Source organism: Antechinus flavipes, chromosome 4 (assembly GCF_016432865.1).
Source record: "Antechinus flavipes isolate AdamAnt ecotype Samford, QLD, Australia chromosome 4, AdamAnt_v2, whole genome shotgun sequence".
NCBI lineage: Eukaryota > Metazoa > Chordata > Mammalia > Dasyuromorphia > Dasyuridae > Antechinus > Antechinus flavipes.
This window is the reverse complement of record NC_067401.1, coordinates 327,708,139-327,780,227: the sequence shown is the minus strand read 5'-3', so window position 1 is coordinate 327,780,227 and position 72,089 is coordinate 327,708,139. Positions and strand designations below refer to the sequence as shown.

Here is a 72,089-nt window from a genome sequence, read left to right as displayed (position 1 = left end):
CCATTGTAGCTGATTAGATCAATTTCCATTGTGTGTTCTAACTTCTTTTGACTATGTGTATTGGGTATGATATCTAACTTTGTGGCTTTGTAGTACATAGGGACTTAATTTCCTCTCATTTTCTCTTGAGATTAAATTTGCAAAACTTCCAGCAAATACATTTTTACTAACCCCTGTAAAGTGAACTTTCATTTCTATATTAAGCCATAGTCCATAAATTCAAATTCCATTCTTAACTACATATTGTTAAAATCTCACCTTTCAACATTAGCTGCCCTTTAACACTAGATTTAAAAGCCAAACAATTCAACACTAACAACAATCTGACAATAAATTTAAGAAACTATTTCCAAATAGTTTCCCATTACCATGGTTTAGTCTGGCAGGAGTCCTCAAACTTTTTAAATAAGGAGCCAGTTCACTGTCCCTCAGACTGTTGAAGGGTCGGACTCTAGTAAAAACAAAAACTTTGTTTTGTGGGCCTTTAAATAAAGAAACTTCATAACCCTGGGTGAGGGGGATAAACGTCCTCAGCTGCCGCATATGGCTCATGGGCCATAGTTTGAGGACCCCTGGGAACTGAAAAGAGAATTATTCAGTTTTGAATATGTTGAATTTGAGTTGTCTATAAAATATCTAGTTTGAGATGTCTATATAGCAGTTACAAAGATATATAGCACAGTATATAGCAGATATAGTGTACCTGGAAGTAAGGAAAAAGAGTAGGTCTGTATAAGTACGAAACTAAGACCCAAGTCTTAGACTTATTTCTGCCATTTGCTGTGTGATGAAAATGTTTTGTAAGCTGTCAAAAAAGCCCTTATTAATGTAAGCTATTATTTTTCCTGAGTTGAGAAAAAAGACAAAGGAAGAGATACTGAAAGAGAGAGAGACAGAAAGACAGACAGTGACACAAAGATAGAGGCAGAGACAGAGAGACAGAGAAAGATAGAGGCAGAGGCAGAGATAGAGAGAGAGAGATTACTGAGTTATTTGTGATTCTCGCTTTGCCCTATTTCCCTATATAAAGAAATGTTTGTTTTTCTCAAATTGTTTGCAAGTTTCTTATCTCCTCAGATTTAATCTGAGAAGTCATGTTTTATAGAAGGTATTTTAAAAGAAGAGAAGTCATAATATGCTATTTTTCCCCTTTTTAGGATTTTTTTTGTTTAAACCTATTTGCAAAAAGAATAGTAGATTAATGACAATTGAGATGCATATATTATCCTTGCTGGTCTCTGAACAAAGAAAACTGAACATGAGAATGTCAGTTTTTATCATTTCTTCAATTCCCTATAGAATTTCCAAGCCTTAAAGTCAATGATGTATTTCTTTTACTATTATATAATAATGACTTTTTTTTTTTTTTTTTTTTGGATTCCAGCTCAAAAGTTCCCAAGTAGCAAAATGCCATGGTAATTTTTTCTACTATTATTCCCCCCCCCCAAAAAAATAGCAGAAGACTTAAAACATAGCAAAAATGTCATATCACAGAAATATTTAAATAAAGTGATTTCCCATATGCCTTCCTTTTTTATGCTCCATTAATTAATCTGCATTTCTTGTTCTTTGAACATTTGACCCAGACAGTGATAAATATTTGGTCACTGCTCTCTATTTTTAGAGAAATTGCTTTAAATACAGATGAATATAAAATTGACTAAATGTAAATAAATGATTTCTTTCCTTGTTTCATTTAATCACTGAATTTCGGGAGTTTTCCAAAAGGATCTAAACATATTTCATAAAGGAAAGTTTAAAATGGATGACAGACAATGTGGTAAGGAAATCTATTGCCAGACTTGGAGATGACTGGAGTTAGGTTCAAGTACTATTTCTGTCCCATATTAGCAATTAGACCAGGATCAAATCATTTAATTTTCAATGCATTAGGCAAATTCCTAAAACTATAGGATAAGGACCTATCTCTACCTGCTCTGCATTGATAGAAGGTATCACCATACCAGGAATTCCTTAATTGGCTGAAATTCCAGGTCCAAATAAAATGCAAACTAAATCTCAACTAATGAAAGGCAGTGGTACAGTAAAGTTTAATTCAGGTCTTAAAGTCAGGAAGACCTGGATCCAAATCCCACTTCAGACACTAATTAGCTATATAGCTGTTCAAGTTACAATTTCTTATGAGCCTAATAAAAGTCTTATATTATGTGATACTAGGCTGTGATTGGTAGTAGTGGAGGGAGTTTTCCTACTGACAAAATCAAAGGTCCTTGACTAATAAATGTAATATATTTTGGCCCATAGTAGGATTTAAAATTGCATTACACACAGCATTACCAATTTCAGGATTGTATGGAGAAAGTCTTGGTTTCTGAATTCCTTCTCATCATCAACATAAACTATAAATGAATGACATGTTCCCAATTGGCCACCAGTGATTCTTTCAATCTTAATTATCATTAATCAAACCCATCACTTTCAGACTGATGTCTGATATTCTTAAGGGAAAAAGAAAAACTGCATTGCACAATTACTGATAATAAAATACATATATGCATACATATACATGTATAAACATATATATATATATACAAACAAAAATATTTTATGAGTTAAATATTTATATATGTATATATCATTTATCACATTATATATATATATGCACATATAGATAGGTATATTTTATTACTACACATGCACACAAACATATATATTTGAACAAACACATTTAATACAATTCACATCAAGGTATAAAATGGTAGCAAATTGTCTCCTTAAAGTGAGTTTTTGTGGAGGACAAAAGATAGAAAATGTAAATTTGTGAAGATAATTAGGGACCATTCTCAACTTGAAGTAGAGAGATTGTAGAAAAAAAGGCATGGACTTTCCAGGATTAAGGGCAAGCTTTACTATTTGAGGGACTCAATGTGCTTAGAGGATAGGAACTTCATCCTTAAACTACAAAGGTCTACATATCTAAACACTGAATCTTTTGTAACTATATGCTCTATGCTCTTTATTTATGCTCCTCAAAAGGCTTTCTATCTTGAATGAGATATTATTTCCAAAGAATATGATATGGTTGACAATTTGCTTTCATGAAGTTCTATGAATGTATCCATTCAAAGCCTTAGAGAACAGAATATAGAGTTCTTCATAGGAAAACTTCAAAATATAGCAAACAACCTGGAACTTAATATTTGAGGGCTCACTATGTTAATGACATATGCATAACATGTTTCAATTTTATATCAATAAAATTTAAACAAATAAAAGTTGTGCATATAATTATAGCTTCAATCAATCAGTCAACAAGTATTTACTAAGCATCCCCCAGAGTGCAGAGCTGTAAAAAAACTTGCTTAAATATTCTTTAATTTTCCTTTTGTGATACTCAAATGGTCAAAATGTGGAGAAAAAAATTAAATGAAACAAAGTTTCTTATAGCATAAACGAGAGGAATATATTTGAAATATGATTGACTTTGTACAGTAGTTTTATGATTTAGTTGCTAACCAATTATGTACTAAAAAAGAATCACCAAAAAATAAGTTTCAGAGTTGGAAGGGACATTGAGGAACATCTCCAGAAATTTATCTTTTGCTTAAAAGACCACCAATGAAAGAAAAACTACTGCTTCCCAAGATAGCCCCTTTTGCTTTGAGATTGTTATGTTAGCAAGTTTGTTTTTTGTTGTTGTTGTTGTTGTTTTATTCTATTTTCCTTGAAGCATGTTAAAATTTGCCTCCTTTCAATTTCTACCCAGTTCCTCCCCAGGGCTAAGCAGAACATGACAAACCCCTCCTTAACCTTTAAATCTTCAAATATTTCAAGATCTTCAAATATTTCAAGAAATCTATCACCCCCTTCCCCTTGATATTTGAATCTTATCTTGGCTCCACATACTTAGTTTATCAATATGTTCTCCACTTGTGACTTGTACTTACACTCTAAAATCAGGAATGATTATATCCTCAATTGCATCATCATTCACAAGTTTTCCCACCTTCAGTAGTTAAAACTCTGAAAATCACTTTTCTGACTATATTTCCATCTTTTCATTCTTCTTTGTGCTTTATGCTTTGTAAATATACTTTTTTAATTCTCATCACAATATTGGGCACCTGGCCTTACTCTGAATTATGGCCTGTTTCATTTGAATCTTATAACAAGCCTATGAGATGAGTACTAATATTATTCACATTTCACATGTGAAACAATTGGGAATCAGAGAGGTCAAGTCCCTTTTGATGAGTTACACAAAGAAGCAAGTGAACTAAAATCTTCCAGATTCTATATCTAATATTCATGCCACCTACCTTTCAATTTCAACTTACCTTGCAGGTTTTTTTTTTTTACCTCATTACTCTTTTAGTTTTCATATTAGGTGTAAAGATATTTTTCAACTTTCATTTTTTGATATCTTAAACTCCAAATTTTTGGTATACCTCAGTTGTTTTAATTTGCATTTCTCTAACTCAGAATTTTTTCCGATGATTATAAATTGAATTAATTTCTTCATCTGAAAATTGTTTATATCCTTTCATGATTTATCAGTTGGGGAATGAGTTGCATTTTTATAAAGCTGACTCATTTTTCTATATATTTTAGAAATGATGCTTTTGTCAAAAACATTGACAGTTTCTCAGCTTTCTTCTTCCAATTTTGGCTGAATCAGTTTTGTTTGTGCAAAACTTTTGAATTTAATATAATCAAAATTACACATTTTTAATTTGATATTTTTAGTTCTTATTTGATCATACATCCCTATTTTCTCCAAAGATCTGACAGATAAATTATCCCTTGCCCTTCTAATTTGCTCATAGTATCACTGTTGATGTCTAAATCATGAATCCATTTCTACTTCTCTTGATATAGGATGTGAGATGTTGGTCTATGCCTAATTATTGCTATAATACTTTCTAGTTTTCCCAGCAATTTTTACCAAATATTGAGTTCTTATCCCAGAAACTGAAGTCTTTGAGTTTACAAAATAGTGGATTACTACTGTGTCTTGTGTACCTAACTTATTCCTTTGATCTACCACTTTATTAGCCATCACCAAAAGTTTTTGATGACTGCTGCTTTATAATTTGGATCCAGTATGATTACCCTATCTTCCTTTGCATTTTCCATTAATTTCCTTAATATTCTTGACCTTTTGTTCTCCTAGATGAATTCTATTATTATTTTTCTAGCTCTATAAAATAATTTTTGGACATTTAGATGGTTATGGCACTGAATAAATGGATTAATTTAGGTAGAAATGTCATTTTATTATACTAGCTCAGCCTAACTATGAGAAATTGATATTTCCCCAGTTGCTTAGATCTGACTTAATTTGTGTATATTTCAACTTACTTTGCTTCAGATACATCCTACCTGTGTGATTCTGGGTAAGTCACTTGTTCTTGCTTGCCTCAGTTTCCTCATCTGTTAAATGAGCCAGAGAAGGAAATGGAAAACAACTCTAGTATCTTCACAAAGAAAACCTTAAATGGGGGTCACAAATATTTGTGTAGGACTGAAATACCTGAACAAAAAACATGCTTCTTTTTTTTTATTCTGACTAAAATTACAAATACAACAGAAATTATATGATGGTCTCAACAGATTAAGAAAAAGCTTTTAACAAAATATAGCATCCATTCCTATTAAAAACACTAAAGAGCACAGGGATAAGGGGAGCTTTCCTTAAAATAATAAGCAGTATTTATCTAAAAACTAAAACAAGCATTATTTGTAATGGAGAGAAACTAGACAAATTCCCAATAATATCAAATTTGAAACAAGTATGCTCATTAGCACCTCTATTATTCAACATTGTACTAGAAATATTTGCTTTAGCAATAAGAAAAGAAAAAAGAAATTAAAGGAATTAGACTAGGCAATGAGGAAATAAACCTATCACTCTTTGCAGATGATGTGAAGATATACTTAGCGTATCCTAGAAAATCATCCAGAAACATACTGGAAACATTTCATAGCTTTAGCAAAATTGCAGTATATAAAATAAGCCCACATAAATCATCAGGATTTCTATATATTACTGACAAGCTCCATCAGCAAGAGATAGAATTTAAAAATTACTATAGACAAAATAAAATCCTTATGGTTCTAACTGCCAAGAAAAACCCAAGAACTATATCAACACAATTACAAGACACTTCTCACACAAATAAAATCAGATCTATATAATTGGGAAAAATATCAATTGTTTTCAGGTAGGCTAAGCTAAAATAATAAAAATGACAATTCTGCCTAAATTGGTCTATGAGTTCAGTGCCATACTAATAAATCTGCCAAAAGATTATTTTTTGGAACAAGAAAAAATAATAACAAAATTCATCTGGAAGAACAAAATGTCAAGAATATGAAAGGAATTAATGAACAAAAATACAAAGTACCAAACCTAAAACTATATTATAAAGCAACAGCTATCAAAACCACTTGGTACTGCAAAAGAATAGTAATGGATCGATAGAATAGATTATATACACATAACACAATAATCAAGGTCTATAGCAATCTAGAATTTTATAGAGCCCTAAACTCTAGCTTCTGGAATAAGAACATGCCCTTTGACAATAATTGCTAGGAAAACTAGAAAATAATATGTCAGAAACTCAGCATAGAACTACAACTCACATCACATACCAAAATAAGGTCTAAATGAATATATGATTTGGGCATAAAGAATGATACCATAAACAAATTAGGAGAACAAGGAATAATTCACCTCCCAGATCTTTGGAGAAGGGAGGAATTTATGACCAAAGGAGAACTAGAGAACATTATGAAAGGTAAAATGAACAACTTTGATTATATTAAATAACAAAAGGTCTTGGACAAACAAAACCAACAGAAATAAGATTAAAAGGGAAATACAAAGCTAGGAAAAACATCTTTATAGCCTGTGTTTCTGATAAAATTCTCATTTCTAAAATATATAAAGAACTGCATCAAATTTCTAATAATACAAGTCATTTCCCAATTCATAAATGGTAAAATGATATGAACAGACAATTTCCAAGAGAAGAAATTAAATTTATCTATAGTCATATAAAAAAATGCTCTAAATCACTATGGATTAGAGAAATGCAAATTAAAACAACTCTAAGATACCACCTCACTTCTCTCATATTGACTAAGATTACAGGAAAAGATAATGATAAATGTTGAAGGGAATGTGAGAAAATTGGGGTAGTAATGCATTGCTGGTGGAATTGTGAAATAACTCAAGGATTCTCAAGAGCAATCTGATACTATATCCAAAGGGCAATAAAACTGTGCACACTCATTGACCCAGCAGTGCTATTACTGAATCTATATCCCAAGTATAGAGGGCAGGAACTCTGGAGAAGCATACTTGAAACAAATATACTTGAAACACGTTGTTAACTAGGTGGAATTGATGAGATCATGATTCTCTAGTTCACACATATTCAATTCGCTGTAATGATTTAATTGTTCTAAGGTATGTAAGGGCAGAGAAGGACTGGAAATGATTCATTCTATGACCAGTCTTGTGGTGGCTGTTCTGTCTTCATTACATCTTGGTCTTCCAAGGACTTGAACTGATTCCAAGGTGCTCCAGAAAGCTAGCCTGAACATTACACCAACGAAATCATAAAGGAGTGAAAAGAATCCATGTGTGTAAAAATGTTTGTAGCATCTCATTTTGTGGTAGCAAAGAATTGGAAAATGAGTGAATATCCAACTGATGATATCTGTCAGCTGGGGAATGGTGGAACTAGTTGTGGTACATGAAGGTAATGGAAAACAAAAATGTCCTACATTGTCTTACAAAAAATGATCGAGTTAATTTTTTTTTATTATAACATTTTTATTGACAGAACATATGCCTGGGTAACTTTAACAACATTATCCCTTCACTCACTTGTGTTCTGGCTTTTCCCTTCCTTCCCTCCACTCTCTCCCCTAGATGACAGGCAGTCTTATATATGTTAAATATGTTATAATATATCCTAGATAAAATATATGTGTGCAGTACTGTACAGTTCTCTTATTGCACAAGAAGAATTGGATTCAGAGGTAAAAATAACCTAGGAAGAAAAATACAAATGCAAATAGTCCACATTCATTTCCCAGTCTTCCTTCTCTGGGTATAGCTGATTCTGTCCATCATTGATCAATCAATTGGAACTGAATTAGATCTCTTCTTTGTCAAAGATATCCACTTCCATCAGAATATAATATCCTCATACAGTATTGTTGTTGAAGTGTATAATAATCTCCTGGTTCTGCTCATTTCACTTAACATCAGTTCATGTAAGTCTCACCAGTCCTCTCTGTATTCATCCTTCTGGTCACTTCTTACAGAACAATAATATTCCATAATATTCATATACCACAATTTACCCAGCCATTCTCCTCTTGATGGGCATCCATTCATTTTCCAGTTTTTAGATACTACAAAGAGGACTGCCACAAACATTTTGGCACATACAGGTCCCTTTCCATTCTTTAGTATTTCTTTGGGATCTAAGTCCAATAGTAACACTACTGGATCAAAGAGTATGCACTTTTTGATAACTTTGGGGCATAATTCCAGAATGCTCTCCAGAATGGTTGGATTTGTTCACAACTCCACCAACAATGCATCAGTGTCCCAATTTTCCCACATCCCCTCCAACATTCATCATTATTTTTTTCTGTCATCTTAGCCAATCTGACAGGTGTGTAGTGATATCTCAGAATTGTTTTAATTTGCATTTCTCTGATCAATAGTGACTTGGAACACCCTTTCATATAAGTAGAAATAGCTTCAATTTCATCATCTAAAAATTGTCTGAACACATTAATTTTAGAAAGGCCTTGAAAGATTTATAGAAACAAGCAAGACCAGGAATACATTGTACATAATAACAGCAAGAATGTGTGACAGTCAACTATGAAAGGTTTGGTTCTTCTCTGTGGTTCAGTGATCTAAAGCAATCTCAGTAGACTTTGGACAGAAAATGCCACTTGCATCCAGAAAAAAACAAACTTTAGGAGACTGAATAAAAATCAACACATCCTATGTTCACTTATTTTTTTCTGTTTTTTTTTTATTTCTCCCACAGTTTTTGCCTTTTGCTCTGATTTTTCTTTCTCAACATGATTCATAAGGAAACATGTATTAAAAACAAACTTGCTACAATTACAACCACAAAAACAAACAAATAGACAAAAACTACTTTCATTTGTATATTCTTCTACTCATGTATCCCTATCTATTATGATGAAATCCTTCTCCTTTTTTTTGCTTTTTTTAAAAACATTTTTCCCTTTTTCCCCAGTATGTTTTCTGTTCCACAAATTTCTTTTTCTTAATCCACCAGAAGAGAAAAAACAATCATCCCTAATCCTTTTGCTTGTTTTATTTCAATTTCTTTATTAAGTTATGTAAACATAAGGATTCTAAGAGAATATTTGTTTCTTCTTCTATTAGCATATTATACTTTATACACCCATAATCATTTCTAATTGTTTTAGTGTATATATCTTTTTTGTTTTAATTTCTTATTTTTTGTTTTTATTCTCTTATATTTACATTTCAAAATATCTACTCAGTCTTTTTATCTAGAATGAGTCATTCAATTAATAAGCATTTATTAAGTAATGATTATGTGCCAGGTAGTATATAAGTGCTGGTAATATGGAGACAAAAATAACGCAACAACAACAACAACAACAGCAAAAGAAGTTTTGCTCTCAAAGAGCACAAAGTATTATTAGAGAGACAACACAAAACCAATTGTGTACAAATACAATATATACAAGATAAGGTAAATAGCAAATTAGTACAACTTGCATTAAGGATGATCAGGGAAGTTTTCTTGTAGAAGGCAAAATTTTAGCTGAGACTAAATGGTAATAGGTAGAAATGAGAATACATAAAATTTCAGGCATTAGGAATAAAAATGCACTTGTAATTCCCATTCATAAAATACATTTGAGCCCAACTCATTATCATGGAATCGATGATCTTCTGCAATTTGGCTCCAATCTGTTCAATTTTGTCTGTCTAAACATATTTCATAAATTTTATTTTCATGTTTTATATGCTCCATAACTTGAATAGAGACACTGGAAATACAAGAAAGAGGATTTAAGAAGTCTCTAAAAGATAGAAATGATAGGACCTGAAAGTTAGATATGAGGGATGAGATGTCATTGAAAATCACTGAGTTTTGAGCCTGGTTTTGGGTTACTAAAATGTGAAAACAGTAATATAGTTAAAGAAAGAAAGGAGTAGGAGAGATAGTATCAGAATGAGAGCTAATTTGGAGGGAAAATCGATCAATTCAGTTTGGGATCTCATGTGTCTGAAATAGTAATAAATTATAAGAAAGTGAGCCCTTGTGAAATCGAGATAATTGAAACTGTTCTCAACCCCTTTTTCAAGAAGCATATTTAAGTAATGAAGTAATTTTTACTTCATTATTTTCAATTTTTTAAGTTCAATATTTTATATGTATTAAATGTTATAACATCCATATTGATAAAGAAAAAGTTCTAAATAGATAGAAAACTATAATAGTAGGGGACTTCACCTTTTCTCTTTCAGAATTAGGTAAATGTTACAAAAATAAATAAATAATGAAATAATAAATAAATAGGAAGTCAATTAGATAAATAGAATCTTACATAAAATAGATATGATAGACACCTAGAGAGAATTGAATGGAAATAAAAGGAACTTAACTTTTCCTCTGGGGTACATTGTACCTTTACAGAAAATTTGATTATATATTAAGGGATATAAACTTTATATTCAAATTCAGAAAAGCAGAAGTAATTGGTGTAAACTTTTCAGATCACAATGCAATAAAATTATAAAAGATTATGGAAATATAGATTAAAATTTAATGGACACTAAATAATCTAATATTAAATAATAAGTGACTCAAAGAAAAATTTATTCATTTTTCCCACTTGCTGCTTATTGTTATTATTTCTAATACTATGTAATACTGAATAATGGTAGTTATCCTGGTCATCCTTGATTCACTTCTAATCTTGTTCAGAATGCTTCTAATTTATCCCCATTTACAGATAATACTTGCTGATGGTTTTAGTAGAGTTTTCTTTTTTTAAAGGAAAATCCATCTATAACTGTGCTTTCAAATCTTTTATTTAAAGGACTGAGCATTGCAAAGTAGCAGATTATGACATTCCAATTAAAATACCAAAAACGTTTTAATGAGTTGGAAAAAATTAATGATAAAATTCATTTGGAAGAATAACAGTTCAAGGATAGCAAAAGAATCCGAGAGAGAGAGAGAGAGAGAGAGAGAGAGAGAGAACGGAAGACAGGAGGCTGAGCAATATCAGATCTTCAGCTATGATTATGATATGGTAATAATTAAAACTCTGGTACTGGCTAAAAAATAGAATTGTGAATCAGTGGAATAGAATAAGTACACGATAAACAATAATAAATGGTTATAGTAACCTTGTGGTTGAAAAACACAAAGATCTAAGCTCTTGGAATAAGAAATTATTGTTTGGCTTAAAAAAATTGGGAAAACTGGAAAGTAGTCTAGTAGAATCTAAGTACAGACTAATATCTTACAAAATAAGTTCAAAATGGATTCATGGCCTAGTAAAGGGAGATATCATGAGCAAATATGAGGAGCATGAAATATATTACCCCTCAAATTTATGGGTAAGAGAAGAATTTGTGAACAAACAGGAGATAAAGGACATTGGGAAATGTACAGTGAATGTTGTTTATGACATAAAATTAACAGATTTTTGTACAAATTAAATCAATGTAGCCAAAATTAAAAGAAATGCAGAAAATTGGGGAAAGGTATTTACATACAGTTTCTCTGAAAAAGGCCTCATATATCAACTATATAGAAAACTGAGTCAAATATATAATAATATGCATCATTCTCAATAGATTAATGATCAAAGGATATGAACAGGCAGTTTTTGGAAGAAGAAATCAAAGCTATTTTATAGTCATAAGAAAAAATTATCTAAAATCATTCATTAGAGAAATGAAAATTAAAACAACTTTGAATTACCATCTCACACCTCTCAGAATGGCTAAAATAATAGAAGAAGAATATGACAAATGATGGAGAGGATTGGCAGAATACATGTTTTCCTCTTGGCTGGCTGATCGCGCTAGACTCGAGAGAAACGACTCTGCTGCAGAGAACACTTTTGGGATTTCAGTAGAGTTACGCCAGAAGCCCTCTCTCCGAGGCAAGGCAGAATATTTTCCACTTGGCTGGCTGGTGGCAGAAGTGTTCTTGGGAGAGAGGAAGACGCTACAGGTCGAGATTTCACCGGAATGACATGAAGACTGGAGCTGGCTGGAGACTGAAGACAGCAGAGGCAGAGGCTGAAGGACCAGACCTTTGGATTTAAAGACATTTGGAGAGAGCTCTTGGAACCAAGCAGAGAGATAGGCCGAACAGGGACCGACAAAATCCTGATTCCAGGGAAGGCACCCAGAGAGAACTTTTATAATATTTTATAGAAGAACAAGAACCCCACATTTGAAGCTCACAACATTTTGGCGCCCAACGTGGGGCTGTTCTTCATACCCTGTGGCAAAACCGTCCATTCATATCTTTTATAAGGCTCAGCTAAATTGACACTGGGCACCGAAAAGGCAAATCTCTTCATATCCTCCTTATCCAGAGGAATGGAATAGAAACAATCCTTGATGTCTATAACCCAAAGAGGCCATTCTCTAGGAAGCTGAGTAGGAGATGGAAGTCCAGGCAAAATTTGTCTTTTGAAATCTTGACCCCTAATGACTGGAAATCGATAGCAAAAATATGCCTAGAACCTGGACAGAACTACTTGTGGCTTTCTGAATATAGTGAGCTCTGTAGGATACAAGCCCAACAAAATATTCAAAGTGGAGTTCATACTGCAATCACCTGTGACCTACTAACAGGTACAGGTCCTTATGCAGATGTCGCAGCACAAATTGGTTATTCTGTAGCAGCATATCAGCAAATTGCTGATAATGCTATCAAAGCGTGGGCTTCTCTTCACAATAAAGACGACAAAGGGGGGGCCTTCACAAAAATAACACAAGGGCCAAATGAACACTTCGCTGACTTTGTGGGACGCTTGCAGACAGCTATCATAAGAACAAATGGAGAAAATGCAATAACAGACATCTTGATAAGGCAACTTGCTAAGGAAAATGCTAATGAGGTTTGCAGAAGAATTATACTAGGACTGCGCAAGGATGCTCCTTTAGAGGAACTCATAAGACGCTGTGCCACAGTGGACACAGGTGCCTTTTATAGCCAGGCTATGATGCAGACTTCCCAAAATCCAAACATGAGAAGACAGAATCCCTCTTGGCAAGGGACTTCCAGAGAGACTCGTAGATGCTTTCAGTGTGGAAAAGTAGGACATCTGAAAGCTCAATGTTGGTATAGAGATAGAATGGGAAGACAAGGTGGGAGAACAAGACCCCAAACCCCATGTCCAAAATGCAACAGAGGCTTCCATTGGGCCTCAGAATGCAGACAGATTCAGGAAACGGGATGAGGGGCCCAGCCCCAGGCCCAAGGCAAAAAACACTTGGGGCATGATGGCAGCCAATGGTGCACCCAGAGAGTGCCTAGAAGTCCAGTACCCAGACATGACCAATCAACCAGAAAGCCATATGATGGAAGAAGGGGATTACACAGTCAACCAGCCAGGAAGCAACCTGATGGCAGAAGGGAATTACAATTGGGGAGAATAGAGCTGTATGCAGCTGGGACAACTGAGATACCCCCTGGAGAGGTGAAATCTGTTCCTCTCCAGCCTATGGATCCCTTACCTCCAGGCACAGTAGGCTTGACCATTTCACCTTCTTGTATGTACAAAACAGTGTCCATCCACACACTGATGTGGGAAACTGGGGAATGTGTAGATAATATCCCAGTCACTAATACAGGTAGTCAATGTGTGACTTATCACCCAGGAGACGTAGTAGCATCAGGGTTACTCATACAGAATCCTAATAAGCAGCCTCGTGATAGTCACCCAGGTTCTGACTCCAGACCACAAAAACCAGAAATATACTGGACAGCAGCAGTAACGGCTGACCGACCTATGCTCACTATCTATATAAATGGCCTACCATTGGAAGGATTGGTAGACACAGGTGCGGATCGTACAGTTATTAGAGGTGCCAGTTGGCCCAGTCACTGGCCAAAGATTAAAGCAGATACCTATATGTCTGGAGTAGGAGGATCAATAGCAGCTGAAGTTAGTGCTGCCCCTATGAGATGGACTTTTGAAGGCAAAACAGGAGTTTTTACTCCTTTTATAGTTGAAAAAATCCCCATCAATCTGTGGGGAAGAGATGTTTTACAACAATTGGGGTTAAAAATGAGTACTTCGGTTTTTTAAGCAGGGCTGCTGTTGAAGGCCTGCCAACACTTTCACCTATTCCTATCCAATGGAAAACTGATACACCAGTGTGGATAGAACAGTGGCCCTTAAGTAGCGATAAAATTCAGGCCTTATTAGATATAGTACAGGAGCAGCTTGAACAAGGGCATTTACAACCTTCTCTAAGTCCTTGGAATTCACCAGTGTTCGTTGTAAAAAAGAAATCAGGAAAATGGAGGATGCTCACTGATTTAAGAAAAGTGAACGAACAGATGGAAACTATGGGAACTCTTCAGCCTGGACTTCCATCTCCTACTCAGCTTCCTAGAGAATGGCCTCTTTGGGTTATAGACATCAAGGATTGTTTCTATTCCATTCCTCTGGATAAGGAGGATATGAAGAGATTTGCCTTTTCGGTGCACAGTGTCAATTTAGCTGAGCCTTATAAAAGATATGAATGGACGGTTTTGCCACAGGGTATGAAGAACAGCCCCACTATGTGTCAAATGTATGTTGCTGCTGCTCTTGCTCCAATAAGAAAAGCATTTCCAAAAGTTATGCTATTACATTATATGGATGATATATTGGGTTGTGCACCTGAGGAACAAATTCTAGAAGCATGTCTACAAAAAACCATAGAAACACTAAGATACTACAAACTTCATATCGCTACAGAAAAAATTCAAAGGCATGCTCCTTTTCAATATTTAGGATATGAAATATATCCTAAGGCACTTACACTACAAAAACTGTCTTTAAGAACAGAGAGGTTGAACACCTTAAATGATTTCCAAAAATTAATAGGAGATATCCAATGGATGCGTCCAGTATTAGGTTTAACTACCAATCAATTGCAACCCCTATATGACATTTTAAGGGGAGACACTGCTTTAAATTCACCACGCCGGCTTACAAAAGAAGCTCAAGAGACCTTGAGAGAAGTTGAACTGGCTTTATCCAATGTAGTTGAGAGAGTAACTCAAAAACCCTTGGAAATATCAGTTTTTCTACGAAAGAAGCACCCACAGCAGTCCTTCATCAAGGAGACAGTGTGATAGAGTGGGTGAACCTCCCAGCACAACCAGAACAAAGCCTTACGCCTTACCCAGTGCTTGTGGCTAGAATTCTATTAAAGGCCATTAAGCGAGCAGTACAATTATCTGGGACAAGACCTGACAAGATATATACCTTCTATACAAATGCACAAATTAATGTATGCTGTGAAACCATCCCAGAGTGGCAGATTTTATTGGCCATGGCTCCAAATTTTGCACATGGATCTCCATTAAAGATAACCAGACTACTGCATAATTGGCAATGGATTTTTGAGGAGAAGGTTTCTAAGGTTCCTCTTGAAGGACCAACCATTTTTACAGACGCAGCCAAACAAAATATTTGTGCTGTATACTCTCATGATCTAACTGTAAAAAGAGTAGTCAGAACTCCTTTTCAGTCCACTCAGCAGAACGAATTATATGCGATCATGCTAGCTCTCACTTATTACCCAGGCGACATAAATATAATATCTGATTCAGCCTATTCAGTAGGTGTGGTACAAAGAATTGCCACAGCCCAAATAAAATTTGCAGCTTCTAATATATATCAGCTCTTTAAGGAACTTCAAGAGCAAGTGAGAAAGCATCCAGGAAAGATTTATATCCTGCATATCCATTCACATAGTGGACTTCCAGGTCCTATTTTTGATGGAAATTCAAAGGCAGATAGCCTTTTAACTATGTTGGCCAGTACGCCTTTATTTCAGGAGGCCCAGGAATCCCATTCTAAATACCATCAGGCTGCTCGAGCTTTGCGTTTACAGTTTGGGATTACAAAAGAAGAAGCTAGGAGCATAGTGAAAAGCTGTACAGCTTGCCTTCCCTTCCACGCTCCTACACTGCCTCCAGGGAAGAACCCTCGTGGTTTGAGACCCAATGAAATCTGGCAAATGGATGTGACTCATTATAAATCTTTTGGTCGTCTGTCTTTTATCCATGTTGTGGTAGACACCTTTTCAGGATTCACTTTTGCCATACCAGCAGCAAAAGAGACAGCCCGAGTGGTCACTGAATTCCTCATTCAAGCATTCGCAATTATGGGTGTGCCACAAGAAATAAAAACAGATAATGGACCGGCATATACCTCCAAACATTTTGAACACTTTTGTGCACAATATAAGATTCTACATACTACTGGCATACCCTTCAATCCTCAAGGTCAAGCAATAGTAGAAAGAAGAAACAGAGACATTAAGACACTCCTCCAAAAACAAAAGAAAGGAGGAGCCACGGGTAACCCTAGAGAACTTCTAAATTTAGTTCTCTATACCATTAATTTTTTAATCTTTGATAAAGATGCACTGGCTCCAGCAGACAGGTTTTATAACCCACCAGAAGAGCAGTGTCCAGTGCGAGCAGCTCCACTATCTTTAGATAATCGCCAGGTGATGTGGAGAGACCCAGAAAGTGGTGAATGGAAGGGACCAGATAGACTAACTGCTTGGGGGAGAGGATTTGCTTGCATCTCTACAGGTGGAGAAGGAATCAGATGGGTGCCTACGAGCCGCATTCGCCTTGTCCATCGCAGAAAGATGGAGCAGACCCTTGAAACAAAGGAGAAGACCCAAGAAATATCGGGTGGTTCTGTTGCTGATTGTGCTCATAAGAATTATTAGATTCCTGGCACATGAACTAATGGACAATGGAATCCTATTGGACTGTTTCTTTCATGTTAAGGATATCACTTGGATTGGTTGTCAATTTTGTTTGTTTGAAGTTTGCATTAACTATCCAATAGAAAGCTGCAAACCCGCTATTTTCTCATCGAACCAGGTAAATTTTTCTGACTTCCTACTTCAGCAAATACCAAATAAAGTAGCACAGACTCTTTCTACATTAACCTTCACCTTCTCCTCCAGAGGTTATGTTACATACATTTAGAAAATGTCCTAAATTCTTCTCAAATTCTGTATTACCATTGATTCCTCCTCCATTTCATAGTAAAAGCAAATATCTGGGCCTATCAGTGACTTATTTACAGATACAATGAATTTATGAGTGATCCATTTTTCCTTCCCCAACTTACCACATAATGTTATTATGTATCCATCTTGCTCTTTTTTCCCTTTTGTTCCCAGACCTACCTTTATTTCTTAAACTGTTGTTCTATCATGTCTGACTGTTTGCAACTTCATTTGTGACTTTTGTTTTTGTTTTTGCTTTATGACAAAGATACTAGAGTGTTTTTGTTTTTGCTTTATGACAAAGATACTAGAGTGTTTTTGTTTTTGCTTTATGACAAAGATACTAGAGTGTTTTTGTTTTTGCTTTATGACAAAGATACTAGAGTGTTTTTGTTTTTGCTTTATGACAAAGATACTAGAGTGTTTTTGTTTTTGCTTTATGACAAAGATACTAGAGTGTTTTTGTTTTTGCTTTATGACAAAGATACTAGAGTGTTTTTGTTTTTGTTTTTGCTTTATGACAAAGATACTAGAGTGTTTTTGTTTTTGCTTTATGACAAAGATACTAGAGTGTTTTTGTTTTTGCTTTATGACAAAGATACTAGAGTGTTTTTGTTTTTGTTTTTCTTGCAAAGATACTGGAATGATTTCCTCATTTTAAACTGAGGAAACTGGGGCAAGCAGTGTTAAGTAACTTGCCAAAGGTCACACACATTATAAATGAACGAGCCAGTTTTGAATTCAGGGACATAAGTCAATCAGGCTTGGCACTCCATTAACTATGTTACTCAGCTTTCTTTCATGTTAAGGATATCACTTGGATTGGTTGTCAATTTTGTTTGTTTGAAGTTTGCATTAACTATCCAATAGAAAGCTGCAAACCCGCTATTTTCTCATCGAACCAGGTAAATTTTTCTGACTTCCTACTTCAGCAAATACCAAATAAAGTAGCACAGACTCTTTCTACATTAACCTTCACCTTCTCCTCCAGAGGTTATGTTACATACATTTAGAAAATGTCATAGATTCTTTTTCTGTCCTTGATTCTTTCATCTCACAATAGTAAGTAGGACTTTAGACTTTAGAATTGTGAGTCTCAAGAAAGAACTAACTTAAAATGGGATATTATAAATACTATTTCATTTCATTCTCTCAACTATGCTAGATATACATTATTATATTTGTTTCATTTTTAAAGAAGTTGAGGAAGAGTTTAAATGGTTTATACAGTAATGCAAGAAGTACATGTCTTGGGCTAGATTTAATAAGGTTTTCCTGTCTGCATACCCAGCATTATATCTACTGCTGAAGTGAATTTAACCTTGAAAGAAAGGAGACTAATTAGTTTATGTTAAGTTCAAACATCTTATTAAAAAATGAAGTAAAGACATTTGTATCCCCAGTAGTAATAGATGATAATAAAGGTTGAAAAATCTTTTGTAAATAAAGCATCAGTTTGAGACAAATAAAAACAGTGAATATCCAGTTTGTATTGTATAGTATATGCATTTTCAAGTTTGCATTTGTGTTTTAACATGTTTTTCTTTTTAAAACTATATATTTTCAAAAGTTATGCATAGTTTTCAACACTCAAATTTTTCCTCCTCCCTCCCTCCCACACTAGATGGCAAGTAATCCAATATGTGTTAAACATGTGCAATTATTTGATATATATTTACACAATTATCATGCTGCACAAGAAAAATCAGATCGAAAAAGGAAAAAAAATGAGAGAAAAAAATGCTAGTGAACAGAAAAAAAAGTGGAAATACTATGTTGTGATGCACACTCAGTTCTCACAATCTCTCTTCATAACAAGTCCATTGACACTGGTCTGAATGACCATTTGGTCATGGTGTATTTTCCTGGAGATTACTTGCTTTAATCTTTTTGCTAAGATTTTATTTAAGATTTTTGCATCAATATTCTTTAGGGAAATTGGTCTACAATTTTCTTTCTCTGTTTTTACACTCCCTGGTATAGGTATAAGCACCATAACTGTGTCATAAAAGGAGTTTGGTCGGACCCTTTCTTTCTCTCTTTTCCCAAATAGTTTGCATAATATTGGAATTAATTATTCTTTAAATGTTAGGTAATATTCACTAGGACCCATCTGGTCCTAGAGTTTTTTATTAAGGGGAAGGTTCAATTTCTTCTTTCTATTTAAGTAATTTATTTCCTGTCTCTGTCTTATATTTTATAAGAATACTTCCATTACATTTAGATTTTTTGGCATACACTAGGGAAAAAAGAGCTTCTAATTATTGCTCTAATTTCCTCTTCATTGGTGGAAAGTTCACCCTTTTTATTTTTGATACTATTTGATTTTCTTCTTTCATTTTTCTAATCAAATTAACCAAATGTTTATCTATTTTGTTTTTTTTAATAACACCAACTTTTAGTTTTATTAGTTCAATATTTTTATGAATCATCTCTTTTATGTTCAGAATTTCAAATTTGATTTTTAATTGGGTGTTTTAATTTATTCTTTTTCCAACTTTTTAGGTGCATGCCCAATTCATTGATCTCCTATTTTCCTATTTTATCCAAGTAAGCACCTTAAAGATATAAAACTTCCTTAAAAACTGTTTTGGGTATACCCCATGTGATTTGAGAAGTATACTATTCAAATATGAATTGGAAAATAAATATGATCTAATCCTAAGGAATGAGTGGGTGAAACAACAAATCACAGACACAATTGATAATTTTATCCAAGAGAATGACAATAATGAGACAACATACCAAAAATATTTTTTCTTAGTCCAATAATTCTAAAATTAACCATGATATTCCTGGAATTTTCAGGAGGTGATTGGTGGATTCTTTCAATGGTAATTTTACCCCCTGGTTCTAGGATATAAGGCAGTTTTCTTTGATGATTTCTTGAAATATGTTGTCTATCCTTTTTTTTTTCAATGTGGTTTTTGGGGAGTCCAAAAATTCTTAGTTACTCCTAAATTTTTTCCAGGTTAGTTGTTTTTCTGATGAAGTATTTTATATTTTCTTTTTTTTTCCATTTTGTTTCAAGGATTCTTGATGTCTCATTGAGTCATTTGCTTCCATTTGTACACTTCTAACTTTTAGTAAATCATTTTATTGTTAGTTTTTTTTTTAATCTCCTTTTCCATTTGGCCAATTGAACTTTTAAATGAGTTATTTTGTTCATTGGATTTTTTTTCCATTTGAGAAATTCTATTTTTCAAGAAGTTGATTTCATTTTCCAGTTCACCAAAACAATTCTTTAAATAGTGATTTTTTTCAGATAATTTCTGTTTCCTTTCTCATTTCCTTTCTCTATTTTTTCTTTTAACTCTTTTAAGATCCTTTTTGAATTTTTCTATGAGAGCCTTGTGAGATGGAGACCCATTTATATCACTCTTTGAGGCTTCATCTGGAGACATTTTGCCTTTAATGTCCTCAGGGTTTGAGATCTGTTCTTTTCTATCTCCAAAAAGCTATCTATGGTCAGAGCTCTTTTTTGCCTTTTTGCTCATTTTAAAAGTTTGAAGTCTGCTCTTAGGACAAAGGGGAGAATTCCTAATTTTCCTCTATAGGTAATAAAGGCTTCACACTGACCTTGGACTGGTGTTTCTAGATACTTCTTTGTGCTGGTTGGATGTGAAGAAGTACTGTGTTATGGTGGCGTTCAGAGGCTTGCTATTTGCTTTCTGTAGTTGTGTTGCAGGTCCCTGCTAATCTGCTGATCCACTGGCTCCTAATGCAGGACAGAATAGCAAACTGCTATATTTTGGCTATAAGCCTCCCACTAGGGCTCCCATGTAGATGCCTCTCTATGCTGGGTCTCTGTACACTGCATTGCACTAAGTTACTCCTGCATTGGCCTGCAAATTCTTTTCCCCTTACTGTCTTACTTTTCCTGAAGTTCTTCCAAAATATCTTCTGTTACAATGTAATCTTCTGATCTTCTGTTACAAAAATAAATCTGTTACAATCCAAATATTTGTGGGTTCTGTTGCTACCAAATCAATTCAGAGGCTTGATCTGGTGTTGATCTGAAGGAAGTGAGGAGTTCAGATAAACACCTGTCTATTCTCTGCTATCTTGGGTCAGTCCCCCATTTTTAACCTTTTATAATTCAAATTATGCTTGTTTGTAGAGTTAAGTCAACCAACATTAATGAATGGATGATATTTCATTTATAATATGATTAAATTCAGTTCAGATTGGGAGCTGAGGTAATGAATTGTTTTATTGTCATAGTTCTAGTCTTTTATATTTTTGTCATCATCTTCCAATTTCTAAATCCTCCAAAAAGATTATTTTGGGTAAGGTTTAAAAATTGGAATAGGATACCTTCTGGAGCCAAGATGGAAGGGTAAGTAGTAAATAGCTATCTTCACCTCTAAACACCTACAGAATAGCACAATCCCCTCCCCCACAAAAATCTTGGAACAGTAGAACCAGAAAAAAGATGGGGTGAATCAATCTTTGAGGTCAAGAATCTTTGAAAATTGTTGATAAAAGTCCCTCTCACTTGGTTAAAAGGGAAGCACAATCTAGGATAGGAAGTGTACAAGCAAACTTATCCTCAGTAAACCAGTGGGGGATCCACACCTCCTATGCAGTGGAGCAGGCAAATGCCAACAACAGAACCTCCAAACAATTCATTGCTCACTATAGTCAGAGAACCGGATAGATTCCAAATCTGAGAACCTACATATGCTTCAGCATAGCTTTGGCAAAGAGATAGCTATCCAGCATTGTACTTTAGTGTTTCCCAAGGAAATGCAGAAACACCACATTGGCCTCAGCACAAACCAGACACCACTAATAGGACCATAGTTCAACACCAATAAGCTGCCAGACTTTTACTGCGTCCAATAGTACCAGTCAATCTTCACCTTAACACCACAGAACAGCACAAGACAGTAAGTCTCTGTGAATCTCAGGGCAACATCAGTGTAGCCTCAGGTAAACAATCAGGATCTGCATCTCCTGGCACAAGAAGTCTAAGACAGAGTTTCTTCTACTCTGGGATTTGAGATCAAATTAAAAAAAAAAGAAAAAAAGAAAAAGCCAAGAAGTGAATAAAATAAACAAAAAATAGAATTTTATGATAGAAAATCATTATGAGGATAGGGAAGATCAAGACACAAATTTAGAAGACATAACAATGTCAAAATACCCCCAAACCCTGAAGAAAAAAGGGAAGTGCTCTCAAGCCCAGAAAGAACTCATGGAAAAGCGCAAAACGGGACTTAAAATCATTAAAGAAAGATAGAAGAAAAATTTGAAAAAAAATGAGAGTGATTGGGGCAGTGAGGTGGTACAGTAGAAAGAACATCAGCCCTGAAGTCAGGAGAACCTGAGTTCAATTCTGGCATTAGACACTAAACATTTCCTAGCTGTATGACCCTGGGCAAGTCACTTAACCCCAATTGCCTCAGCAAAAAAAAAAAGAAAAGAAAAGAAAAAAAAAAAAAAGAAAAGAAAAGAAAGAAAAGGAAAGAAAGAAAGAAAGAAAGAAAGAAAGAAAGAAAGAAAAGAAAGAAAGAAAGAAAGAAAGAAAGAAGGAAGGAAGGAAGGAAGGAAGGAAGGAAGGAAGGAAGGAAAGAAGGAAAGAAGGAAAGAAGGAAAGAAGGAAAGAAAGAAAGAAAGAAAGAAGAAAGAAAGAAAGAAAGAAAGAAAGAAAGAAAGAGAAAGGAAAAAGAAAAGGACCAAAAAAAAAGAAATGAGGGTGATGAAAGAGAATTATGAAAAGAGAGTCAACAGCTTGGGGAAAAAAGAAACACAACTGGTTATAAAGTAGAATTGACCAAATTAAAAAAGAGATGCAAAAATCCACTGAAGAAAATTACTCCTTAAAAAGTACAATTGACTAAATAGAAAAGAAAGTACAAAAGTTGATAGAAAAAATACTAAAAAGTTAGAACTAGTCACATGAAATCTAGTGATTCTATGAGACATCAAGAATCAAGGCAACAAATTCAAAAGAATGAAAAAAGATAGAAGAAAATGCAAAATGCCTCATTAGCAAAACAATTGACCTGGAAAATAGATCAAAGAGAGACAGAGTCAGAATCCTTAGATTAGCTGAAAACCATCATTCACAGGAAGATTGGACAGCATCTTTCAAAAAAAAAAATAAATTTATGTTAGATAACCTGAAACCAAAACAAAATAAGCATTGAAATAATCAATCATTCACCTCAGGAAAGAGATCTCAAAATAAAAACTCCAAGAAACATCATAGGCAAATTATAGAAATATCTAAAAAAAATAAGTAGCCAGAAAGAAACAATTCAAATATTCAAATATCAGCCACAATCAGCTACAACATTAAAAGTTTGGAGGTCTTGGGACATGATATTCTGGGAAGCAAAGGTGCTAGGACTCTAATCAAGAATCACTTATATAATGAAATTAATTATAATGCTTCAAGTGGGGAGAATGGTCATTCAATGTAATATAAAGACTTCAAATTTTGATAAGAAGACAATAAAAGGAAAAAAAAAAATGTTTTCCAATATCAAGATATAAGGAAAGCATAAACAGGTTTTAAAAAGAGAACAAAACAAAAGGGATTCTATAGAGCTGAACTTTTTTATACCTCTACATAGGAAAATGACACTTGTGTTTCTTAAAAATTATATCACCAATAGTATAGCTAGAAGGAATATATATGTAAACAGAAGATACAGCTACAATGTGAATTTAAAAGAATGACAAAAAATAATCAAGGTATGTGAAATAGGCATACATCCACTACATAGGGGAAAGAGAGATTGAAAGAGGTAAATCATTTCACTTGAAGAGGCACAAAAAACATAGTAGAGTGGAGGGAAAGATGGAAGCATGGTCAGTGAACATTGTGTGGGCCTTACATGCATCCATAATGGCTCAAAGAATATACACAACTCATTGAATATGGAAGACATTTTTACCCAACATGGAAGTAGGAAGGAAGAAAATTAAATAAAATGTTGGGAGGCTTACAGAAGGGAGAGAAAAACAAGGTGATAGAAGCACCATTTTCTCAGCAGCATATGGCACCTATGCAAAAATTGACCAGGTATTAGGGCATAAAAACCTCAAATCAAATGTAAAAAGATAGAAATATTAAGTGTTTTCTTTTAGTAACATAATTCAACAACAAACCACATTCAAAAAGAACAGTGGAAAAATAGATTAAAACTAATTAGTAACTAAATAATCTAATCTCAATAAATAAGTGGATCAAAGAAAATGTCATACAATCAATAATTTTATTAAAGAGACTGAGAACAATGAAACAACATCTCAGAATTTATGGAATGCATCAAAAGCAGTACAGAGTGAATATTTAATTCTCTATAAATTCTTATATCAATTAACTAGAAAAAGAACAGATCAATGAATTTGGTATGCAAATAAAGTAATTAGAAGAAGAATAAATTAAAAATCTTCAATGGAAGACCAAGTTAGAAATTCTGAAAATCAAAGGTGAGATGAAAAAAATTGAGCTAATAAAATATCTAAAAATAGTTTTATAAAAAATGAATATTTTAGAAAAGCTATTGATTTATTTGATTAAGATTGAAAAAGAAGACAATCAAATATACAGTACAAAATACAAAAAGTGAAATCACCACTGATGGCCAAAAAAAAAAAAAAAAATCTCACACTCTAAATGAAATCAATGAACATTCACTACATATATATATAAAACCTAACTTGGCAGATCAGAAAAAAGAATGTCTAAATAACTCCATCTTAGAAAAATAAATTGAACAAGCAATTAATTGTTTTTTCTCTCCTGAGGCAATTGAGTTTATGTGACTTGCCCAGGTCACACCTAGGAAGTATTAAGTGTCTGAGACCACAATTGAACTCAGGTCCTTCTGACTTAAGGCCTGGTGTTCTATCCACTGCACCACTTAGCTACCCCATTAATGAACACTTTAAGAAAAAATCCATAGGGTCAGATGGTTTCACAAGTGAATTCTACCAAACATTCAAACAATTAATTCTAATACTGTATAAACTATTTGGAAAAAGAAGAAAGAAAATATCTTACCAAACTCCTTTCATGACATACATAAACTATGAAGTGCTAAAACAGAAAAGGAAATCTGTAGATCAATTTCCCTAATGAATAGTGATGCAAAAATATCAAATAGAATATCAGCAATGAGATCATAATTTATCACAAGCACAATATACAATGAATAAGAGGAATTTATACTAGGAATCCAGGGTTAATTTAGCATAACTGACCATATTAAAAGCAAACCCAACAGAAATTATATGATTATCTCTGTAGGTGCAAGTGACATAGCATAGCACTCATTCCTATTAAAAACACTAGAGAGTATAGGAATAAATTGTTTTCCTTAAAATGATGAGTAGTATTTACCCAAAATCATCAGCAAGAATTATATGTAATAGGGATAAGGAAGAAGAGAGAGAAAAATTTCATTTAAAATAATTATAAACAACATAAATACTTCAGAGACTACCTGTCATCATAAATCCAGTAGCTATATGAAGGCAATTACAAAATACTTTTCACATAAACTAAAGAACTGGAAAACATATCAATTGCTCATGGGTAGGTTAAGCCAATATAATAAAAATTATAATTTTTACTTGTGTAATCCATATCCAACTTACCATTTTTCAATCTTCATTATTCTTATATATCTCATATACCTCTACAAGCCCTAAAAATCATCCTCTATAACCGAATTGGTAATATTGGCTTTATGCTCCCTATAGCTTGGCTAATAATTAACAGCAACTTCTGAGATATCCAACTTCATAACAAACGTAGACACCCTAGCACTTCTAGGACTCATCATCCTCTCTGTGCCTACTGACATTATTGATCCTATTCTTTAGTTTTATTTTCTCTTATATTTGTATTTGAAGTATTTGAGATGTCACTTTTTCATGTTTCTTTTCTTATCCATCTGACTACGCCTTCTAAATCATCCTTGCTGAATTATCAACTTGATTATATTGTTTAAATATAGGTGTTCCACAGAGTTCTGTCGTTTGTTCCCTTCTCTTTTCCCTCTATACTGCATCACTTAATGATCTCATTAGTTTACATAAAAAGGGCTTTATTATTTTTAAATAGAATAATTTTCAAAATGCTTGCTAATTAAAACATTACAATGAAAAATTCTCAAAATATCACTTGAAATGGAGATTCACAGCTATAGCAACAGAAAAATATTCCCTTTTTACATGTACATTAATTTAATGCACATTTCTTTATGAATGATATTGGGAAAGAATAATCAGAACAAAAGGGGAAAATCACAAGACAAAAAAAAATGAAAAGGGGAAAAACAAGTGAGCCTAGTATGTTTTGATTTACATTTAGTCTCTATAGTTCTCTCTCTGGCTGCAGATGGCGTTTTCCATTGAAAGTTTATTGGGATTGCCTTGGATCACTGAATCACTGAGAAGAACCAAGTATTTTATAGTTGATCAGTGCACAATCTTGCTGTTACTGTGTACAATGTATTCCTGTTTCTACTTTTTTACTCACTATCAGTTCGTATAAATCTTTCCAAGCCTTTCTAAAAATAAGCTTGTGAATCATTTTTATGCAACAAAAATGTTCATTACATTGATATATCATAACTTAATCAACCATTCCTCAACTGATAGTCTTCTATGTACTCACTTTCCAATTCTTTCTCAGCACAAAAAGAGATCCTACAAACTTTTTTGCACATGTGGGTCATTTTCTCTCTTTTATGATTTCCTTGGGATGTAGATCTAGTAGTGGCACTGCTTGTTCAAAAAGTATGCATGAGAGAACAATATTCAACAAGAAAAAGTATTGATGAAAATTTCAGTTGTTTTAGCTGTGCTCCCTTGCCTGAGTTGTCCATTGTGACCCACTTATAAAGAGAAAGTAACTGGAGTGGGATGAGAAAGTATTGTCAAAGCTTGAGCCTTTAGTTCTCTTAGCCAACCAAGTCAAGAGAATCATCTCAGTGCTTTTTCAAGAAAACAAACAAGAACAAAGAAAACCTAAAATAAAATGAAGAGGAACATAGATTAAGCTATTGCTCTTACCATATCTATTAGAACAGTTTTCTTTCCCAAATTTTTTGAGTACTTTGTCTGAATCTTACCTGTTTTTTCATCATATTCTGCCTTAGAAAATGGTGATTTGTGCATGTTTTATTTTGTTTTCTATTGTATGATCCTTGTAGGTAGACACTTTCCAGTTTTTTAATAGTGTAGTTCTACCTGCTAACATAGTGCCTAAGTACAGCTGGCATTTGATAAATATTCTTTGAAATGAATGTTCATACTTTCTCTGATATTAAAAGAGTTAAAAAATAAGTAGTGAATTTTCATTTATCTTTCAGGTTTATTTTCCACTATTTCTGAGACAGCTTAATCAATTCATTTTTAACCAGATGTCTTAGAAGAAAATTTATTTTTTTCTTTTAAAATTTACATCTTTTATTTACAAATACACAAACAACTAAAGAGTTCAGATACCATCTGCCAACATTATTTGTTGCTATAATTTCTCCATGTTTCTTTATGCTTCACTCTTTTGGAATAAATGGACAGTCATTTCATAATGTGCTCAATAATGCCCATCTAGTAATTAATTACTATTTGGTTAATGTTTATTTTTTCAAAGGAATAACATCTTCCAAAGTAGCTATTCTACTTCCTCAAAAATTCATTTATGTGGCAAAAAGCCACACACACACACACACACACACACACACACACACACACACAAACACACACAGAAAGAAAGAGAGAGAGAGAGAGAGAGAGAGAGAGAGAGAGAGAGAGAATGAGAGAATGATTTACTTGATGCATTCTTTTTTTTTAATTTTTAAATAACTTTTTATTGACAGAACCCATGCCAGGGTAATTTTTTATAACATTATTCCTTGCACTCACTTCTGCTCCGATTTTTCCCCTCCCTCCCTCCACCCCCTCCCCCAGATGGCAAGCAGTCCTTTACATGTTAAATAGGTTACAGTATATCCTAGATACAATATATGTGTGCAGAATCAAACAGTCTTGTTGCACAGGGAGAATTGGATTCAGAAAGTATAAATAACCCAGGAAGAAAAGCAAAAATGCAAGCAATTTATATTCATTTCCCAGTGTTCTTTCTTTGGGTGTAGCTACTTCTGTCCATTCTTGATCAAAGGAAACTGAATTAGCTCTCCTTATTGAACAGATCCACTTCCATCAGAATACATCCTCATACAGTATCATTGTTGAGGTATATAATGATCTCCTGGTTCTGCTTATTTCACTTAGCATCAGTTCATGTAAGTCTCACCAGTCCTCTCTGTATTCATCCTGCTGGTCATTTCTTACAGAACAATAATATTCCATAACGTTCACATACCACAATTTACTCAACCACTCTCCAATTGATGGGCATCCATTCATTTTCCAGCTTCTAGCCATTACAAATAGGGCTGCCACAAACATTTTGGCACATACAGGTCCCTTTCCCTTCTTTAGTATCTCTTTGGGATATAAGCCCAGTAGAAACACTGCTGGATCAAAGGGTATGCACAGTTTGATAACTTTTTGAGCATAGTTCCAAATTGCTCTCCAGAATGACTGGATGTGTTCACAATTCCACCAACAATGTATCAGTGTCCCTGTTTTCCCATATCCCCGCCAACATTTCCCATTCTTTCCCTATCATTCTAGCCAATCTGACAGGTGTGTAGTGGTATCTCAGAGTTGTCTTAATTTGCATTTCTCTGATTAATAATGATTTGGAACATATTTCCATATGTCTATAAATAGTTTTAATTTCTTCATGTGAGAATTGTCTGTTCATATCCTTTGACTGTTTATCAATTGGAGAATGGCTTGATTTCTTATAAATTAGAGTCAATTATCTATATATTTTGGAAATGAGGCCTTTATCAGAATCTTTGACTGTAAAAATGTTTTTCCAGTTTATTGCTTCCCTTCTAATCTTGTCTGCATTGGTTTTGTTTGTACAAAAACTTTTCAATTTGATATGATCAAAATTTTCTATTTTGTGATCAATAGTGATCTCTAGTTTTTCTTTGGTCATAAATTCCTTCCTCTTCCACAGGTCTGAGAAGTAAACTCTCCTATGCTCTTCCAATTTATTTATAATCTCATTCTTTATGCCTAGGTCATGAACCCATTTTGACCTTATCTTGGTGTACGGTGTTAAGTGTGGGTCAATGCCTAGTTTCTGCCATAGATGCATTCTTTTTTAAAAAAAATAAGACTTAGTTTACATACAAAAAGTGGAACTTTTTCATTCTTATAATTGACTTCTTTACCTTTTCTATGGCAAATAAAATAGATTTTAAAACCTGCTGCAGATATAGGGGAACAAAGAAATATATAGGAAATGATTAAAAGGTATAGTAACTGGTTTTTAAATAATCAAATCTGAATGTATATGTCCAGACATATGGGGTCTTTTGAAGAAGCCACTTTCTTTCCTTGTTCAAAATTTTCTCAGAAATTCTCTTTTGTAATTGTTATCAGAACCACTGTGCAAACAATGAAGATATCAGAGTGCACAGTGTCTAGGATAGAAGCTTTTTTTACTCAAAATGATCAAAATATAACACCAGAATTGGCAATAAATTACATTTCTTTATCAAGATTAAATCCAGTCTTTAAGGATAAAATATACTAATATTAACAATACTGAAAAGAATGTCTTGTGGGACATCATGGAAATCCCAAAATATGAGTGCCCTAAATCCCCAAATACTAGTAGCAGCAATATTGGAATTAATCTATAATTTCATGGGGTTATGAAGGGTTTTAGGGAGAGGTATCATCAGAATATCTACATGAGGAGTCCCAGAAAGCAACTGTAGATACTGGATTGCATCTGCAGAGCAGGTTGGCATTGGAGATAAGAGGTTTCTCACTCCAATCCAGCTGTCAGATCATTATTTTGAAGAGTATGGTATTATTTATGTGCGTAAATTATGGTATATTTGAAGCGTAATCGCTCTTCTGGAGCTGTTATATTTAAGTAATTTCCATGTCCATCTATCTTTCTATCTATATATCTATCTAGAATATCTATTCTATTTAGATATAGGCATCTTTGTAGGTTCTAGAAAATGAGTTAATAGATTGGGAAATATTAACTTTAAAGTATAATAATAGTTGGAGCAATCTGCTAAAGAAGAGAGGAAGAAATTGATCAATATTGTTTATAGAAGGGTAGACCTCTTTATCCAAGAGAAGAAAGAGATATTGGGGGAAGAGATCTGAGTAATGTGAGATAAGAAGGAAAAGAGAAAAGAGGAATATCTTTCTTTTTTTCCAATGAATGTACTTTTCAATGGAGAGAGTAGTGAGAGCAATTGCCATGGAAGGTTTGAGGAGATATGAGAAAGTCTAGAAGAATTATGGTGGAGAATAGGATAGTCAGTCAATTAAGGAAGTAGATTGATTAGCTTGATGCAATGAGTTTTCAGTTGATATTAGATAACAAATTTATAGTTTACCCAGTCGTCACAGTTTCAGTATTTTTTCCATATTTGTTAAGTAGCATGTGATTAGGATCAAAGGAGAATGATGAGGTGAAAAAGTGAGATAAAGTTTGGACAAAGTGTGATTAATGACAGGACAAGAGGTAAGGGATTCAATATTAGAAAACAGCATAATGTAGAAGATTAAATATTAGGAAATACTATAGTAAAACCAAAGAATTAAGTCAAAATGGAAAAGGGAGAAGACTAACCAATATAAGATCAACGATAACCTATTAAAAAAAATCTGCTAAGTGTGTGTGGGGGGAATGGAGATCACAGTGAGAATAGAGAAGGTTGTTTTCTAACAAAAATCACATCAATTTCCATTGTTAATCATACCTTTATGTAAGTGATATGAACACTTATTTTGAGAACAATTACTTGTCTTCCTAGTGCCAGTTCTGATTTTAAAAGTACCTATTACATATATCCATCCACTCCTATAAATATCTTAGTCAAATGATCAATCAATATTTTTACTAAATGATAATGTATAACAATTCTTGTATTACTGTTTGATGATACAAAGCTATAATGCTTAAAACTGAACTAAAAATTGTGGATCACTGAAAAAGTTCCTTGAATATAAGGACTGTTTCATATTTGTCTTTCCATCTCCATTGTCTAGTACAATGCCTAGCATGATATTAAGTGACCAATAAATGCTTATTTAATGATTATTTATTTAATTGTTTGCCTGTTTTATACCAGATTCTTGGGGTATCCCACATGTAATGACCGCGTATTTAAAATCAGCTGGAGTCAGGAATACAGGTTAAGAGAAAAATCTCCAATCTTTATTGAAGTGAAGAGGTGAATAAGGATTGCAACAGCAATATGGGCAAGAAAGATTGCGATAGCAATATGGGCAGCTGCGACAGGAAGCCAGCTAACAGAGGAGGATCTGAGCTGAAAAACCGTTGGAATGGCAATTCAAGCAGTCTCTCCTTCCCCTTCCTTTTCCACTCCCCTGCCTCCACCCACCAAAATCGTCATTTCCTATACAACACATCAGGACTTGCACAAAGAGTGGGTGGGGGCTATTCTTTCTCCAAGCATATATATTAATAGAGCATGGTCCAATTACTATTTAGCCTCATGTGCTTGGGATCTCAGTGCATCAACTCAACCCACAGGGATTTAATAGCAGGACAAAGAATATGTGCATTTAGCATTATATGAGAAATAAATTTTGTTGGGCAACACAGGTATCTGGTGAAAGCAGGAAAAGGCCTTAGATAAAAGATGGCACTTGAACTGAGCATTTAAGAAGCTAACCAGAGATCAGGAGGGAATATATTTCCAACAACAGAACAAGTTGCACAAAGATCCAGATATTGAAGATGAAATTGTTAGAAGAGCAACACATCCCGTTTGGCTATACTAGCCCCTCTTAAACAATTTTTTTTTTCCCATTGCAACCTCTTTCACCTAAGAAATTTGTATATGACTCTAAGTATATAGATATATAAAATAAGTATACCAATCAAGAATTTACTGATAATAAATTATAATTTTTCCACCCCTACATTCAGGTACACAATCCTGCTACCTACAGTTCAAGAAACTTTAGGGTAGACCATAGAGTATGTGCAATAATATGCAGTACACTAAAACAAGAAATGTCAGTTGCAACCAGATTGGAAAAGATTTAAGTGACAGACAGAGGAGTTTATAGTTGATTCTGGAAATAATAAGGAAGCTCTTATGTTAACATTACCACTGAATGATTCAGAAGAATCATCTTTGACTCCTTTTCATCTAATCCCACCTAACCTAGCACACTCAATTAATAATATATAATTCTACTGTCTTTCAACCATAATTTCTGCCTTTTTAAATTTTGACTAGCTTTAGGGCAGAGTTCAAATTTAAGCTTCACTATAAAGACTTCCCTGGTAAAACCTAACAAAAGTAATTTGATATATAAAGGAACAAATCTACATTTAAAACACACACACACACACACACACACACACTTTCTTTTTTTAAAAAATATCCTCAAATATGAGAATTTCCAATGCATAGAAGTAAAAAAAAAAAATATATATATATTGTCTATGAAACAATTTCTCTATCATGCAAAGCTGGTGTATATATTTTTACACAGAATATAATAAATTTGTTAGGTTCCATGTTAAAGAAAAAAGGAATTGGGTGAGGCATTGGAAGACTTGGTGGCTTTTTCCCCCAGAATATAGCAATTTATTTATTTAATTTATGAAAACTTCAATGCTTGTGATTGCAATCATGTTGGTGAGATAACTGAGTTTTGGATTTCTTTTTCTTTTTTTTTTAAATTTATTTTTAATACAAATTGCTTTATGAATCATGTTGGGAGAAAAAAAAATCAAAGCAAAAGGGAAAAACCATGGGAAAGATAAAAAAGTTGAAAATAGAAGCGACTATAGCATGTGTTGAATTACATTCAGTCTCCAGTGTTCTTTTTCTGGATGCAAATGGCATTTTCTGTCTAAAGCCTATTGGGATTGCTTTGGATCACTGAAGTAATGTGAAGAACCAAGTCTTTTCAAAGTTGAACATTCTTGCTGTTATTTTGCACAATGTATTTCTGGTTCTGTTTAGCATCAACATCACTTCATCTTTCCAAGCCTTTATAAAAACATCTTGTTTGTAATTTTTTTTAATAATAATGTTCCATTACTTTCATATACCACAACTTGTTCAGTCATTCCACAATTGATGGGCATTTATTCATTTTCCAATTCTTTGCTAACACAAAAAGAACTGCTACAACATTTTTTAAATATTTGGGTCATTTTCCCTCCTTTATGATTTCCTTGGGATACAGACCCAGCAATGGCACTGCAGGGTCAAAGAGTATCCACAGTTTTGTAGTCATTTAAACATAGTTCCAAATTGCTCTCCAAAATTGGTTGGATCATTTCACAACTCCACCAACAATGCATTAGTGTCTGAATTTTTCCACAACTCCAGATTTTATCTTTATCTTTTCTTGTAATCTTTGTCAATATGAGAGGTGTGAGATGTTAGATCAGAGTTGTTTTAATTTGCATTTTTCTAATCAATAGGGATTTAGAGCATTTTTTCATATGACAATAGATGGCTTTAATTTCATTATATAAAAATTGTCTTTTTGACTTGTATTTTTATAAATTTGACACATTTGACACATATAACATATTATTTTTCAGTTTTCCCCGAAATTTTTTTTCAAATAGTGAGTTTTTATTCCAGAAACTATAATTTGGGGGTTTATTAAATACTACATTGCAATAGGACTTGCACATTGTGTTATTTGTATTTAGTCTATTCCACTGATTCAACAATCATAAAATTGATATCCCTATTACTAATGATAAAAAATGAGGGAAGAATAGAAATTACCAAAATATATAACAGTAACAAAATGAAGTTGCATCAAAAAATGATGGGATCCCATGATATTTTGAAGAATGAAGATACTACTAGATCCTGACACTAGCTTTGCAATCATATCGTAAGTGTGTTTCAGTTTTTCAAACTGCAAACAAATAAATGAATATACATGTTTCTATGTGTCCATTATTTATGTAACAAAATGTATAAACTGTATATTAATGTAACAAATACATAAACTATATAAATTTATATGTATATATAAATATATAACATTGATAAATGTATAGATAGAACCAAATATCCTGATATACTGATGTCTTTTTATTTACATACATATAAATCTACTCAAATTATAAAAATGGTTGAAGAACAATAATTGTTAAAAATATCCAAATTATTTTCTATTTTTGAGAAGAAAAATATGCTATTAAACTTGTAATGGGTTGAAACTCAAGTTGATGCACTGAGGTCCCAAGCATGTGAGGCTAAATAGTAATTGGATCATACTCTATTAATATATATGCTTGAAGAAAGAATGGCCTCTGCCCACTTTTTGTGCAAGTGCTGATGTGTTGTATAGGAAATGACTATTTTAGTGGGTGGAGGCAGAGAGGCAGAAAAAGGAGCCGAAAGGGATGGCTGGCTGGCTTCTTGTCGCAGCTGCTCACATTGCCATTGCAATGTCCCTTCACCTCTGCTGGCTGGGACCTGTTGCAGCTGCCCATATTGCTATCACAATCCCCCTTCACCTCAAAAAGAATAAAGATTGAAGATTTTCCCTTAACCTGAATTCCTGACTCCAGCTGATTTTCTTTTCTTTTCTTTTCTTTTTATTTTTTTTCAGCTGATTTTAAAATACGCAGTCATCACATAAACTTTTATGAGAAATTGTGAAGAAAGCTGGAAAGTGGAGAGCATTGTAAATGCCTGTTTCACATTGTGATGGCATCAAGGTTGACAGAGCCTGCTAATGAACAACTTCCTTTCCTTCTTTTCAGAGATGAAGGAGAAGACTGTGAAATACGGATATTTTCAATATCAACTCACTTGCTGTTTTGATTAGTTTTGCTAAACTCTCTCTCTCTCTTTGTTACAGGCAATAAGTAATCAACTAAAAGAAGAAGGTTATATTTGGAAATCAAACTGAGTAAAAAACAAAATATAGCACTTAAAACCAAAAATCTGTGACTAACACTATGGAACTGACTTTCTTCAGAAGAATGATGTAATATCATGTATACTTATATTGTATTTAATTTATACTTAAACATATTTAACATATATTGGTCAACCTGCCATGGGGGAAGGGAATGGGGGAAAGGAGAGGAAAAAGTGGAACAAAAAGTTTGGTAATTGTCAATGCTGTAAAATTACTCATGCATATAACTTCTAAATAAAAAGCTATTAAAAAAAAAAGAATCATGTCACACAATTTATCATTTTTTTAGAGATATGGCAGTTATTCTGTTATGGAATTATTTTCTGTCAAATTACTCAGTCAATACATGAATTGATGCTGAACGAAACAAGCAGAACCAGGAATACATTGTACACAATAACAGCAAGAATGTGTAATGATCAACGATGAAAGGCTTGGTTCTTCTCAGTGGTTCAGTGATCCAAAGCAATACCAATAGACTGAGGACAGAAAATGTCTCATCTGCATCCAGAAAAAAAAAAACTAAGGAGACTGAATGTAAATCAGTCCATTCTATATAGGCTCACCTTTTTTTGTTGTTTTTTTGTTTTTCTCTCTCCCATGGTTTTTCTCTTTTGCTTTAATTTTTCTCTCCCAACATGATTCACAAAGCAATGTGTATTACAAATAAATAAAATAACATAAGACTTTGAAGAACTCTATCAGAGAAGAATTTGGGCTAATAAAATATGAGTTTTTAAAAATCTTATGACAATATTTCACTAGTTTTAGTTATCTAGCATATTTATTATATAACTTGTGATCAAACTATTGTGTGGTTCACTTGAAAATTATCAGGATCCCCAAATACAGTTAGCAATTCTCTTCTATACTGTAAAATTTCTGAGTGAAAGAAATTTCTAGATGGTAGATTTTGGTATGATATAAACAACAATAATAGTAAAAAAACGTTATGTATCAGAGTTTTAGGAGTAAAAATAACTGCATTTCAAAATTCAAGCTATTTTCTTACCATTTCTGGGACATCTTAATCCTCTGTGAATCATTTAAACTGTTTTTTTTTTAAAGATATAAGTAAATGGAGACACAGTTTATAATTAAGTCTTTCTTTTGTTGAAATCTAAATTTTCATTAAAATTGGCATTTCTAGAAAAAAAATTACTCAGTCAATATTAAATGAATCCAAGAATATTACTAATGCTAGCCAATCTCTAAATTAGTTTAAATGGAATAGGAGCCAAAACCAAATTGAAATTCCACATTTTATTTCTTGTCTGAAAATATGGTCTTAAATTTTTTCTATTATATTATTGTGATGTACAATTATAATAGACATTGACTTCAGAGTTATTGGTAGCTCAGTAGTTTGAAGAATAGTCTGTGTGCTACAAGAATGAAAATAAAAAGACATTTAAAGGCAGAATTGACTTTTTGGCATACTTCTTGCCTTACTCCTTGTCATCATCTTGTTTGTATGCTTCCAAATTGCAGCAAACTCCTGAAGGGGTCAAAGGTTTATTTCAATTCTTTATCCTCCCACTACCATGATCTCCAAAAAAGATTGCCTGAATAAAATAAAATGGAAAGGCTTTCTTGGAAAATGAAGACCTGCATTTTTAGATGATTAGAAAATTGTCATGAAAAGACTCCTATTTTAACTAAATAGATACACACACACACACACACACACACACACTCACACACACACACACACACACACACACTGAAAGCCTCTTAGTCTCAGAGGCCAAATTGGAATAGGATACCCCTCTGGGAGTAGGAACTTTTGAAAGATTCTAAATAAAGACATAAACCTTTTGGGATGAAAACAAGGAATGTTTAAATTCTTCCTGTTATGTATATGACCCCATGAAAGGTTTCATTTGGAAAAGATAGCTGCATTCACAAGCTGCTAAAAAACAGTGTCTTGCCCTAGGGGTCAGTAACTTTATTCCATAGATAGAATGCTTCAATCATATGGGAGTTTCATTGGTGGATGGTATTGTCAACTGATATCCTACTAGGGAGTTTTGGAGCTGGGTGGCAGACATTTAGAGGAAAACATTCTGAGAAATACAAGAATATTCACTGATTTTGTTATTGTGCAATTAAAAGTATTTATTTTCTTAATTTTCAAATAGACTCATTTCTCTTTTCCTAGATGTTAATATAATTTTCTTTCTGATAATATTTTTTAAAAAGTTATATTCCATAGCATTCTTTTTTATATTTGAATCAGGCCTATTCTAACAAAAAAAAAAATATTTTCATTCTAGATCATATCTTTCCTTATGTTAACCCTTTTTTTTCACCTTGTTCAGTTTCTCTTAAAGAGCTCTGAACTATATTCCTGAATATCCTCTTTCTTCCCTTTATATTTTGTGCAGTAGACTCTGTCTCTTTATCTTTTAAGAACCTTAGGTGCATATTTCAAAGATTATAATTAGCTGATTTAAATTTCATGTCCAAGTTACATCTTCCAAACAGAAAAGTTATACTTTCTAGTCTTGAATTATACATAACAGGGAATATAGGGCACATTTCCGCAAGAACCAATCTGCTACATCCTGGGCCTAGAAGTATACTTAATTTGAATGGAAACAGGAACTGAAAAAGAAAATTTTAGGATAGAAGATTTGTCAAATTACACATTAGTTTTATAAAGACAGCAATTTTTTTGTATCAGCTTACACATCATTTAGAACTTCTGGAACAAAAGAATTAAAATAAGGCACAGGAAGAATTTTCTCCTGGCTTCCCTGTTGGCTGTTGTAAGATAGGGAGGAGAGGGGAAAGACTACCATGGGATCCATGGTAGTCTTTCCCCTCTCCTCCCTATCCTACTTTCTTTTATATGGATTACCAATTAAATGGTGCATACAGAGTTAGATTAAAATATTGTCAACTCTTATGAGCAGTTTTTTTGAAGTAGAATTTTTTTTTTATTTTGAGAGTCATTTAAAATAAAATATTAAATATCTAAAATAAAATTATACAAGATGATGCAAAGTATTTAACAAGAATTACTTGTACAGCAGGGTGGTTTTTAAAGAGACAGAGTAACTAAAGACTAAATTGCCAGCATTTCTTGGATTATAGAGAAAGCAAGAGTTCCAGGAAAATATCTGCTTTTGATTCATTGATTATGCTAAAACCTCTGATTGTGTGGATTCTAACCTATGTCAAGTCTTCAATGAGATGGGACTATCAAATTATTTTACTTGTCCCCTGAGGAACGCATATTCGAATCAGGAAACAATAGTTAAAGAACAACTGATTGGTTTAAGATTGGGAAATGTATATGACAAGGCTGTATATTGTCACTTTATTTATTTAACTTACATTTAGAGTGCATCATGCAAAATGCCAAGGTGGCAAAAATCAGAATTGAAGTTGACAGGAGAAATATCAGTAAACTCAGATATGCAGAAGGTACCAATCTGAGGGCAGAAAGTAAAGAGAAGCTTCTTGATGAAAGTGAAAGGGGACAGTATAAAAACTGAAAATGAACATTACAATAAACCAATATCATGGTAACAAAGGAATTGTTATAAATACTTTTGTATAAATAGATGCTCTTCTTGCTAATCATTGAGGCAGTTAGATGGTCCAGTGGATAAAACTGGAATTGGGATCAAGAAGACATCTTTATGATTTCAAATTTGGCTTCACATCTTTACTAGATTATCTCATGCAAGCTACTTAATCCAGATTGCCTCAGTTGCTCATCTGTAAAATGAACTTCAGGACATGCTACACCAGTTCAGTAAATGTTAAATGGGTTCATGAGGAATCAAACATGACTAAAATGATGGAATAAAAACATTTCATTGGAAGGTCAAAAACTGAAGCTGATGCTTAAATACTTTGGACACATAATGAGAAGATAGTTCTCACTAGAAAAAAACATGATATTGGGGAAAAGGCAAAAGGATAGAGAATGGCAGAGGATGAGTTGGATAATCTTATAGAAAAAAACAAACTTGAAATTGGACCCAGATTTCAAGAGATACTGTAGGATAAAAGGCCTTGGTATACAATGGTTCATGGGTTCACTGAATGAATAACATTACATATATTTTTCAATTCTATTATTATTAATATTACATATATTATATATTTTATTAATATTACATTATTTACATTTATCACACATTACATATATTGCATATTATATTATTACATATTACATATATGTGCACATAAATATGTACATATGTGTGTACATTGGATTTCTCCTATGCTCCTTCTCCTTTTATTAATGAGGGTTAGAGAAGTTTCTCTACTACAACTATAATAGCATGTTGTTTTCCCATACTTAAATAGATCACACATCTCTTAATTTAATCAGTATGAGTACTTTTTCCATCGCCATAAATATCATTATTCCTTTCATTCCTTGGCATGTTGCTAATTGCTAGAATTCTAATAGTTCCTCACATAGTTGCCACCACTTGTGAGGAGTTTCTTTTGAAATTTAGCTAGATGTGCAATAAAGGCATGATTTCTTATCTATATAGAGAACTTTAGGTCAAATTGATAAATATTCAAAAGATGTAAAAAAGTTTTCAGAGAAATGAAAGCTATCTATAGTTATATGAGAAAATGTTCTAAATCACTATTAGGCAAATTCAAATCAAATAGTTCTGAGATATCTCCTACTTATTAGATTGGTTAATATGATAGAAAAGGAAAATAATGTCATCACGGATATGAGAAAATTGGGACACTATTGTACTATTGGTGGAGTTGTGAACTGATCTAAACATTGTGGAGAACAATGTAGAACTGTGACAAAAGGGCTATAAAACTGTCATTCAACAATATCATCACTAGATATGTATCCAAAAGAGATTTTTTAAAAAAAGAAATAAAAGGGCCTATTTATACCAAAAAGTATTTATAGCAATTCTTTTTGGGGGAGGGTGGCAAGGAATTGGAATTTGAAGGAATGCCTATCAGATGGGGAATGGTAGAACAAGTCATAGTATATAATGTAATTAAATGCTACTGTGCTATAAGTAATGATATACAGAATGATTTCAGGGTCAGGGGAGAATGTATAAAAGTGTACATGTAATTAGGGGAAAATCAAATATTTGAAAAAAAGAAAAAAAAAAAAAAAAGCTAGGTTCATCTTTGGAAGACAGGCATATTCCCCATCTGTAAGCAGATACATTACATCAACTGCATTAAATTTACCATTACATAAATGCTTATAATATGAAAAGTAATACTCTAGACATAGGCAATAAAATGATTAAAACTACAACTAAACAACCTCTACACTGACAGACTTTATTCTCTACTGGAATTTACATTTACCTGAGCCTTTCCAGCTCAGGTAACCTATGTATATGCTATGCTCTCCTGACAGTCTTTGAGAACTCATCATCTATGACATAATGAAATATTAGTTCTGTGGAGAGTCTTGAGCATAATATATTTGAATGAATTAATTCCTGTAACAAGGCTATTGAATACATACACACACTAACACACACACGGGGGGGGGGGGGGAGAAGAGAGAGCGAGAGAGAGAGAGAAAGAGAAAGAAAGAGAGACAGAAAAGTGTTGATATATATAAATTTTCTACTAGCAGAAATTTTGGAAATTATATAGAGGGAGAATAATATGATTTTAAATGAGTTTACACAACAAAAAATAAACAAAAACTTTTCCATTTTCCATAATTATTTTATATGGCATTTTTTATTAAAAATATTCTTACATTTTTGTTGATATCCAGGAACTTGTGACTAATAATTTCTTTCATTTTTAGCTTTTTATTTCAAAATATATGCATAGGTAGTTTTCAACATTCATCCTTGCAAAAAGCTTGTATAGCAAATTTTTCTCCCTCCCTGCCTTCCAGCCTCTTCTTTAGACAGCAAGAAATCTAGTATATGTTAAACATCTCCAATTCTATACATATTTCCACAATTATCATGCTGCACAAGAAAAATCAGATCAAAAAGAGAAAGAGAAAGAAAACAAAAGGCAAGTAAACCACCACCAAAAAATGGTGAAAATACTATAATGTGATACACATTCAATCTCACAGTCCTCTTTCTGGATGCAGAAGGCTTTCTCCATCAAGTCTATTGGAACTGATCTGAATCACCTTATTGTTGAAAAAAAGCCAAAAGAGTTCATCAGAATTGATCATCACAATCTTCTTGTTGCTGTATAATGTTCTTTTGGTGCTATTCACTTCACTTAGCATCAATCCATGTAATTCTATCAAGGTCTTTCTGAAAGTCATCCTGGTGATCATTTTTTATAGAATAATAATATTTCATAACATTCATATAATAACCATAATCCAACTGATAGGCATCCACTCAATTTCTAGTTCCTTGCCACTAGAAACAGGGCTGCTGCAAACATTTTTGTACATGTGGGTTCTTTACCCTTTTGTATCCCTCTTTGGGATACAAGACATAGTAGAGACACTATTGGATCAAAGCACTTTGGGCATAGTTCCATATTGCTCTCTAGAAATGGTTGCATTGGAACTCACAACTTCATCAACAATATATTAGTGTTCCAGATTTCTGACATCCCCTCCAACATTTATCACTATCATTTCCTGTCCTCTTAGTCAATCTGAGAAGTGAGTAGTGGTATCTCAGAGTTGTCTTAATTTGCATTTATCTAATAGCGATTGAGAGCATTTTTCCTATATAACTAGAAATGGTTTCAATTTCTTTGTCTGAAATTTGTCTGGTCATATCCTTTGACCATTTATCAATTGGAGAATAGTGTATATTCTTATAAATTTGAGTTAATTCTCTACATATTTTAGAAATGAGACCTTTATCAAATTTGACATTTCTCCCCAGTTTTCTGTTTTCCTTCTAATCTTGTCTACATTGGTTTTGTTTGTACAAAAACTTTTTAACTTAATATTACTGAATTCCATAATACATTCTAGTTCTTCTTTGGCCACAAATTCCTTCCTTCTCCACAGGTCTGAGAGGTAGACTGTCCTTTGTTCCTCTTATTTGTTTATAGTATACTCTTTATGTCTAAATCATGAACTCATTTTGACCTTATCTTGGTAGAGAATGTTAGGTGTTGGTCAATGCCAAGTTTTTACCTTCTACTTTCCAATTTTCCCAACAACTTTTGTCAAATAGTGAATTCTTATCCTAGAAACTGTGGTCTTTGGGATTATCAAACATTAGATTACCATAGTCATTGACTATTATATAACTAATAATTACATTGGTGATAATTCACATTTTTCTGGTAGTTTATTTATTGAATTCTCGATAATAATATGAGCCCTAAATTTATAGAATAAGGATTTGCCATATATTAGTTCATGAAATATGGCACATTTTTGATGTATAATCAAGAGGTGCTAAATTTTCATAAAAATGAATGATGTCAAATAGTTTCTATTATTTTCTTGAATTATCTTTATTGACCAATATGTCTGGCTCTTTTTGAAGATAAGCCTTCTATAATTTCTGATGTATACAATTTGGTCCTGTGTCATCTTAATAAATCCCTTCATTTCTATAAATTCAAGGGTTTCAGTTTTTTATGGACATGCTTTTGATAAGAGTTCATTTTTATTATTAAAAGGCAAAAAGTTGGAGTTTCATGTGCTATCTTGAGCCAAGTATAACTAATGGTTTATGTTTATATCAATTAAAAAAATATTCTGGTAAAACTCAAAGTAGAAAATTTTGAGATCCTAAACCTATTACTTCACTTCACTGCAAACAGCTGCAAGCTCTGTAAATAGTGACTAAAATCGCAAAGGATGATCTTTATTATACACATGCACACTAGGAAAAGATTTTTGATTGTATGCCATTTTCTTTCACATGTGGTCATAACAAGTCTCTGTCAGCAATGCTCTTTTAAAATAATGAACAGAAGCATAGACTCTTACAAGTATCATTATATATGTGTTTATGCATTTTCTAATACTGTTTGGGCTTTTTGTAAAATGCACTTGTAATGTGGTTATATAAAGTAAATTATTAAAACATAAATTACAATTATAATTATAATATCTGGACCCAAGGGCCTCCCTAGGTATTTTGGTTTGCAATAAAAGATAAAGGACATGTTTTCCTAAATTTAAAAAGTTCAAATAATTACCGAGCAAAAGAAAGGCCATCATTTATTGATATTTATGAGGAGGTAGTTATTGGATGTATTAATGTGTGGTAAATCTTTTAAAGTCAATGTCCCTGGCATATACAAAACTTCTGCTCAAAGAAATATTTAAAACAGAATTTTGAAATGGGGAATTGTGGATGATAAAGAAGTTACTAAGTCTCTCCTTTTCAAAGCTTGTTCAATATTTGTTGACTTTAAATAGCATTTGATTTATATCAGTATATTTTGTATTATTTATATTTGTATATTTTGTATAAATCTGTATATTTAAATCTGTATATTTGAATATACAATATCATGCTTTTCTTATCTTCCAATGAAATATGTTAAGTATTCTTTATTTCAAGAATTAAGAATCTTTTTAGATGATACTTATTCTATTTTTTTCTTTTTATACAAAATACGAAAATGTATTGATTTACTTATTTTGCATTGCTATAGATTGCTATAGATTAAGTACAGAAAAGATGTTGGATCAGTGATCAATATTCCTCTGTATCCTGACTCAAGTGGCTGATGATAGTTAACATCTATACTGTTACTGTGGCCTATTAAACAACATAGCTTTCTATAATACTCTACTACTGATTTTTCATCCAGAAATGTATATAGGAAATCAAAGGGCACAATATTTTCAACCACTATAGACATTCCTTGATTTTCTTATCCATTAACTTATTGTCTAGTACTTTCTTTTTTATGTTCCAAAATTATGTATTATGTTCTCCTAAGTATTATTCTGAGATTTGTTAGACCTTGCTCAAATATTTTATTATATCAGATAATCCATTTGCAAACAATGGGTATTTCAGGGGTATTTTCACAGGCATTTCCTGGGATACTCTTTTTCCTCATCTCTGCCTCCTGGCTTTCCTAGCTTCCCTCAAGTCCTAGTTTAAATTCTCCATTTTATAGGAGGCCTTTTCCCATTTCCCTACCTTAATTCTAGTAGTCTTTCTTCTATTATTATAAATGTATCTTCTCTTACTTGTATATATATATATATTTTATGTGGTTTTTTTTTCTTCATTTTTTTCCTTATTAAGACTAGACAGGTTCCTTATGAATGATAACTCTTTCAATATCTATCAGTCTTTCTAAGTCTCTCTCTCAGTTTGTCTCTGTAACTCCCTGTCTCACTGTGTATGGCTCTGTGTCTCTCTTCCTATCTCTCTTTTTCCTTTGTGTGCTCAGGGCTTATTTAGTGCTTGGCACATAGTATGTTTTTAATGAGTATTTATTGATGAGTCCCTTTTTTTTTTTTGAGTACCAGTGAGCTGGATTTCTCATTTATCAGATTTGTAACATTAAATAATTAATGGATCAATCAATGAAGAATTCATTAGATCCTTTTTATATACAAAGCACTGCTAGGACCAGAGACATGGAAAATAAAGAGACAAAGAAAAGTTACAAACCTGAGTTCAGGGAACTCACACAAAGCTCTCTCACACTTAGATGAGGAAGAATAGGCAAGAGTGGGGCGTGGGCGGGGCTAGCGCATGCGCATCGGGGGTAGGAGAACACTTTAGGATCCAGAGCAAGGACCACAGCCTCCTGTACCTCCACAGCCTCACTTTTGCTGCCCCCTTCCCAGGTCCCAGCCCTGTCCCATTTTCAGGACATCCTGAGTCTCAGCCGACCACCACCATGTTCAAGTCGTCCAAGGAATCAGACCGTAGGAAGTCTTATCTCTTCATGTCTGTGGCCCAGAGATTGGGACAACTGTATTTGGACAAGCTGCTGCCGCTGGAGGAAGCATACCACTTTGACAGGTTCCACTCCCCCTCGCTCTTGGAGGCCGACTTTGATAGCAAGCCCATGGTACTTCTAATGGGCCAGTACAGCACGGGCAAGACGACCTTTGTCAGTTACCTCCTCGAGCAGGAATTCCCGTGCATGCGCATTGGCCCCGAGCCCACCACTGATGGCTTCATTGTCCTCATGCATGGCGAGGTTGAGAACGTGTTGCCGGGCAACGTGGCTGTGGTGGACAGACGCTTTCCCTTCCGCAACCTCACCAACTTCGGCAATGCCTTCCTCAACCGTTTCGTGTGTGTCCAGCTCCCCAACGAGGTCCTGGAAAGTATCAGCATCATTGACACCCCAGGAATCCTTGCCGGAGAGAAACAACGGGTCAGCAGAGGTTATGATTTCACAGGGGTCCTTCAGTGGTTTGCTGAACGAGTGGACCTTATCATCATGCTCTTTGATGCCCATAAACTGGACATCTCAGATGAGCTCGCAGAAGCCATCCGGTCTCTCAAGAACTATGAAGACAAAATACGAGTGGTGTTGAACAAGGCTGACCAAATAGGAACTCAGCAGCTAATGAGGGTCTATGGGGCCCTCATGTGGTCCCTGGGGAAGATAGTTACCGCCCCTGAAGTGATGAGGGTATATATAGGATCCTTCTGGTCTAAGCCCTTTGTGAATGATGACAACAGCAAGCTCTTTGAAGCAGAGGCTATGGATCTCTTTAAGGATATTCAGAAGTTGCCCCATTATACCACTATTAGAAAAATGAATGATTTGATTAAGCGAGCCAGACTGGCTATGGTCCACGGCTATATCATCAGCACCCTCAAGAAAGAGATGCCCATGTTTGGTAAGGAAAGCAAAAAAAAGGAGCTGCTCAATAACTTGCAAAATGTGTACCAAAAAATTGAACGAGAATATCGTGTTTCTCCTGGAGATTTCCCAAGCATCCCAAAGATGCAAGAACTGCTTCAGGGTCAGGATTTCTCCAAGTTTCAGAACTTGAAGCCCAAGCTCTTTGAAAACCTGGAACAGATGCTCTCCAAAGATATAGCTCGATTGATGTTTATGATAAAAGAAGAAGAGGCTGCTGCTGCTGCTGCTGCTGCTGCTGCTGCTGCCCAAGCTGCTGCCATTGTGGAGGAGACCTCAGGGGCTCTGGTTATGCCTACCGTGACACTATGAATGGGCCTTTGCTACAGTAAGGGGACTGGAGAGATAGAAATAGATAGATAGATAAATAGATAGATAATGTTCATTGCCAAGTCAAGGCTACACACCTTTCCCATAGTTTACTTCCAAAATATAAGATTTTTGTGGTGAAATATGAGATTTGAAAAAAAAATTACAAACTAAGACCACTATAAACATACACATTCTCCTTCCATCCAAATATTTTTTCTTGGTATTATGTTGCTTAAATTGATTTCCCTGGAAACAGCATTATTATATAATATTAAGCATGATTTTCTAATAGGTTCAACTCCCTATAGAACTCTTATAGTGTGCATTGGAAACATTTCAGTCTGGCTCTATCGTTAGCCTCTTTTTCTCATATCAGAATATTTTTGGTCTAGAGCCTGAAAAATAAAATGATTACCTAATTTTCAATTTGTTTGGGAACAGACCATCATTTGTAAAACAAACAGAGAGATCACTTCAAAAAGAGAGGACACTCGAAGCTAAGTGATATATTTCTTCAACTGATAGCCAGTGACCTTTTAAGATGAAAGGATAATAGTCTGCACTGAGAAGGGGGAGAAAGCTCTTTGTGCTATTTACAGGGTTTAGAGGTCATTTGACTACAGAGAGAAAAGGATACAATGGAGGCTGCAGAAAACACTAAAGAATCAAGCAGGATTGTTAGTCTAGATATTCTTGTAGGTCTGCCCATTGACTACTAACTCTCCTCTTTTAACAGACCCCTCTTTTCCCCAAACTAAGGATGAGTTCTGTTTATTGTCTAACTGGGTCTATATATCAACTGTCTATCTATGGCCTCTTTAAGTGTGCAAGTAATTGGTCTAAAGCAGGAGCCAAATGCCATTTCTAACTCATTCAGTATGCTGGTGATCATATAACAGAGCTGAGAGAATATGATGGAGGTCTCATAAAACAAAGTAGGATATTATTCCCAGTCAAGTTTTGTGCTTTATGTACCTCTGTTTGTAAGCACAATTAGTGTCTTTGTTTCCCTTCTGATCCTGGGAGTCAGCTTGACTGTCCCATTGACAAAACTCAAAGAGTTTCCCACAGTCTTTATAAAGCATCCTAACCCATATAGAGATAGCTCTGTCTTCAACACATGAACAACAAAAAAGCTTTAGACAAAAGTGAGGAATTTCTTCCAGCGGGAAATTAAAATCAGGTCCTACTTTTATACTTCTCCTGATAATGGTGAAAAAAAAAAAAAAAAAGAAACAAAAAAATCTTAATTATATTTTATCTGAAGTTAGTGTTAGTCATTTTAGATTTTAACTCTCTTGTTGGTTATACAAATATCAAATCAGAGGTTTATATACATAACAACCTTGCGAAAAAGTTCCTGTTATTATTATTCTCATTTTACAGATAGGGAAATTGAGTCAGACAATTATTATAACCACTCATCAGTAAGTCTAGGGCTCTATCCACTGCAACTCTTAGCAGCATCATAATGAAAAGGTTGAACTAAAGTCTAAGGTCTTTTCCACTTCTAACTCTCTCACTGATTAATTTTTATGGTTTTAGAATGCACTCTTCTAAAAGTCTGGCAATGTAAAAGGTAGGCGCTACAGTGAGTGGCATGTAATAAAGCATTGTGTATACAGTTCTATGCAAAATGCAATTAAAAATTTGTAGATGAAGGTCCTTAGAGATTATTCCAACTCATTTTACCAATAAGGAAACTTTTGGTTTGGCATGCTTTTGTAAAGAAAATGTGGGCACTCTGAGGTTATTAGAGGTAAACCCATTATCTTCATGTTCTCAAATTATTTTTAAATGATTTCCTCAAAGCATTAGATATATCATATATTTAAATTTTAAATAACCCTATAATGTTGGTAAAGTGAATTTACCACTCTGTGGCAAATATAATAGATGGAGTTTAACTTCAAAATCTAAAAAATGTTCAAGATTCTGGAAGAAAGGGTTTTAAATTAATTATACCAATGTAATACTGAAAAATAAGTTTCCAAAATAGTGGTATATAAAACTCAGACTCAAAACTAAACTTTTTTTTTTCCCATTAACCTAAACATAATATTCCCAATTTCAGACTTTAATTTCCTCATCTTTAAAATGGGGATAATAATAAGACCTACCTGTTAGGCCTGTTATGAGGTTCAAATGAGATAATATTTGAAAATTATTATCATAATGCCTGACATAGAGTACTATCGAAATATTAGCTGTTATGATTATGTAATGCAAGGCTCCATTAGTATGGAATTAAAAGGCAGAGAAGGTGTCTACATTTGAGATCTAGCTTGATGAAAAGCTAGGCCAAATACACATGAAATATAAGCACTTACCTTTTAATGACCAAAGGAGGAAAGGTTGAATAATTTTATATGGAAACATAGAAACTGAGCTGAGTTGTGATTAAAGAAAAACCAGATATTTTAAATAAAACTATTTAAATATCATTAAATAATGTTACAATGACGATTGCAAGTGGGGCAATATAATAGCTTGTAAATATCATCACTATTTGGGGTTGGGACATGAGGGAGGTAGCAATTTATAGAAATTAGTGTGTATCAGCTAAATTTAGCATGAAAAAGGCTCCTCCTGCATATGTATCAATTTGGGTGGAAATCAGTGAATCAGTTCTTTGGAGAAAAAGATGTAGAGAATTTTAAAATATTTTACCAATTTGCCTTTGAAGGATTGATGTAAAAAAAACCTACAATCTAGTTTTTTCTCAGATTTCCACTGTCTTTAATCATTCACATTTAAAAAGAGTATTTTATTCACAGTTTACAATTATTTATACTCAGTATTCCCAGACCTCCTCTCATTTCCTTGAACTTTGTATTTATGTCTTTTCAGTATCTAAATACTCTTTAGTTCCCAGTTATCTGGTTTATATAATGAAAAAAGTTAGTTCAGTTTTGTTTAAACAGGACAGAATTTTATCCAAAAAATAATGCACCAGCCTATGTTCTAAAAGCATATTACAGAAAATTAGCTAATGTTGAGAAATCATTTGAATAATAATGTATATATGTATATATAGCATGTTATAGCTTTTATCTCTTTTAAGTCTCACAACATTCTTATGAAGTAAATGTTAAAGATATAACAAATAGTTATGAGGAAACTGAAACTGAGAGTGTCTTGCCTGTAAATCACAGAGCAAGTGGATGTCAGAGACAGGAGATGAACCCAGGTCTTCCTGACTCAGTGTCTAGTCCTTTGTTATACCAGAGACCTTTCTTAAGCTACATATCTGTACATTAGTGAGGATTAAATTTAACTTGGGCTTTTTTGAGAAGTTTTTATTCAGTGTTAGCTTTAATAATTGCATAGATAAGTGAAATGGGGAATAAGACCTTGGACTTGAAGATAGGAAGACTCATTTTCATAAGTTAAAATCCAATTTCCAACACTTACTAGCTGTATGACTCTGGACAAGTCACTTAACCCTATTAGCCTCAGTTTCTCATCTATAATATGATCTGGAGAAGAAAATGACAAATTACTTCAGTATCTTTGCCAAGAAAATATCAAATGGGGCCATGAATAATTAGACATGAGTGAAATGACTCAACAAGAATTATCAAGGATAAATATTTTAAGCATGATAGTGTCTTAAGGAAGCATTCTCAGGGCTTTGCTGTGACATTCCCAAAGGGGTATATATGATATGGGTAATATAAAGAGGAAACATAAATGCACCATTGTTTGTACTTTAGTACAATCTGTACTTCATCAATGAGATTAGTAGATGAGGAGTTGACAACTCCAAATTTTTGCTACTTTGAATGAATTTTTGACTGAGAATTTCCGAGCACACTCAAGTGATAGTTCAATAAATTTATTTCAGATCACCTCAACATCATTCTTTTATAAAAAATTCTTTTTAAAATTTTATTTTTCTCAATCTCATGTAAAAACAGTTTTAACATTTTTTTCAAATTTTGAATTTCAAATTCTCTTATTTCCTCTTCTGGCTCCTCATTGAGAAGGCAAACAATTTGACATGACATTGCATATGTAGTCATGCAAAAAACATTTTCTTCCAAGTCATGTAGTGGAAGAAAACAGACCAAAAAAAAAAAAAAAAGAAAAGAAAAATATAACAGTATCTTTGATCTTAATTAGGGCTCTACCATTTTTTTCTCTGGAGGTAGACAACATCATAAGTCTTACAAATTGTCTTGTATTATTGTTTTGCTAAAAATAGTTGTTAATCACAGCAGATCATCTTACAATGTTATTGTTACTGTGAAAAGTGTTCTAATTCGGCTCATTTCATTTTGCATGAGTTCATGTAAGACTTTACATGTTTTTCTGAGAGTATTCTGCTCATTTCTTGAAGCACAAACATGTTCTATCACAATCATATGCAACTTGTTTGATCAGTTTCTTATTGATGGACAGGATATCCCCTCAGTTTCCAACTCTTTCTCCGCACTAAAAGAGTTGCTATAAATATTTTTGTATATATAGGTTCCTTTACTTTTTTGTTTGTATCTCTTTGAGATACAAGAGAAAAGGTATTGTTTGGTCAAAGGATATGTATGGTTTTATGTCCCTTTAGCCATAGTTCTACGTTGTTCTCCAGAATGGTTAATAAATATACAATTTCATCAGACATACACATTAGTGCTTAATTTTCCCACATCCCTTCTAACATTAGTCATTTTCCTTTCCTATCATATTAGCTAATGTGACAGATGTGAGATAGTAAATTAGAGTTGTTTTAATTTTCATTTTTCTCTTCAATAATGGTTTAAAACATTAAAAATGCTGCGTGACTATAGATACCTTTGATTACATTGTTTGAAAACTGCCTGTTCATATCCTTAGGTAGTTTATCAATTGAAGAATGTTTCTCATTTCTATAAATTTGGCTTGGCTGTATGTCTGAGAATGAAATCTCTATAATAGAAACTCAATGTAATTTATTTTTCATAGTAATGATTACTACTATTTCTTTCTTTCCATCCTATTTTTCCTGTATATTCTGCTCTGTCTCTCTCCTTTTACCTTGTACATTCTTAAAAGTGATTTTCTTCTGACTTCTCCCACAAAACTATCAGCTCCCCTCCTCCCTTCCGTTATTCCTTTCTCTTCCTGTTTTCCTGTATGGTCAGATAGATTTTTACACTCAACTGAATATGTATATTATTTCTTTTTTCAGCCAATTCCTGATGAGAGAAAGGTTCATGTGTTCCCCTCCCTACTTCTCTCATTTCCCGTTGCATTATAAAAAGTCTTTCAGGCCTCTTTTATGTCAGGCAATTTATCCCATTCTATCTCTCCCTTTGCCTGGGAGAAAAAGAGTGCCCACTTTTTCTCATCCTTTAATTTGATATAAATTATGGCATCATACTTCCTAGGAATTCAACATGAAGGTTAACGAATTTTGTCCATTACTCTCCTTTAGAAACCATCTGTATTTGCATCTTGGATCAAGGTGCGAGAACTTGAGTTTTAAGGGAACTCACAAATCACCTCCTTCAATCTCCTTATTTAAAAGGAGATGAGTAAACTGAGAGATGAGTAAACTGAGCATCAGAGATCCTAAGTGATTTGCTCACAGTTGCACAGTGTAGAAGCACTTTTTGTTTTATAACTCAGTTATAATTCTTAGAGCTGCACTTATAATTTGCTATGAGGGGCAGCTAGGTGGCACAGTAGATAAGCACCAGCCCTGAAGTCAAGAGGACCTGAATTTCAAATCTGGTCTCAGACATTTAACACTTTCTAGCTGTGTGACCCTGGGTAATTCACTTAACTCCAATTGCCTCAGCAAAAAAAAAAAAATTGTTATAATAACATTTAGTAACATGAAATGATCTAAATCAAATTCCTTCCATACTGCCTGTCAATTTTCTCAGCATCACTGAATCAGTTATTGAGTAAGTTCTTAACCCAGTTGATAGAATTTTGTGTTTTTGAAAACTAACCTTGTAGATTTGTTTGCTTTTTTATATTGTGTACCTAATATGTTCTACTGATCAATCTCTCTATTTTTAACCAGATCATCACCTCACATCTTATCCCAAGAAAAGTTCCACATGGATAGAGGACTAGACATAAAAGGCCACAAGATTAAAACAAAAGCATGGAATGGTTCTATGAAAGAAAAAATTCATAACTAAATAGAAGGTGGAGAAGAACCCAGAAGATAAAATGGATACTTTTAAATACATATTTTCCCCACAATTAAATCCAATAACTCTAAAATTAAAGGGAAATAATTACTGGGGAGAACAATCTTTGCAGCATATTTCTCTCATAAAATTCTCTTTTCCTAAGATATATAAGGAATTGATTCAAATTCATAATGAGCTATTTCCCAATAGACTAAATTATCCAAAAATATGAATAGGAAGCTTTCCAGAGAAGAAATATAGGCTAGTTATATGAAAAATATGCTCCAAATGACTGATAATTAGAGAAATTAAAATTAAAGATAAGTCTGAGGTTCTGTATCACATCCATCGAATTTGCAACGATGAGAAAAAAAGGAAAATGATAACTATTGATGCACTTTTTGTGGACCGATGATGGGAGTATAAATATTCTGGAAAGCAATTTGTAATTGTATGTGCACAAAAAAAAATCACTTAAATACCACATGCATACCCTCTAACTATACTGTATCACTTTTAGGCATATACCCAAAAAAGATAAAAAGAAAAAAATCCTATATTCCTCTGTCCTACTCCCTCCAAAAAAGAAAGAAAATAATGGCATCTCTTTTTGTAATAGGAAAAAAAAATGAAAAGAATTGTAAACTTAGGGGATTTCCAGCAATTGAGAAATTGCTGAATAAATTGGAATACATGAATATGATAGAAAAGTATTGTGCTTTAAAAAGTGAGGAAACATATTTGAAAGAAATATGGAAAGACTTGTGTGCACTGATGCAAAGTAAAGTAAGCAGAACAAGAAGAAAAACAATTGCTACTATAACATCAGTATTTCAAAATTAATTTTGAAGACATAAATTGATGAAAAGATGAGAACTAAATTTATAAATAACACTTAAAGACAAAAGACTAAAGACAAAATAACTTGGAAAACTATAAGAACTCTCATCAGTATAATGACCATCTATGATTCCAGAGGATTGATGATTAAAGCATGCTACTTACTACTTAACAAGTGATTGATTTCAGGATACTAAATTTTATGTATATATATATATATATATATATATATATATATATATATATATATATATATATATATTGCATACAGCCCAATTATTACTTTTTTCCTTTTTTCTTGGCTATATTTGTTACAAAGAATTGTTTTTCTTTCTTTCTTTATTTTATTTTATTTTATTTTTTGTTTTCCAGTGGGATCAAGGTGGGAGGGAGAGATTTTGTTCATTTAAAAAAATAAAAATAAAAATAAAACAAATGATTATTGACTAAATAATAGTTTTGAAAATTTTCTCTTTCCTCTTTCCTGTCAACATATTTGTTAAGCTTTCGATTCAATAAGTAGTCCTGATATTATATTTCTTGTAAAAAGGCTTTATAACTTCCAATGATTCTGCTATATACTATGTTCTAAATTTCTATTCATACAAAAAATTCTAAATTTCCTATTTGTGAATTTGAAAATTCAAGAAAATTATACTTAGACAATCACAGAACAATTGAATATTAGATCTGGAAGAGATATCCAACCATTTCATTTTGGAACTGGGACAGATTAGAAAACCAAGACTTTAAAGGTTGTAAGGTGGTTAAGTACTGAAAAAAAGTGAAGTCTTCAAATTCCCAAATACATTTCCTTTTCCTTTGAAGGATTAAATACTGCACAGAATAAACTTCTCAATATTGACATGTGGAAATATTTTTCAACCAATTGTCAAATTTTTGACTTTTGAAATGTTGATATAACTAGCTTGATCTTGCCTCTCAGTTTACAAAAACAGTCATGATATGCTCCTATTTCAGATCTCTGCTCAAAATTTATTTCCTATATTAAGGCAAGACAGACTAACTACACCAAACTTGCATGTTCAATCACCTCCATATTTCCTACTTATCTCTATTGTGTAGATGAGGGTGCAGATAAATTTTTCCTCTGTAATTTATGGGCTTAGAGATTTTTCTGTAATATTATTAAACATTATTAAAAAAATAATGTTTTATATAACTTATAGACAAGATAGGATTTCAGTTCAAGTCTTCCCAACTCAGATGTCTGCCCTCAATTTATTATGCTATGCTTTTGTTATTTGTTTCCTCTCTGTTAATAACATGCAAACAATTAATATAGCAAATAGCTGATACCTCCAGTACAAGTGAGTTGCAACTGGGGTATCATGTAGCATATGCTAGGATACCCAAGAAGGTTGGGAACAGGATAGGTTATTAAGACAGCCAAGTTGTAGGTGGGAAGAGTAGGCAGAAAACCTGCAGTCTTCACCTTTCTGGAGCCAAGTCTGCCCCACCTTTTTTACCCAGACTACTTAGGTCTTAAATTCCAAAATGAGAGACTTTTTACTTTGGAGTCAGTGATTGCTTGTTTTTCAAAATGATTGCTCCAGAAGCAATTCAATCCAATCTCTTCCTCAGGTTTATGTCTTTTCTTTGTATTGCCCTCTTCTTGATAATTTTTGTCAAAATCAGAAATGGAGTTTATCATTTACTCACTGTTTGCCTCAGTTTCTTTATCTGTTAAATGGGAACAACAATCACTTGGACCTGCCAGAATTGCTATGAAAATATAACAAGATAGTTGTAAAATGGTTAATAAACCTTAAAATACTACATAAATAACAATTATTCTTAATGGTCTTATCAGAAATTCATATCTACTTTCCCATCTAAAAGTATTTCAAGTTTTGGAATAGGAGGCTTGGAAACCTGTCTTCTCATTCTCTCTTTTTAAGTCACTATATTGACTCCATGAATCATCTGTTAGCAGTCCTTTTGAGGAACTTTTTAATCTGCCAAATAATATGTCCTGCGATTTTTGGAAGATGCCAAAGCAATTTTTTAAAGGAATTGAAAATATCTTAAATATGTCAATGATAAGGAATGTGGTAGAAATACAATTCTGAAATTTTTCATTGTTAATTTAGGATCTATTTGATGGAAACTGCTATATTTATTAGAATGTATTAATTTACAGCATATTAAACAAAAAAAATTCAAGTTCTCTGGAGTCATACCACTATGTGTTAAAGTTGTATCAAATTCTCATTGTCAAATAATTTGTCACCCTATTCATTTCATTATCAAATATTAGCAGGAATAGGATTCTAATCTGAAATAATTAATAGACATGGAGCGATATAAGAGACAATTCTAGTCAGAACTTTCATGTTAACTAGAAATTTCATTTCTCTGTTAAGGGAGGAAAAGGGGAACAAGCACTAAATATAATTGATAGCTCACTTTAAATATAAGTTTTTAAAATGTATTCACAAATGTGATACCTAAAGTGATGATCACTGGCATTCACCCTTAGGAAGAAAATTTGAAAAGCTGTTTAGATCACTAAGACTTGTTTGCATTGCCACAGGTAATCAGATAAGTGCTGTCACATGGCAGGAAGCATAAAACAAGTAATCTAGTGTAAGGTTACACACAGCCAGGCAGTAACCCTCTATCCAAGAGAACAATTAATTGGACCCTATGCAAAAATCCCTTTGAAAAGTGGCAATTCCATTAAGTATTGAGTCAATAAAAACACTGTAGGCCTAATTTATTTTATTACTACACAAAGGGAAATCAAGGAAACATTTTAAATCTGCTGGAGTTCAGTGTGCAAAGCAGATCCTGTTCCACTCCTGTAACCTCTTTGATTTGTGAAATACATTACTTTGATGCTGTTCAGAGAGGTTCCTTAATTTTCCTGATTCTGCTTACTTCCTTTGGGAGATTAAAATAATTTTTAGGTCCAGATTAAATCACAGAATCTGATTTCTGTAATATATTGAATAGAGAGATAATGTGAAATTATTTTTTTAAAAAAAGCAGAAAACATTAAATCAGAAGATTTGGATTTGGATTTTAGTTCTGTCCTTTACTAGGAGTTTAACTTTGGAGAAGAAGCTTGACCTCTCTGGATCCCACTTTTTTCATCATTCCCTCCTGGCTAACTTTTCATTTATTTTTAATCATGCTTTTTAATCTAGTCATCTTTATCTTTCCAAAAATGTGAATGATCATGGCTACCCTCTAGAGCAGGGATCCTCAAACTCAAACCACGGGACAGATGCAGCAGCTGAGGACATTTATCACTCCTCATCTTATGAAGTTTCTTTATTTAAAGGCCCATAAAACAAAGTTTTTTTTTTTTGTTTTTGTTTTTTTTTTTTTACTATAGTCTGGCCCTCCAACAGTCTGAGGGACAGTGAACTGGTCCCTTATTTAAAAGTTTGAGGATCCCTGCAGAGTCTTATTCTTGATCTATTATTTGGTAGTTCAAGGATCTGATACATGTTTACTATGTAACATACAATTTATGAAATGAGATTGTGATAGTATTTTTTTTCTTTTGACTGATTCATTTTATCCCATTTCATAACTTGGGGCCTCTTTCACCAGTTCTTAGGTTGGCTACATATCCTGTTCCCTGAAACTTGTTCAATCTCTCTTTTTCTTTGCTCTATGTTGTTATGTTCTCTCTAAAATGTAATGTTCTCTGTTGAGATTTTCTCGGGGTCTCTAAAGGCAGCCTTTGTTTCAGTTCAGTAATCACTACAAGTACAGCCAGGTGTTAAAGTCCAAATCCTTTATTGTCTCTTTCAAAGTCTTGTCTCCTTTCCTAGGGCCTGGTTATCTTTCTTAGAGACCTATCTCTCACCTTGGTTCTAGAGCTTGAGCTCCTGCCGACAGTCCTTTCTCTCTGCCCTCTGAATCCGAATCCAAAGGTTTGTGCTTCAGCCTCTAGCCACCACAAAGGTGGGCAATGGAATGAATGTCTCAGCTTCTGAGCGCTTCTTGTGCTCCTGTCTTTTCTGGCCCTGAGAGTTTCTAGCTTATATGCTCTACACCAATCATTATATCACTAGGAAACCATTATTTGTTATAGGATTAAATCAATGTTAAACTAAATTTAACCATTGTCTCCTCAATTCCACTTAGTACCTTGTTTCAAGTTCTGGCTCATAGCAATCTGGAATTATGCCCAAAAAGTTATCAAACTGTGCATAACCTTTGATCCAGCAGTGTTTCTATTGGGCTTTTATCCCAAAGAAATACTAAAGGAGGGAAAGGGACCTGTATGTGCCAAAGTGTTTGTAGCAGCCCTGTTTGTAGTGGCTAGAAACTGGAAATTGAATGGATGCCCATTATTGGAGAATGGCTGGGTAAATTGTGATATATGAATGTTATGGAATATTATTGTTCTGTAAGAAATGACCAGCAGGATGAATACAGAGAGGCTTGGAGAGACTTACATGAACTGATGCTAAGTGAAATGAGCAGAACCAGGAGATCATTATATACTTCAACAATGATATTTTATGAGGATGTATTCTGATGGAAGTGGATTTCTTTGACAGAGACCTAACTGACTTTCAATTGATAAATGATGGACAGAAGCAGCTACATCCAAAGAAAGAACACTGGGAAATGAATGTGAACTATTTGCATTTTTTGTTTTTCTTCCCTGGTTATTTTTACCTTCTGAATCCAATTCTCCCTGAGCAACAAGAGAACTGTTTGATTCTGCAAACATATATTGTATCTAGGATATACTGCAACATATCTAACATATATAGGACTGCTTGCCATCTAGGGGAGAGGGTGGAGGGAGGGATGGGAAAAATCGGAACAGAAACGAATGCAAGGGATAATGTTGTAAAAAAATTACCATGGTATGGATTCTGTCAATATAAAGTTATTATAAAATAATATAAAATATATATAAGAAAAATAAAAACAAAAAACAAAAAAAAAAGTTCTGGCTCATAACACTATGTCATTATTTTATTTTTTTTAATAATAAAACTTTTGGTTTTTATATTAGTCCTTCCTTTATATTTACCTCTCCTTTTGCCCTCAAATTCTATTATTATAAATTTTCTTTTTTATAAAAGATAAATAAAATAAAGCTGTTACACAAAAATAAAAATAAAAAAGAGCTGTGGTGTTGTTTGACAATAAATCAATGTTCTATGCTAGGAACATTTTGTCATTCTTTTGAGAAAAGACAAAAAAAATTTCATTTTTCCCCCAAGCAAAATTTTAGTTGATTTTTCAGTAATTTGGAATTTGATTTCTTTTTAATGAGTTTTTAATTTACATTGTTCATGTTGATCCTCTAATTATATATTATAATACACACACATATATATTACATATTATATATATATATATTACTCTGCATCACTTCATAAGAATCTTTAATTATTTTTTATTTCCCTATATCATTTCTTAGTACATTGTAGTATTCAATCATACAATATATGTTAAGGGTTCAAACGTTGGAGTTTGTTCTTCTCAGGGCACAGCCGGTTTAGAGGCTTAGAGCCCTTCGGATGTCTCCAAATCCAAAGGTTCTGTCCTTCAGCCTCTGCCTCTGTTTTCTTCTGCCTCCAACAGAGATGGAAGATCTCTCTTATCTCCTTCTGGGGAGCCCAGCCACACTTGCTGCGGAGAGAGGGCTTCTGGTGTAGCTCCACTGAAGTCCGTCAAAAGTGTTCTCTGCAGCAGAGTCGTTTCTCTCGAGTCTAGTGCGATCAGCCAGCCAAGAAGAAAAAATGTATTCTGCCATAGATCCTTCATCGCTGGCTTTTTATCTGCCTCTTCTGAGAGAATGGGATTATGGGTTTTCTCCCATAGTGCTCTCTGGCCCAATGACTTTAAGGAGGTGTGAACTCTCTTGAAGTTAGAAAGTGTACTTTGTGAAGCTAGCATACTTGTGGAGTCCAATGAGTAAAGGTGGGAACACAAGCCTTGTCTTGATTAGTTCTACTTAGTACCTTGTTTCAGGTTCTGGCCAAAACAACTTCTTGTAAGATTAGATCAACTCTAATTACTTAGCAGTTAGTAAGGATTCCAACATCTCCCCCTTTCTTTTGTTTTAAAACATAGGGGGTTTCTGAGGGGGTACACATAAATCCATCAATATGGGCCAGAACTTTGTAACAGATATACATGGTATACATAAATCCATCAATATGGGAGGCATTATACATAATTTACATGAGCACATAGCAATATAACACAGGCTAGTAGTAATGTGTTTCCATCTGTTCATTCACTTTTCTTAAATCAGTGAGCATCCTCCATTTTCCCAATTTCTTTTTTACAACGAACACTGGTGAATTCCAAGGACTTAGAGAAGGTTGTAAATGCCCTTGTTCAAGCTGCTCCTGTACTATATCTAATAAGGCCTGAATTTTATCGCTACTTAAGGGCCACTGTTCTATCCACACTGGTGTATCAGTTTTCCATTGGATAGGAATAGGTGAAAGTGTTGGCAGGCCTTCAACAGCAGCCCTGCTTAAAAAACCGAAGTACTCATTTTTAACCCCAATTGTTGTAAAACGTCTCTTCCCCACAGATTGATGGGGATTTTTTCAACTATAAAAGGAGTAAAAACTCCTGTTTTGCCTTCAAAAGTCCATCTCATAGGGGCAGCACTAACTTCAGCTGCTATTGATCCTCCTACTCCAGACATATAGGTATCTGCTTTAATCTTTGGCCAGTGACTGGGCCAACTGGCACCTCTAATAACTGTACGATCCGCACCTGTGTCTACCAATCCTTCCAATGGTAGGCCATTTATATAGATAGTGAGCATAGGTCGGTCAGCCGTTACTGCTGCTGTCCAGTATATTTCTGGTTTTTGTGGTCTGGAGTCAGAACCTGGGTGACTATCACGAGGCTGCTTATTAGGATTCTGTATGAGTAACCCTGATGCTACTACCTCTCCTGGTTGATAAGTCACACATTGTCTACCTGTATTAGTGACTGGGATATTATCTACACATTCCCCAGTTTCCCACATCAGTGTGTGGATGGACACTGTTTTGTACATACAAGAAGGTGAAATGGTCAAGCCTACTGTGCCTGGAGGTAAGGGATCCATAGGCTGGAGAGGAACAGATTTCACCTCTCCAGGGGGTATCTCAGTTGTCCCAGCTGCATATAGCTCTATTCTCCCCAATTGTAATTCCCTTCTGCCATCAGGTTGCTTCCTGGCTGGTTGACTGTGTAATCCCCTTCTCCCATCATATGGCTTTCTGGCTGATTGGTCATGTCTGGGTACTGGACTTCTAGGCACTCTCTGGGTGCACCATTGGCTGCCATCATGCCCCAAGTGTTTTTTGCCTTGGGCCCTGGGGCTGGGCCCCTCATCCCGTTTCCCTGAATCTGTCTGCATTCTGAGGCCCAATGGAAGCCTCTGTTGCATTTTGGACATGGGGTTTGGGGTCTTGTTCTCCCACCTTGTCTTCCCATTCTATCTCTATACCAACATTGAGCTTTCAGATGTCCTACTTTTCCACACTGAAAGCATCTACGAGTCTCTCTGGAAGTCCCTTGCCAAGAGGGATTCTGTCTTCTCATGTTTGGATTTTGGGAAGTCTGCATCATAGCCTGGCTATAAAAGGCACCTGTATCCACTGTGGCACAGCGTCTTATGAGTTCCTCTAAAGGAGCATCCTTGCGCAGTCCTAGTATAATTCTTCTGCAAACCTCATTAGCATTTTCCTTAGCAAGTTGCCTTATCAAGATGTCTGTTATTGCATTTTCTCCATTTGTTCTTATGATAGCTGTCTGCAAGCGTCCCACAAAGTCAGCGAAGGGTTCATTTGGCCCTTGTGTTATTTTTGTGAAGGCCCCCCCCTTGTCATCTTTATTGTGAAGAGAAGCCCACGCTTTGATAGCATTATCAGCAATTTGCTGATATGCTGCTACAGAATAACTAATTTGTGCTGTGACATCTGCATAAGGACCTGTACCTGTTAGTAGGTCACAGGTGATTGCAGTATGAACTCCACTTTGAATATTTTGTTGGGCTTGCATCCTACAGAGCTCACTATATTCAGAAAGCCACAAGTAGTTCTGTCCAGGTTCTAGGCATATTTTTGCTATCGATTTCCAGTCATTAGGGGTCAAGATTTCAAAAGACAAATTTTGTAATAGCATCTTAACATAAGCTGATGTAGCCCCATAAAGAGTGCAAGCTTTTTTCAGGTCTTTGAGGATTTCTATATCAAAAGGTGAGTATCTTCTACTTTCTTGACCTGAAGAATTAAACTGTTGAATTACAGGAAAAATGTGGTGTTGAAATTCTGCTACATTTTCCCCTTCTTCTCTGGCCTTAATTAGTCCCTTTTGCAATCTAGTCAAAGGAGCAGCTGGATGCTGGGGGGGAGGTACTGGATGCCGGGGGGGAGGTGCTGGATGCTGGGGAGGAGGTGCTGGATACTGGGGGGGAGGTGCTGGATACTGGGGGGGAGGTGCTGGATGCTGGGGGGGAGGTGCTGTTGCTGTCACTGCCCCCCCCACTACCCCTCCTCCCTCCATCCAGGAGGGTGGAGTTGATGAAGGAAAGTCAATTACCTGCTCCTCAGGTGGGGCTGAGGCTGCCTCAGATTCACCCCACCCTTGAGCCTCACTTAAGTCTCCCTGCCCTGTGGGGATATGGCCATTAATCTGTTCTTTGTCTTCCTCCTTTATCTCAGGCTTCCCCCTTTGGCTATTCCTAGAGTTTTTTCCTTTTCTCCTAGAACAAGTACGGTATTTTAAGGCCATCTGTATCGTATTATATAAAAAGAATACTTCAATGGAAACTGAACGAGGACCGTTTTCATTGTAATATGCGGAGAGCTGTTGACCAACCAATGCCCAGTTTTTTAGAGAGATTTTCTCTTCCTCTAAGAGCCAAGGGGAGGTGCGTTTTAATGTAGCCAGAAGTCTAGTTGCTTGTCCCCAAGTTACAAGTAGCCCTTGATCTTCTATCAGCTTAAGCAGGCTTTCTATAGCACCACTCCTGGGTGGGTCTGGGGTTGGGGGGGTTGGGGTGGGGGATGGAGAATCTTTACCTAGGATCTGTCCCATTTCAGCCAAAAAAGGTTGTACTCACTCAGTTCCTGGTCACTGGAGACTTCTTGTGAAAGTAGGGTCCTTGGGCCCCACGTTGGGCGCCAAATGTTAAGGGTTCAAACGTTGGAGTTTGTTCTTCTCAGGGCACAGCCGGTTTAGAGGCTTAGAGCCCTTCGGATGTCTCCAAATCCAAAGGTTCTGTCCTTCAGCCTCTGCCTCTGTTTTCTTCTGCCTCCAACAGAGATGGAAGATCTCTCTTATCTCCTTCTGGGGAGCCCAGCCACACTTGCTGCGGAGAGAGGGCTTCTGGTGTAGCTCCACTGAAGTCCGTCAAAAGTGTTCTCTGCAGCAGAGTCGTTTCTCTCGAGTCTAGCGCGATCAGCCAGCCAAGAAGAAAAAATGTATTCTGCCATAGATCCTTCATCGCTGGCTTTTTATCTGCCTCTTCTGAGAGAATGGGATTATGGGTTTTCTCCCATAGTGCTCTCTGGCCCAATGACTTTAAGGGAGGTGTGAACTCTCTTGAAGTTAGAAAGTGTACTTTGTGAAGCTAGCATACTTGTGGAGTCCAATGAGTAAAGGTGGGAACACAAGCCTTGTCTTGATTAGTTCTACTTAGTACCTTGTTTCAGGTTCTGGCCAAAACAACTTCTTGTAAGATTAGATCAACTCTAATTACTTAGCAGTTAGTAAGGATTCCAACAAATATACCAATATCTATCAGCAATAGACAAATCAAGTGAAGTGTGGATTTTTGAGTTTGTAGAAGAAATGCAAATGTAGCAAAGCTTCCAGAAGATGGGGAGAAAGATTGGATATTAATGAGAGAGAATAGGAATGACATAAGGGATAGTTTGTCAGAGAAGATTGTTCAGAATGGAATTACTTATACATGTAGAATGGTTAGCTTTGTAAAGGAGAAAGAATTAGCAAAGGGAACAAGGATTAGGAAAGATTTCATGTAGTATTGCTGAAGGTCATGCTTGGAAGGAAGCTTGACATTATGAAGAGACTACCTTAAGTTGGCTTATTTCCTTTTTTTCCTTCCATCCCCCACTCCAACTCCATATTGTAAACCAAAATGATCTAGAGCCAGAGAATAGCTTAGAAGCCCAGAGAATAGACTTTTGATCAAGGAATATATAAGTGCTACCTTATGGATCAGTCAATAAGTTTCTGAATCCTCATGTAAACTCTTGTAAGTTGTTTTTACATGGAGGTCACCTAGAACCATTTTAATAAGAATATCGATTATCTGACTCTCTGGGATCCAAGTAATCCATTACCAGATGTGGAAATGCTCATGATTCAAAGAGACAGAGGTGAGGAGGGATTGCATTTTAGACATATGAGGTAATATGTGTGAAAACACAGAGATGAGAATTTGTGTGTGTACTTTTGTGTGTATAAAATATGTATGAACACATTATCATATATGTATGTGTATGTGGTAATGATAGGGAGATGAACAAAAGACTGCTGAAAAATGTATGCCTAATAATACATTTTATGAAATTATAAGTTATAAGGAAATTGGAACAGAAACAGCAAAGATTTTGTCCCTTCAGACACTGAGTAATTCTATTAGTAAATTTCAGATAATAAACATTTAAGAACCTACTATATGATGATACTATTCTAGGGTTCCTGCCCTCAATAAACTCACAATCCAAACAAGGAAACAAACATAAACTTTATATGGCAAACCAGAAATAATTAACAAAGATAAGAGAAATAAGGGATAGTGAGGGAAAAAAGAAAATGAGATTTTAATTGGGACTGAAAAGAATCCAGGGTAGTGAATATGTGAAGAAGAGGGAGAATATTCCAAGCATCCCAAACTGCAAGAAAACCTCCTTGAAGTCAGAAGATGGAATGTGTTATTTGTGGAAAAGCAGAGAATCCATTGTCACTGGATTGAAAACTATATATCCTGAATTAAGGTATAAGAAGACTGGTAAAATAAGAAGAGGCTAAGTGGTGAAGGGCTTTGAATGCCAGAGGATTTTGTATTTGATCTTTCAGGTGATAGGAACCCATCAAAGTTAATTGAGTAGTGAAATGATATGATCAGATCTGCACTTTAGAAAAATGACTTTGGTGGTTGAATAGTGGGAAGAAATTGGAGGGAGGTAAACTCACCAGTAAGCTATTGCAATAATATGAGCATGAGGTAGTAGCAGTATTAAAAGAGAAAAGAGGTGTATTAAATAGGTGTTAGCAATATGAAATTAATAGGACTGTGGAATACCGAGGCATAATTAAATTATGAGATTCCAGTTGTCCATAAAATAAATTTGTAGTATACTCAAATAGAAGATTTTCTCTACCTTCATTTAGCAGCATATATATAAAAAGAAAGGTGGCAGATGATGGGTCTGATTCAAGGCTGCGATTTTGTAGAATATAAGCAGCTTTATTATAAGCTCTAAAGATTCAAGAGAAGAGGACAATATAGAGTTGATCAGGTTCAACAAGGTGTTAAAATGAGGAAAAAAGAATGGCAGTTATAGGCAAGATCAAATATGGGAAAGAACTGTGGGCCTGAGCAATTGGAGGTCATGGTATAAATAAAGAATAGAATTTAGTAATGGGGGCAAAAGGAGAGATAAAAAGTCAATATATTATGGTCAAATAAGGAGATTTTTGCAGTTCTTGAACATAGAGATGGAGTATTTGTAGGTGATGGCAAGATCAAGGATGCTGCCATCTTTATGTGTGTGTTTGAGGTAGCATAGAGGGATAGGTCATGAGAGATGAATTGGTGGAGGAACTGGGTGGCCAGAAAGTTTGAACAGAGAGCCAAATATGTATGTTGAAGTTCCCTAGTATGAGGGCCAGAGTTTGGGAGGAAAGGAAAATCATGAACCAAATACTAAATTAATTAAGGAAAAAGGGAAATGACTTGGTAGTCTACAAACCAAAAGTGTCAAAGTAATATAGAAATGGATCCCTATAGGCTGCTTACTCACTTAGAAAACCACAAATTTACAGAATTATTTTGTAGTATTTTCATTTTTAAAATATTTACCAATTAAATTTTAATCTAGTTTGAGTATCATTTGGGAGTTTTGTGGGGCCATAGGTAGCCTTGAGTGATACCAAAGCAGTGTAGACAATAGTTAATAGGATGTTGAGTGGGTAATAGATATGAATAGAATGGGCCATATATGCACTGATAATAGGTAACTATGTTTTGAATGGTAAACACTCTGAATTACTCTTCTAAGATGGTTAAGATACAAAAATGGGAATGATGTCTCATTGAGTCATTAACTTCCATTTTTCCAATTTTAATTTTAGTGAATTATTTTCTTCAAGTATCTTTTTTACCTCCTTTTGCATTTGGGCAATTGTACTTTTGAAGGAGTTGTTTTGTTGAGTGTATTTTTTTTTTCCATTTTGCCAATTCTATTTTTTAGGAAGTTGCTTTCTTTAATAGGTAATTTTTTCCCCCATTTCATCAGATTTCTTTATTAATTATTTTTCATTTTTAAACTTTTTTTATTAAAGCTTTTTATTTACAAAACATATGCATGGGTAATTTTTTCAACATTGACCCTTGCAAAACCTTTTGTTCCAAATCTTTCCCTCCTTCCCCCCATCCCTTTCCCTATATTGTAGCTAGTTCAATACATGTTAAATATGTTGAAATACATATTAAATCCATTATATGTATACATATTTATACAATTATATTGCTGCACAAGAAAAATCAGATCAAGAAGGGAAAAAAAAACTGAGAAAGAAAACAAAATTCAAGCCAAGTAACAACAGAAAGGGTAAGAATGCTATGTTCTGTTCCCATGGTTCTCTCTCTGGGTGTAGATGGTTCTCTTCATCACTGCAAAAATGGAACTGGTTTGAATCACTTCAATGTTGAAGAAAGTCACGTCCATCAGAATTGATGATCATACAGTCTTCTTGTTGCCAAGTACAATGATCTCCTGATTCTGCTCATTTCACTCAGCATCAGTTCATGTAAGTCTCTCCAGGCCTCTCTGAAATCATCCTGCTGGTCATTTCTTACAAAACAATAATATTCCATAACATTCACATACCATAATTCATTCAGCCACACTCCAACTGATGGGCATCCACTCAGTTTCCAGTTTCTAGCCACTACAAAAAGGGCTGCCACAAACATTTTTGCACACATGTGTCCCTTTCCCTCCTTTAAGATCTCTTTGGGATATAAGCCCAGTAGAAACACTGCTGGGTCACATTGCACATATGCAAATTTATAACTTTTTGAGCATTATTTCAAATTGCTCTCCAGAGTGGTTGGCTCTGGTCACAATTCCATCAACAATGTATTAGTGTCCCAGTTTTCCCACATCCCCTCCAACATTGGTCATTATCATTTCCTGTCAATTTAGCAAATCTATCTACCTTTTGTGTTTCTGTTGGATGTTTTATAACTTCTCTGCTAATCTACTGACTTGCAACCAGGGCAGAGCAGCCAATACTGCTGTAGATTCCTCCATGTAGCTTCTCCCCATGTGGAGTCTACATTGCTCCAGGACTCTGCACTATCTGCTTGGCGTATGTGATCAACATGCTTGTGCTTGGCTGCCTCCCTCCCGTTTCCAATTGAAACACATCTTTTCTGGTGATCTTTGAAATTATCTTCTGCTGATAATTTGTTGCACTCCCAATATTTGTGGATTCTGCCAGTCCAACGCTAAGTCAGAGGCTGGATTTGCTAATTAGTCTGATGGTGGTGGGAAAAGGTGAAATAAACTTGTGTCCTCCCCACCCACTTGGCTCCACCACTGGAAGTCCTTATTTATTTCTTTTTAATTACATTTTCTCTTTTTTATTATTCCTCAGAAGTTAACAGAAATTAAATAAAATGGATATTTCAATATATAGAGTGCAACGGAAGATGATTTTCATGAAATATAGATCTGTTATAAGCAGCTTACTTTTTAAAAAAAAATAATAGCTTTTTATTTTCAAAATATATGCCAAGATCATTTTCAACATTTACCTTCGCAAAACCTTGTGTTCCAATTTTTTCTTTCTCCCACCCCCTTCTCTAGAGAACAAGTAATCCAATATATGTTAAACTGGTTCAATTTTTAGATACTTATTTCACATTTATTGAGCTGCACAAGAGAAATCAGAAAGAAAACAAAAAGCAAGCAGAAAACAAAAAAGGTGAAAATACTCTGTTTTGATCCACCTTTATTTCTCACAACCTCTTTCTGGATACAGGTGGCTTTCTCCATTACAAGTCTATTGGAACTATACTGAATCACCTTATTGTTGAAAAAAACCAAGTCCATCACAATTGATCATAACAAAATCTTGTTGTTGCTGTATACGGTGTTCTCTTAGTTTTATTCACTTCTATTCACTTCACTTAGCATCAGTTCATGTAAGTCTCTCCAAACCTTTCTGAAATTATTGTGCTGATCATTTCTTACAGAATAATAATAATATTTCATACCATTCAGATAGTATAACTTATTCAACTATTCCTCAATTAAAAAGTATTCGCTCACTTTCCAGTTCCTTGCCAATAAAAAAGACCTGCTACAAACATTTTTGTCAAATTTATATGTTAAGGAATTGTTTTCTTCAGTCACTTTCTGTGCTTTCCTTTCCAAGGTGTTGGTTTTCCCCCTGAATATTTTCATAACTCTCCTGTAGTGCTCTCATTTCTTTTCCCATTTTTCTTCTATCTTTTTAGATACTTTTTGAACTCTTCCAAAAGAGCCTTTTAAACTAGAAACCAATTTATATCCCCATTTGAGGCTTCATCTGCAGGCATTTTGCATTTGCTGTTCCCTTCTGTGTTTGTGTTCTGCTCTTCTCTGTCTCTATTATTAGCTCTCTATAGTCAGAGCTCTTTTTGCTTTTTTGCTCATTTTTAAAGGTTTAGGTCTGCTTTATAGTTCAGGGGAAAGGGTCCTGAGCTTCTTGTGTAAGATGACAGGAGCTTTTCACTGACTGAGGTGGGGCCAGTGCTGCAGGTTTTCCCATTGTGCTGAGTGGTCTGGCCATGTCCTGTCTGTTATGCTGTAGTTCAGGGCCTCAATATTGCCCTGTGATTGGGCTATATGCTTATTGATCAGTTTGTCTGCTGATCTGAACTTCTTAAGTAGGACAAAGTAATCAATCTGCTGTGTTTTGCCTAAGAGTCTCCTGCTAGATTCTCTGCACTGGATCTTCCCATACTTGATTTCATGACTCTGGACCTTTCCATACTGTGCCTGCTTTGAAGCATATTCTTCCATGCCCAATTGAGACAAACCTTTCCTGAAGTCTTTCAAATATATCTTTAGCTAGAAAATTATTACACTCTGAATGTTTGTGGGTTCTGTCACTTCTAAATCTGTTCAAAGATTTTACCTTGTGTTGATTCTGAAAAAAGCTAATGTCCTGTCTACTCTCTGCCATCTTGACTCTCCCCTCTTCCCTTCATGATTTTCTTGGGTCAGTCATTTCTCTTCTCAATTTTTCCTCTACTTTTTTTAAATTTGATTTTTAAAAAATCCTTTTAAGCTCTGCCATGTCCTGAGATCAATTCATGTTTTTCTTTGAGAATTTAGATGAAGAAATTTTTATTTTATTGTTTTCTTCTGAGTTGGCATTTTAATCTTCTCTGTCACCATAGTAATTTTCATTTCCCAGCCTATTTCTTGATTTTGAATTCTGGGCTAAAGTGGGACTTTGTTTCTGGAATGAAGTGCTCTGACTTTAAGGTTTGTTTGAGTTTTATTTTGTTGTTGTTGCTGTTGTTGTTGTTGTTGTTTTGGTACAGTGGTTTCAGATATTTTGTTTTCTTTTGTTTTATTTGTTTGTTTGTTTTTGTAATGTGGTATAATCTAGGGAGAGGAGTTGTTTATTAGTCTCCTTGCCCGTCTTCTGGTTTTCAGGTATTTTAAGCACTCTTTTCTGAACTAGAACTGCAGTTCCCAACGTCTCAAGTTTTAGAGTGCTAGTGCTCCTAATGCATATGTACAATGAGTAAGATTAAGGAGTCAAATATGATTCCAAGTTCTTATACTATTTTGAGCAGGTGTATTCTATTGCCTAATTCCTAAGAGAGAGAGTTTTGGTTCCTTTCTCAATTCAGTTAATTTAATCATGGAGTACTGTGGTGATCTTTTTCTTCTTTAAAATATATAAGATGAAGGTTCTCTTTGGGGGAGAAGGTTTCTCGAGGAGATTTTCTGGAGGCAGCCTTAGTATCGGTTCAGATCAATAATTACCCCAAATGCAGCCAGCTGGTAAAAATACAAATGTTTATTTCTCCTTCCAAGCCTTGTCTCTTTCTTTGGGCCTGGATAGCTAGATTCTTAGAGGCCTCTCTCTCTGCTTGGTTCCAAGAGCTCTCTCCGAATGTCTCCAAATCCAAAGGTTTGTCCTTCAGCTTCTGCCTCTGCTTTCTTCAGCCTCCAGCCAGCACAAAGATGGAATGAATCTCTTGTCTCCTTCACTTGGGGTTCGGCTAGCTTTCTGGAAAATCTTTCAGACCAGCTTGGTCTCAGTGGAGGAAGTACAGGAGCCCAGCCACCATAGTGGTGTGAGATGAAGATCAATCTGATTGTGCCTCTGAGAAAGCCTTCTCAATCTTCCCCTGAACTCTGTCTGAGAGCCTCTGTCTGTTTTCTTATATACGAGAGAGAGGGATTATGGGTTTTCTCCCATAATGCTCTCTGGCCCTAAGAGCTTCAAGGGAGGTGTGAATTCACAAAGTTACACAGTTAACTTTGTGAATCTCTCATACTTGTGAACTCCAATGAGTAAAGGTGTAAACACAAGCATTGTATCAATTAGTTCTACTTAGTACCTTGTTTTATGTTCTGGCCCAAAACATCTTCTTGTAAGATCGGATCAATAATCTATCAACTCTAATGAGTTAGCAGTTTGTAAAGATGCCAACAGAGTACATTACTGTTCAGTCATTCAGTTTTTTCTTACTCTTTGTGACCCCATAGAGGCCAGGGGTCCTCAAACTATGGCCCATGGGCCAGATGCAGCAGCTGAGGGCTTTTATCCCCCTCACCCAAGGCTATGAAGTTTCTTTATTTAAAAGCCTACAAAACAAAGTTTTTGTTTTTACTATAGTCCGGCCCTCCAACAGTCTGAGGGACAGTGAACTGGCCCCCTATTTAAAAAGATTGAGGACCCCTGCAGATAGACAGTTTAATATGTGGAGTTTTCTTGGCAAAGATATTAGAGTGGTTTGCCATTTCTTTCTCCATTGGATTACAAAAATAGAGGTTAAATGATTTGTCTAGGGTCACATACATACTTTTAGGGTTCATATTTGAACTCAAATGTATCCTGTCTAGAGACCTAATGCTCAAATCATTGAACCATCTAACTATTCCTACTCATAAAGTATAATCACAAATTGTTATGTAACATGGTGTTAATAAGTTTATTCTCCTTTGCTGTCTGTCTTCAGGTCTGTCTCTCATTGTGCTATGTGCTCTGGATGTGAATATTTTTTTATTAAAGCTTTTCATCCATAAAACACAGGCATAGACAATTTCCAACACCCACTCCTGCAAAATCCCAGGATCTGAAACTTCTTCCCTTCCTTCCTCCAATCCCTTCCCCCAGATGGCAAGAAATTCAATACATGCCAAACATGGATAACTCCTCTACATATACCTCCACAATCACCACACTGAACAAGAAAAACCATATCAAAAAAGGAAAGAATGAGAAATAAAACAAAATGCAAGCAAACAACAAAAAAAGCAAAAGCACCACATTGTGATCCACACCCAGTGCCCACAGTCTCCTCTCTGGGTTTGAAGAGCTCTTCACATCAAAAGACCACCAGAACCGGTCTGAACTACCCCACCTATGAAAAGAGCCATGTCCATCAGAACTGATCATCATACAGTCCTGCCACAGTTGCACAATGCCAACCTGGCTCTACCTCTTTCATTTAGTTCATGCAAGTCTCTCCAGGTATCCCACTGATTGACTCTCACAGAACAGTAACATTCCACAACATTCATACACCACAACTTACTCAGCCACTCTCCAAATGTTGGACATCCATTTGGCCTCCAGACTTCCTAAACAACAAAAGTGGTTGCCACAAATATCCCCACACAGATGGTCCCCATCCCCCTCGCATGATCTCCATGGGATATAGGACCAGCAGAGACATAGCTGGATCAAAGGGCACACACAGCCCATAACCTCCCACCCCAACCTCCATACAGCTCCAACCACTCCCTAGAATGCCCAATGCCAATTCACAACCCCACCAACAATGTATCACTGTTTTTAGATAGGAATATAAAAAAAAAAATGGCCCCTTCCCTTGAGAAATTTATTCTATTGTTTGTCCTTCAGTTCTTGAAGAGGACTATGACATCAGGGTGCTGATGTGAGTAATATATGTAAATACAAGTGAATTGGACTTAAGTGAGGGAGGGCTGTGCAAAATCACCAAGCTCACTTTCTCCTCCAGAGATATCTAGGTTCAGTGACATAGTATAAATCAAGATGACTAGAGATGGCCCTGTGTACAATGGGAGGTATTAGTACTTTTTTGGTCTTTATTAGTTCTCAGTTTGATTGAGGTAATGCTCAATTAGTGATTGTATAGGACATGGAACCCAAATTAAAATCAGAGACTCAAACACAACTCCCAATAAACAAGGTATCAATAGAGGAGCTCAAAACATAAACTGAAAAACACAGAA

General features: G+C 34.5%; 1 protein-coding gene across 1 annotated transcript; it reads left to right on the top strand.

Moving 5' to 3' along the window:
* Positions 1-44,887: 44,887 nt before the first annotated feature.
* LOC127562272 (EH domain-containing protein 1-like) lies at positions 44,888-53,557 on the top strand. The gene is made up of 2 exons (XM_051997862.1): positions 44,888-46,415; positions 52,410-53,557. The coding sequence occupies exon 1, from the start codon at positions 44,915-44,917 to the stop codon at positions 46,397-46,399; it is 1,485 nt and encodes a 494-aa protein (XP_051853822.1). The 5' UTR covers positions 44,888-44,914; the 3' UTR covers positions 46,400-46,415; positions 52,410-53,557.
* Positions 53,558-72,089: the final 18,532 nt, after the last annotated feature.

Excerpts from the sequence above, each read along its gene's own strand:
- LOC127562272 (XM_051997862.1), top strand. The coding sequence starts at position 44,915 with ATGAGGAAGAATAGGCAAGAGTGGGGCGTGGGCGGGGCTAGCGCATGC.